Source organism: Cricetulus griseus, chromosome 2 (genome assembly GCF_003668045.3).
Source record: "Cricetulus griseus strain 17A/GY chromosome 2, alternate assembly CriGri-PICRH-1.0, whole genome shotgun sequence".
In the NCBI taxonomy this organism is placed as follows: Eukaryota; Metazoa; Chordata; class Mammalia; order Rodentia; family Cricetidae; genus Cricetulus; species Cricetulus griseus.
This window is the reverse complement of record NC_048595.1, coordinates 368,202,018-368,256,229: the sequence shown is the minus strand read 5'-3', so window position 1 is coordinate 368,256,229 and position 54,212 is coordinate 368,202,018. Positions and strand designations below refer to the sequence as shown.

At 46.4% G+C, this 54,212-nt stretch overlaps 1 protein-coding gene and 1 non-coding gene across 2 annotated transcripts; both read right to left on the bottom strand.

Annotated features, from left to right (window-relative positions):
• Window positions 1-6,421: 6,421 nt before the first annotated feature.
• LOC113833959 lies at window positions 6,422-6,525 on the bottom strand. The gene has a single exon (XR_003482160.1). It is a non-coding gene; the product is annotated as a U6 spliceosomal RNA (small nuclear RNA).
• Window positions 6,526-18,714: 12,189 nt separating this feature from the next.
• On the bottom strand, window positions 18,715-53,231 carry LOC100774258 (sodium-dependent dopamine transporter). Its single transcript, XM_035439162.1, has 14 exons — window positions 52,946-53,231; window positions 50,784-50,915; window positions 45,342-45,573; window positions 36,642-36,780; window positions 35,570-35,704; window positions 32,775-32,878; window positions 31,321-31,445; window positions 29,147-29,259; window positions 27,996-28,124; window positions 27,470-27,569; window positions 25,766-25,866; window positions 24,219-24,386; window positions 23,110-23,181; window positions 18,715-18,738 (listed from the first exon to the last, which is right to left on the bottom strand). Exons 1-14 carry the CDS (start codon window positions 53,229-53,231, stop codon window positions 18,715-18,717), a joined length of 1,860 nt encoding a protein of 619 aa, XP_035295053.1.
• Window positions 53,232-54,212: the final 981 nt, after the last annotated feature.

The window sequence follows — 54,212 nt, the reverse complement described above, 5'->3', positions numbered from 1 at the left end:
AAGGGACAAAGGTCTAAATGTGAAAAAAAAAAACCCATGGATTGAGATACAGGACTGCCTTGTGGGGAGGGCACCCTATAAGAATAATAAAACACTGAGAGGCATTCCACAATTTAAAATAAGTACACACAAACAAATCTCAGCAAGGTACCACAAAGCTATCCATAGACTGGCTCTAAAACTGTATGTGAAAAAGACCTAGAACAGCCTGTGCAAAGGTAGAGTAGAACAAGAAAGGAGGGCTGATAGGACTGACTTTGATACTGCACTCATTACTTTGCCAAAGCACCTGAGAATTTCTTTAAAATGAGGAATTTTTTGTTTTGTGCACAGTTTCAATCAGTCATGGTGGTGGGGGAGAAGTTTGCATCCCGATAGTTAGGAAGCAGGGAAAGGAAACAGAAGGAGCTGTAGTAAAATGCAGGTCTGAGGACACACTCTCAGTGACCTACTACCTCCATGTAGGCCTACTTACCTATCACTTCCACCCAATGGTGCCATCATATCATCGATCCATCGAAGGGTTAGTCTGCTGGTCAGATCCATCCTGGTCTAATCGTGTCTGGAAACGTGCCTCTTCCCCACCATACACACCCAGCTGTGTGTTACCAATGCCCTAGGCCCTTGTCCATGAAGTTGACAGGGTGAACTATCACAGTGATCTGTGGTGCAGCAGCAGTAGGCAAGAAGCTTTGGCATCACTGGTGGAGCGGGCAAATGGGGCAGTAGAGCAGAAAGGGAATTCAAAACTTGACCCATGTGGGTGTAGTCAACTTGCCTTTCACTTAGGAGAAAGGCAGGCCACTGAAAGGAAAATGGGCCTCTCCATAAAGGGCAGGGAGTGACAGATCCATGTAAAAACACAAATTAACTTCAAGTGCATGAAACCTAAAGCTAAAATGAAGAATGACAAAATTGCTGGAATGTAATATGAAGGGAAAGCAAAAAGCCCCTGGGCTTCGCAGGTGCATTTTTGTAGGAAACCGCATCAAAGGCACAACAATCCAGACAAGAATAAGCACGACAAATGTGCTGCTGTGTGGGGGTAGTAATGGAAAACGTTAGGGCTGTAGGGGGAGAGGGGAGTGTGGGAAGCCTTTGCCTTCTGTTAGGTTTTTCTGCGAACACAAACTTGTCCTGAAACATGTTTATTTTAAGAAAAGTAGTGTTAAAATGTGCATGAATTCTTCACTTTCTCCTCTACCAGGTTCAGTGTATCTGGTTTTATGTTGAGGTCCTTTGATCCATTGGTACTCAAGTTTTGTGCAGGGTGATAAGTATTTTTTTTTTTTGCATTCTATTTGGATTCTTCAGGACACCAGAAGAACACAGACCACAGAATCAACTAAGCAGGCTCATAGGGGCTCACAGAGACTGGCATCATGGGTCTGCACTAAGTCCTCTGCGTATATGTTATGGTTGCTAGATTGGTATTTTTGGAACTCCTAACAGTGAGAGTGTGGGTGTCTCTGACTTTTATGCCTGCCCTTGGGACCCTTTTCTTCCTACTGGGTTGCCTTCCCCAGTCCCAATACGAGGGTTTATGTTTAGTCTTATTGTAGCAGTACTCGGTTGATATCCTCAGGAGGCCTGCTATTTTCTGAAGGGAAACAGGAGGAGTGGATTTGGGGGAGAGGGAAACTGTGTGTGTGGGACCTGGGAGGAGTGAAGGGAGGGGAAACTGCATTTGGAAAGTATTGTATGAGAGAAGAATTTTTTAAAAAAATGTGCTCGAATTAAGTCACCATGAACAAATCAAAAGCAGACATCTCCTGAACCAGCATAGATATGGGGCAAGGGCTGAAGTGCCTATTGTGACCCAGTGAAGAAATGAAGTTCAGAACAAATGCAGATCATAGCCTCCTGGCTTTCTATGGGTGCAGCTGGTGGGTGTGAGGACACAGCCAGGGTATTCTTTGGGACTCAAATCCTTCTTTGTCACTCCTGCAATGTGGATATGGCTCCCTCAAAAGCAGCAGGGAGGAATTGGAAGAGCAGAGGACTGTGGGAGACCCACCCTCGTATGAGAATAGGAAGAGGCTGCGTGGCTCAAAGGAAAAGGAATGAGGCTTTTTCACCTTGGAAGCTGAGATCATAGTGTCTCCAGCTCCCAATTCTTTGAAAACCGAGTCTTCCTTCCCCACCTTTCCCTGGCTTCTTAGGCTTCTTAGGAAAGAGGTGGCATCCCTTGGCTTATGGTCACACCACAAATACCTGCTGCACCCCATGTGACCTCTCAGGGTCTCTTCTCTTATGAGGACATGTCAGTTCTTAGATTTAGCTTCCATTTCATTCTGACATATTTTAACTGGCACATCTGCAAAGACCTCGTTTCTAAGCCATGTGTCCTTCTAGTGTCTGGTGGGGTTGGGCTTTGGATTTATGGAACACCATTTCTTCAGTTTGTTGCTATTGAATAGTCACAATATAGACACACTATGGGGGAAATCTTGGGTGGTGTTGGAACACAGCTCTCACACGTGTCTTGGCCAGATCTGCTCCAAGGAAAATATAATCTTCTGTTTCTGTTCCTTTATTTTTTTTTTAACTAGCCACTTTTAAAGGGTTTACCAAACTTTTCAGTACAGTACAGAGAATTCCAGCACATCTACCATCACTTCCCCCAAAGCCAACGTCTTACATAATCACAGTACAGGGTTCAGAGTTATGACACTGATGCCAGTTTGACATTGTCCACTGTGAAGACCTCATGTACACGTCTTGGCCCAAGATCCAATCCAGAACTTCTCACTGCGCCTCAACATCTCCTCCCTTCAGTAACCTTAGCAGGGGACACGCTTAGGATTGGTGGTTGTCACCGAGCACCCGGAGGCTGTGCTGTCATCTTGTCTACTGTCTATTACTGGGCTGGTGCTTGTGAAGTGGTGCCCAGGCCTCTCTATGGTGCAGTCCCCACTTGTTCGCGCCTTTTTCTTGGGGACACTTGGTGACTATGCAACAGGCCACCACTTATCTTATTTCTGACCACTAATCTTTTTTTTTTTTGGTTTTTTTTTTTTTGAGACAGGGTTTCTCTGTGTAGCTTTGGAGCCTATCCTGGCACTTGCTTTGTAGACCAGGCTGGCCTCAAACTTACAGAGATCTGCCTGCCTCTGCCTCCCAAGTGCTGGGATTAAAGGCGTGTGCCACCAACGCCCGGACTGACCACTAGTCTTCATGTCCTTTGATGACTCTGGCCCAAACATTATTGTGCTGTTTTTTTTTTTAAAGGTTCATTTATTATATATACAGTTTTCTGCCTATATGTATTCCTGCACTCGAGAAGAGGGCACCAGATCTTATTATAGATGGTTGTGAGTCGCCATGTGGTTGCTGGGAATTGAACTCAGGACCTCTGGAAGAGCAACCAGTGGCCTTAACCTCTGAGCAATCTCTCCACCCATATTGTACTGTTTAATGAATGGCTATTCCTGGTTCCCATAACTCTTGGGTCTGGGCTTTCATGCTTTTCAGATAGACTTTGTCCTTTGGGGATACCATTTTGGAGCACTGCCTTACTTGTAGGGAACAGGTGCTTTAGGGTCACCACAATGTCCCTGTCTGGAAAAAGGTGTAATAAATACTTGGGATATGGGAGTACTCAGGGGCAATGGGTATCCCAGTGTCAGGTTTTATTTTTTTTTTAGGAGGTAGGATGAGACACATACTATAGCGCCAACATCTATGCTGTGTTCCATCCCACATGCCAGCTGGCTGTGTGTCTGTGTGCCACTTACATCCCAATCCCACAGTTCGGCCTGCTGCTTTCTCTTCATCCTGATCATTTTCCCCATTCACAGTTGGTCTTTCCAGGGCAATACTTGCTGTCCATATGACAGCTTCTGCCTATAATAGGCCTCAGCACAGACAAGAGGACATGTTTGATACTGTGGTATTGTCCTGACATGGTGTGAGTGTGAGTGTGTGTGTTGTGTGTAGGATCTGAATGTGCTGGGCATGTGCTCTACTCCTGAGTTACATCCACAGCCCCTGACTGTTTTGAGCCGGGGTCTAACTATGTTGCCCAGGCTGACTTCTCAAGCACTGAAATGACAGGGCATGACCTCCACTCCCCCGCCCCCACTCTTGAGCTCTTGATGTGTTCTAGGCAAGGGCCCTGAATGCACCTTTTGCATTGGTCCCCACAAATTATGTCACTTGTTCTGATTACCTATAATATGTTTGTTTGCTTCTCAGTTCTGGAACACACACGGTGATTGCAGAATTGCTTCTTCTCGTGCAGACCAGCTTCACAAATGAGGGCAATGCACAGCTGCTCCTGCCTTTCGTCTACGGCCAGGGCGCTGCCTCCTCAAGTGCACTCAGAGAAGTTCACTGACTCCTCACACAAACTTTTGGGGACTCCCTGGTTAATATTAATCAAGTTTCTTTTGAGGGTCTGCAGAATTTCTGTATTACCCTTTGAGAGCACAGATGGTTGAAGAAGTGGCTCCTAGCAGCCTGGTGTGTCTGGGCAGAGCCAGCCAGAAGGACGGTGGCTTTCCTGAGCCTTTGCTGCCCAGCCTGCATTGGCATCTGTACACAGGGTTATGTGCTACAGCTGCTCCTACCACCAACACTTCATCGGGAGCCAAGATAGTCTTAGCCTCTTGTCAGACCCTGACACATCTGCAGCGTTGCTAGCCAGTCTTCGAGGACTGACAGACCAGTATTGATCTAGGGATCACACTGAGTCAGGACACTGGCACAGCAGTCTCCTTTCTAAGCACATGTATCATCTTAAAGCCTTCAGTCCTTTCCACAACCACCTGGGCTGGGTAACCAGGTCCCTGTGAACAGATGAGTACATCGAGGCTCAGCATCTGGGATGCTCGTTTAGGAAGCAAGGAGAATCTGTTTAACTTTGGCTCTGTGGTCCTAAGTCCTGCCTGTTTCCTTCCTGCACACCCCAAGTAAACAATCATTCAGGGGAACTGAGAACTAGGAGTAGGTCTAGAGCAAAGTTCTGTTGACTGCCTTCTGGTCATGGATCACAAGTGGCTGATTTTCCCCTTTTGTGCCTAAGCCTTTAAAATGAGTACTTTTGGAACGATAGAACTTTCAGATTTTAGATTTCATCTCCCTATGTTCACATACCCAGAGGCTGATGACCACAGTCCAAATATCAGCCTCAAGCTCAAAGCCAGACATGGGCTTAACCATGGACTTGCAGGACCTGGTTGATGCAGTGTGCAGCTGACAGGCCCGTTGAGGCCAAAAGCATGATTCTGAAAGGGCATTTCTACCTCACTGATACTGTGTAAATATGTACACCATCCAAATGTAATCAAATAAAATGTTCTGTCTATTGGAAGCCTTCGTCTATATGGCAAATAACTCCAAGGAAAAGGGAGCTTAGCTCCTGGAATAAGTAAAATTATTTAAATTCTAGATAAATACCTTTGACGTTTGATACATTCAACATTGGTTCTATGTATGAAGTTTAATTATAAGTGGAATCTTTTGCATTCACTCAGGAGAACAGCATTTTAAAAGCAAATGTAGTCTGGGGATTTTTCTTGTATACCATCTGTATGCAGGTGTCTAATACCTATACTGGGGACCTCCTGGACTATGGTCTCTAACAGATGGCCTCTCCAGGACATGCTGTACCCACCCTGGGGCTTGGGGTGGATTCTTGGGGTGGTGATTTACCCTCTATTAAATTTAGCCTTTTGAGGCCCTACAGGAAAAGCAGAAGCATGCTTGCTGTTTCATCTGGACATGGGTGTGTGTGTGTGTGTGTGTGTGTGTGTGTGTGTGTGTGTGTGTAGCCTGAACTTGGTATGAGATGCTGTGGGATATGTTTGTTGTGTCTTTCTTCCTGTATTAGTTATTTGAGAATTTTATACAATGTGTTTAGATAATAATAATCAACTATCCCTAACCCAACTATTCCCATCTACCCAAATTTGTGTCCTTTTTGCAAACATCTATCAAGACCAACTTGTGCTTCCCAAATATTCTTGGATATGTGTCCTACCATTGGAGTGTGGTCAACCTGCCAGGGGTAGAAAACTCCTAGAGAAAACTCTCTCTCCCTCTCTCAGCAGCTGACAATTGCCATTAGCTTCAGGCTGTTGCTTATACACCAGGGACCACCTGGGCTAGTCCCTCAGAAGGATGGCATGACCAGCTCCCCTCTCAATACTGGGATTTGTTCCGGCTTGGGCTTGCTCATGTCTTGTACATATCGTCACAACCACTGTGAATTCATATGTGCAGGTGTGTCCTGAAGACACTGCTTCCTTGGAGTCATGCCATGCCTCTGGCCCTTACTTCTTTTGCTACCTGTTCTGCAATGATCCCCGAGCCTTGGGAAGAGGGTGTTCAGCATATATGTTCCATTTAGGGATAGACATTTCCAGTCTCTTATTTTCTGCATCTTGGCCAGTTGTGAGTCTGCATTAATCATCATATACTACAAATAGAACTCTTCGCAAATGGGTGTGTCATCCTCGAGAAAGGACCATGCTAATTTTCTCTGTATTCCAATTTTAGTATATGTATTGCTGAAGGGAATATTGGCAGGGTCTTAAAGTCCTTGGGTCTTAAAGTCAAGCTCAGTGTCTAGTTATCCTATCTGCACAGAAGGTTTTTGCTAAGTGAAGACACAAGGAATTGACACAGGATAGCCTAGCCCCTAACTTTGTCACAAGCCATGCTTCATGAACATTTCTTGGAACGTGTCCTGGGGCCCCTGAGCCATGGGTAGCAGACCCTCTGGGACAGCACTGTACATGACTTATAGACCAGGGCTTAGCTTGTTCTGTATGTGGTCTGCATAAGATTTTGCACTGGCAGCATTTGTCTTCCTTCAGGGCTGGCTGGAGGTAGCCCATCACCAATGACCTTGGCTCTACTGCACTGCAATGTGGATGATGCTCCAGCTGTGGCTCTGGCTCTCTGGCCTTTTAGCTGTATGGAGGATGGTGGAATGCAAAGCTGTTGGCCCAGGACAGCTCCCATTCACTCCCCTGCTGGCCTTTGGGATACTGTGGCTGTCCTTATTCTAGCCATGAAGAGTCAGTAAGCTGCTGGTGCCCCCAATAATTCTGATCAATACAGTTGCTGCTGATGCTTGATGTTTGGTTAGTTTACCTGAACAGAGGTCTACATTTCTGACTCACATTTCTTTGAGGTTTAATGGTTCTGGAAGTTAACAGCACCCTCTCTGGGTTGTTAACCCCGAGACCCTCCCTCTGTGGGTCTCCATTCCTGTTCTCACTTCTGTTCTCACAGTCACACTTGGCCTGTCTGGGCAGGTTTCCTGGTACTCTGCCTTGATTCCAGTTACAGAGATGCTATGAGCATTAGGACATAAAAGTGTTGGTGGAATTTTGGGACAGGGTCTCACGTGTCCCAGGCTGGCCTTGAACTCAGTCTTCTGCCAATGCTGATCTTGATTTTTTTGTTTTCTTTCCCTCCACCTCCAATGTGCTGGGATTACAGATCTGTTTCACTATACGTGGCACATGACAGCTACCAACATGGGGTTAGGGCTGACAGCCCCTCATCATCTTGGTGCAAAACACAACTCTTGACTCTGAGGGTATAAGAGTTTATTCTGAAGCCAAATATGAGTGGTCATGGCCAGGGACATAGATTTATGTCACCCCAAATTCCACATTTGAACATGTTAACAGTTTGATGATGTTTTATGGTAATAGAACAAAGAAAGTCATAAATTAGGGCACATTTCAAATACATTGGTGGAAACATTAAGCAGGTGTGTTGAACCAAAGCAGGGAACTCTCTGCTCTTAGGCCTTAGATGCTATTTGCTGAATCTTAGTCTTTTTAGCTGCTGTAAACTGGGGTTCTGTTAATGCATTCCAAAAGGTTTCATGTTAGTCACAGGATGGTAAGTCAGACATAGAGATGGACAAGGGATGGCTTGCATGAGAACAGCTAAAGAGAACCCAAGATAAATTTTAATTAGGCTCTGGACCTGCAACATTCCAGCCTTTTCTCATTTACGTGACAATTGGTCCATCACCCTGGCAGGTTTGGTGGAGGGTACAGCTTCGGAGAAGTTTTGTTCACACTCTGCTTACTGAATGCCATGGCCTTCAGCAGCTAGGACAGCCAGGAGGCAGCCTAACTGCCACCTCCTACACTTGGGGCTCCATAGCTGTTACAAGATTTTCCCTGCTCTGAGACCTTGCCACTTCTAAACTCAGGCCGTAACAGATTAGTGGTGATAAGGATGAAAGTGACTTCTGAAGTAAGCTAGGTGAGGGTATCCAAGCTTTGACCCTGACCTAGCCTCATATTTGGCACTGTGAATTTCTTAATCTGTCTCTCTCTTCATCCCATCATCACCCTCAAGAGTTCACAGCAGGACCTGCTCCACTACCAGCACAAGCTGACTTTTGCATCTTAAGTAATAACCTAGGAGTTGCTTGCTGTATGACTTGGGGAAGGTCACAGCAGGGAGCTACAGGTTGGGCCCTGGCACTACCTAACCCTGGTCAGTGAAAAACAGGATACAGAAGTCGGGGGTCCATTTTATTTCTGTTTTGGTGGCTCTCTGGGTCAGATGCAAGCACTGGAAATTTGGTGTGAGGTCTGCTGGGAGACCATGAGACTTTTGAACCTCCAACACAGAATAAATTTGGCATGATAGCTGCAGTGTCAAGTTGGCTGTGGTTGTGGCCTGGTATCCTGGGAAGAGGGAAGCAAAAGGCACAACTGAGGTCAGGTATGACATGTTCTTCACAGGGACCAGGAACATAAAACTTGCTAATTATCCATTTTCCTCAAGATGGAACTTTTTTTTTTTTCCTGCAGTCAGTAATCAAGGAGCAGGTAGATGCTGTGACCTTTGGGCAGGACCAGTCAGACAAATCTACAGAGACTGAAGGAGGATTGCAGAGAGGGGAAAAAAAGCCAAACAGGAATCTGTTTACCCTTTAAGCCAGGTATTTCACTGTTGCAGAGCCTTTATTAAAATGCTTCTCTCAGAGGAATCACGTGGCTTTTCTGGGCTTGAATACTCAGACTTTTTGTCTAAAGGTCAGTCAGCAAAGAGCTCAAATCCGATGGTAAAGAGCAGAGGGGGTGGTAAGGCCCCACTGAACAGAAAAAAGCAGTACAGTGGCCCTCCCCATTTGGAAGCCCAGCTTCAGCATCCAGTTAATGCAAGAAGAGAATTCTGCTTTGTGGCATTTCAAAATTAATACAACAGTCCAGCCTCTCTTTAGAGAACAAATGCCAAATATAGCATTCACATGTCCAGTCATATAGGAGAAATGGATTGGACCAGACTTGTAGATGTAATACAAGACCACCTATCCACCCATCCACATACTGGTCTATCCACATACTCATCCATCAACATACCCATCAATCAACCCAGCTACCCACCCACCTACCCATATCTACCCACCTATGAACCCAGCCCATCTACCCATCATCCCTCTAGTCACCAATCTACCCACCCATCTACATATCTAATTACTCATCCATATGTCCATCTACTCTTCTACCTGCCTACTACTTATCAGTCCACCACATTCACCCATCCATCATCCTACCCACCCACTCATTCATCCCCTGTGTGTGTGTGTGTGTGTGTGTGTGTGTGTGTGTGTATGTATGTATGTATATGATATATGTCACATATCACATGTCACACATGTACATATATAAACATATCTCAATGTCACAGGCCTATTAAAGACACCATTGGAAGTGAATGAAAACAAGTCAGCATCTGCTCCCAGTCAAACTTGGAAGGGCAAAGCTTATGCAAACTGACACCTGAAAGAGCAGCCTGAGGAGAATGGTGAGTTCAAGGAGCATGGACTTCTAGAGGAGATATCCAAAGTAAAGTGAGCTGAGGTAGAGTTCAGAGAGTGGTGGGTGGGGTTGGAAAGAAGATTTTTTTTCAAATGGAGGGACAAGTGGGTGGTACAAGACAAGGATAGCATGAAGCCTGGATAAGCTCCATTGAGCATTACACTCAGGCCTCAGATTCTCAGTCTGGTGACTTGATTTCTTCAGCACCTAGAAGCCCAATCCTGAGGCTTCCTGGGCTTCTGCGATGGTTCTCCAACAATACAGGCCTATTTATCATAGAGATCTTGAAGACTTGAACAATTTGGAAAAAAAATGCCCATAAGAATTACATAGGTTATTTGGAAATCAATATTGTGGTTTCTCAAAAAAAAAAAAAAACCAAAACCAAACAAACAAAAAAAACACAAACCAAAAAAAAAACCCTGGCAATCCATCTACCACAAGACCCAGCTCTACTACTCTTGGGCATATACCCAAAGGATGCTCAGTCATACCACAAGGACACTTGCTCAACTATGTTCATAGCAGTTTTATTTGTAATAGCCAGAACCTGGAAACAATCTAGATGCCCCTCAACTGAGGAATGGTTAAAGAAAATGTGGTACATTTACACAATGGAGTTTTATTCAGCTGTTAAAACAATGACATCATGAAATTTGAAGGCAAATGAATGGAACTAGGAAAAAAAAAACCATCCTGAATGAGGTAACTCAGATCCAGAAAGACAAACATGGTATGTACTTACATATTAGCTGTAAAATAAAGGTTAACTATACTACCATCCACAAACCCAGTGAGACTATGCAACAAGGAAGATTCAGGGGGATGGGATGCCTGGATCTCTCCGGGAAGGGGAAAGAGAAGAGATTTTGTGAGTGGACTGCAGGTGGGTGGGGATTGTAACATAAGTGATCAGATTGGGGGTGAATGGGGAGAATACCTAAAGAGACTACTGGAAAGGGGGCGCATTTCAGGGCCAGTTATATAAAAACCTGGTGCAAGGGAATTTCCAAGAATCTACAAGAATGACCTCAACTTAGACTCAGTAATAGTGGATACATAGCTCGAACTGGCCATCTCCTGTGACCAGGTAAGACTTCACGCAGAGAGAATGGGAAATCAACTCAGCCACATAACCTTCGATCTACCATCTGTCCTGCCTATGGGATGTGCTGGGTAAGGGTGACCTAGAGATCGAGGGAGTCATCAACAGTCTTACACAGCTGTGTGAGCCACAGTGATGATCTGAGTGACAAGAGATGCCCACAAATTCAATAGTGGCACAGTGTTATGGCAGTAACCAATCACTTTCTGACTGGATTTAGGACCCACGCCACAGGATGAAGTGCATGCCTGATACTTTAAATCTGGCCACTAATCTATGTTTGAGGAGTTAATTGGTCCCAGGGGTGAATCTTCTAAATGCCATTTTGCCAAATGGACATAGTTTCAATTTTCCTTCTAAATTCCTGCTTCCATACCCATGGATTAGTGCAGGCCTTAGCCCCTTTTTAGTTTGCTTCTCAATCTTTTTTTTAAAACATTTTAATTGAAATAGAATTACATCCTGGCCCTTCTCCTTTTACTCTCTCCAGCCCCTCTCAGTTACCCTATCCTGAATCCCTCCCATGACCTGAATTGCGAAGTGGATAGCTTCTTTCTCATTTGTTATGTTGACACACACACACACACACACACACACACACACACACACACACACACACACGTAGAACCTGCTGATTTTTTTTTGTGTGTGAATATGGTTTCAAAGATGACCACTCTGCATTGGGCAACCAATAAAGAGTCTCCTTCTCCAAGCAGTCAGTAGTTGCACAACATGACTATAGATGGGAGGCCTTAGGAGGGGAATGGCAGAATACAATGGGATCAATACAGAAGGGGAAGGCAGGACAAGAGACAAAAAACACTAAGGTTGTTTCATAAAGTCTCAAGGAATCATATTTTATAATTACCTAAAGTTGCACACACATATCTTAAAGGAAGTTAAGCCACCTGGACTGACAATGCCCTTCACAAGAACCACAGACTAACAAAACTCCAGTATCAGGCATGAGAAACCTCTCTTTGAAGGGTTGGTTAGGATTATCCAGGTAGCTTCCCAAACAATATAGATTATAGATGTAGCCCTGGGTTGTCTTTTAGGGGTGGAGGGTAGGCTCCTTCTGCTGAAGACATCACACACTTGGGAAACACAATTCAAAAGACTCAAGCTGTATTTGACTTGAGAAATTCTGTCCTGAAGTCCAGATTTTGTGGTCCCAGAAAATACTATGCCAAGGGAGGGAAGCAAATGAACAGCCTTTTCCATCAGTGAACCATGACAATTACCAATGTGACAAGAGATGAATAAAGGTGTAAGAAGTGTCACTTTTGAGAATGAAGAGGAGTATATGGGAGGGTTTGGAGGGTGGGAAAGGAAAGGGGGAAATGATGTAACTATAACACCAAATTATAAATGAAATAATTACAAAAAAGTTGTGGCACTCTGTAGGGAGAAATCCTGTTTAGAGGTACTGCAGACCACACCTGCTTAGGGTTGGTCAGACTTACATAACAAGGGTTTAAGAAGAGGAAGAAAGGCATATACGAGGGGCTCTTTCTGGCCTGCTTGAGCTGACTAGGAAGCATTTTGTGGGTCCCTCCTGCTCAGGTGCAAACCTCGTCACTGGCTCCCTTGTGTGTGAGTACTTTTCCACATTAAACTACTGTTTATCAGTCTATTTCTGACTCCACTTTGTAGTCGTCAATAGCACTCACATGTTGGTGGCCGCCAACAGCTGTCTAATTGGGCTTAAGGTCTATGCAGCAGGAAGGAAATCATGTCTGGTACTGGAAACCTTGCCAGCTTCCCTGCAATAGTGGGGTCATGAACTTTGGAAAAGAACCTACTACCATTGCCACTTTGCTAGACCAGCACAATGCTTTACTAACTAACATCCTTTATCCTTATGCCCACAGACAAGTGTAGCTACCATTCCCCATCAAAGATGCCTTTCTTTACAGCAAATGGGGACCCTCAGAGAAAACTACAACTGTACACAATGCAGAGATCAACGGGTTGTAGGGAGCCCCAATGGATACATCTACATCAGAGTTGGCTATGATTCAGGGAACATCACTGAAAAAATGGGACAGAAAGACTCCAAGAGCCACAATACCGGAAAACCTTCTGCAAAACAACCTCCCCTACAAATGGCTGCACAAGCAAGACTGGAACAATAGTATTATCAAAGGATATGCTAACATGGAAGGGGGAGAATTCCTGGGGTCTCACATATATTATTCACAGCTATTTTATTGTGTAGTGCCTGCACAAGACCAAGTCCATTAGTAGTCCAGTATGGGTGCGTGAAAGGTTGGTGAGCCCCCACTCCTAGCTGAGGAGTTACTGACAGTTGACATCTCTTGAGGGAGAGTCAGTTTTCTTTAAAGGTGTAGCCCCTGGTAGGTCTATGTTACTCCAGTGGATGGTCACATAAACAGGAGTATATGGGTATCACAAACTAGAACTAGTAGGTTATAAAGAAAACAGAACAAAACAGTAGGGGTTGGAGGGTTGGGTTTGATCTGGAAGGAGTATGAGTTGAATATGTTCCAAATACATTGTATGCATCTAAGAAACTCTCAAAAGATTATTTAAAAAATAATGTTTAAAAAGTGTGAAGCAGTTAAAACATTATGAAAAGTTAGAATTTACCAAAACTCACAGACACAAGCCCGTACGCACATAGTGCCATTTAGAGATGAGTCAAACATGAAGATGCAGAATTAACCACATAGCAAAACTACCCAACATGCAGAGCCAGGTCCTCTAGGCACTGGAGGGTGGGGAGAAGACATGCCCCACATGGCCTCCAGCCTCTGGTGTGCTTTGCAATCCTGGTGTGCCTTGGTTTGAAGGCTCCCTGTTCCATCTTTGCTTCTCTGGTCCCATGGCATCTTTTTCCTGTTTTTCTATCATGGAGTCTTTCTCCTTCCTCATAGGGACTCTAGTCATGTGGATTAGGGTCATCCATGATAGCATCTGTCTTCTGCTTAAATCACCTTTGGGGCAATAAGATGATTCAGCAAGTGGAACCTAACCCTAATGGCCTGAGTGCAATCCTTGGGACTCTTACGGTAGAAGGAGAGAATCAGCTCCTTTAAGTAACTCTCTGACACATGTATGAATACACAATAAATGTAATAAAAATCTATAAAGCCTTCTTCATAGGTATTAGGGAATAGGACTTCTTCAGGTATGTGGGAGTCGTTCAACAGTTTAACCTATAGCCATACCCCATAGGTCAGTGTCATTAACTAAAGGTTCTTTCTTATATGAAGCAGGAATGTGTTTAACATCAGCTGTGCTCAGTTTGGACTTTTATGAACACTCGTGTGTGTGTGTGTGTGTGTGTGTGTGTGTGTGTGTGTGTGTGTGAGAGAGAGAGAGAGAGAGAGAGAGAGAGAGAGAGAGAGAGAGAACTCTGGTACATCGTTGATGCACTCAGGATGGCATATGACCCCTGGTAGACACAAAATGATAGATGACAGGGCTAGGATATGACATATGACCATTGATGGGTATATGATGCAGCCTTGGGTGGACACATTGTTAGTATTCAGGCATCTGTCCTTGGGGTTCTGACAGGATACACTCTTAGCTGCAGCTACTAAGAGTGCCACCTGTGCATATTCACTATGCTCCCCTTTAAAGGGGCCCTGCCTACCTCCCATCCTTATCTTTCTCTCCCTCTCACTCTTCCTCTCCCTGTCAGTCTTCCTCTCTCTCTCTGTCTCTCTCTCCCCCTCTCTGTTTGTCTGTTCTTCTGTCTTTCTCTCTCCTTCCCTCTTTTCTCTCTCCTCTCTCCTGCTGCTCCTGTCTCCAGATGGTGGTCTTTCCCCTTTTCTTCCCCCTTTTGTGATCCCTTCCCCTAATAAAAAACCCTGTATTTGAACCCTGTCTTTCTCTCTCAAGCTACTTTTTAAAAATTATAATACACATTGCTGAGTTCGGAACTCCTGAGAATTCCTGAACACTGTGCTCTCACTGTCTGTGCTCTCACTCCATGGTGGAATTCTTGTGAGGAAATTAGAAAGAGTTAAGCAAATAGAAAAGGAAATGAAGGGGCTAGGAGCAAGCATGGTTTCAGGTGGAGTTCAACTCACCCTGGTCCTAAAGGGATGTCAGGTCAGGTTGGCTTGGTGATAGGCTAGACCTGAGTCAGGCCCTGGGGCCAGGTCACAGTGTAGGCTGGTAGAGCATCACCATGGTGTATGTGTTCGCTACAATGTGTGTGTGTGTGTGTGTGTGTGTGTGTGTGTGTGTGTGTGTGTGTGTGTGTGTGTATGTGTGTGTGTGTGTGTGTGTGCCACAGCTGATGGGTGATGGAAATCCCACACATGGGGAGAGGCTCCAATAGTACCTACAACTAGAAAGTCAACTTTCCTGAATGATGCCACACCCTCAGGCCATCACAGTGATGCAAACTCCTACCCAGAATGCAACAGTGTTCTTCCTCACCTATACACACTGCCAGACTTTTTAGGGGCTAACTGTTTCAGGACTGTGGGGTTTCCTCATGGTTCTTTGATCATGAGTCTAGCCCCCTTTCTCTAATTCTGACCACTTAGCTAATCTCCTTTGGAGTGAATCTGCTGAAGTTCAGATCTGGAATGTACCCAAATGTGCCTCTATATTAAAAGCTTGGGTTCTAGTTTTACATTATTAGGAGGTAGTTGAACCTTTAGGAAGTGGAGCCTAGTGGTTACTTAGGTTAGGTCAGGGGTAATGCTCTTGAAGGGGACTGTGGTATGCTAACCTCCTGTTCTTCCTCTCTTTAATGTTCCATCCTATGATGGATCCATTTTGACATTCATTCTTGCCATGATACTTGTGTTACTACTGCCCCAAGCGAATAGGACCAACCAGTCATGGATTGGAATCTCCAAAGCCATGAGTGAAACAATCCCTTTCTCCTTATGAGCTGGTTTTCTCGGGTGTTTGCTGCAGTAATAAAAGATGAATCACTTAGTACCCACTCATGATTTTTGTCTGCTTCCTCAAAGAACCACCATTTTATTGATTTGTAAGAGGTCTTTACATGTTTCAAGCATACACCTCCCACTCTCTTTCTCCTTAGGACATTTTCTGAATCATGTGTTCTAGTGAGCACTAGGCAAGTCAGTCTGTAGTCACTGATGTTCTGCACAGCTCCTTCTAGGTTTGGACTACCATAAAGCTTGGCAGAGCAGTTAATGGTTCCAGGAATGTGGTGTAGTGGCTGCCTCAGTCCTGGGGCATCATCTACATGGAGTTCCCTGTGTTTTTTCAAGGTGCTTGATCATATCACTCATCTCTGAGAGCTTTGGCTCCCACTTGGCCCTCATGCCTTCTTCTCTTGCACTGTGCAGGACATAGTATGATCAGCCAAAAGCTGGAGGCTAGGAAGGGGAGATGGTGAGTAGTCCCAGCCCCGTGTATGTCCTGAGCCACAGGCATTGGCTAGTGCACTGCTTTGCAAGCTCCTGAGTATGCACAGCTGCATGTATAGCTACAGCATGGCTTGCATTACAGTGGCCACAATTATCCAGGATGTTGATCTACCACACTTGAGGCTGCTATGGCTAGCATTTTGTCACAGGCAGTAGGCCTTGGCAGTAAGACTTTTGCTCACTATGTGGATCTGGGGTCAAGGTGGATTCTTCAATCATTTTTCAGAGGACTAAAACCTGAAGGAAGTGAGGTTGTTCTGTTAGGATCTGGCAGTGGTCATATGGATGGAAGTTCTTGTTCTATCCTAGGTTATAGGGAGACTATTGTATTGTCATGGTGTTGATGACTGCATGACTTGTCACAAGTCACACTAAGGATATTGCACTAAACCAAGCATAAGGAGACTGATGGAGGTTTCCTTCAGGTGTGGCTAGGCCTCCCGAAGTCCAAGGACTTCCTCCAGCCACAGAATAAAATGGAGAACCTAGAGGCCCACTCAGAAGATCCTGGGGTTTGTCTCTGAAAGGGGATCTCAGACAGCTGTCATGGTTGGGCCAGGGGCCTGAGTCTGGATGTGGAGAGAACTGACAGGTTGCTGATGGGAGAGGAGGAAGGTGGGCAGGAAGACAACCTGCCCTACTAAATAGCAATACCAAAGTGAGTGTCACATACATCACAGGGGTATGGGCCTGGACCAGGGTCAATACTATAGCTAGCACACCTGTGAGGAAGTCCCACATATGGACTTACTCCAGGCTTGGGAGAAGCAGGTACAGAGGTGCAGGGGGGATGTAAAGTGGGGTAGGGGACAGGCTGAGGGGTATTTGGATGAAAAGTTCTCTCTGGGGAAGCTGGATCCACCTCTCCTCCCCATGTATGAGCAGGTAAGCTGGATGCTATACATGATAACAGCCAAGAAACACACAGATGAGTCTGTTTCCAACATGTATTTCTTTTATTGTTTGTAAGGACTCATACAAGGTACTGACTATGGAGACAAAAACAGATGCTGACAACACCTGGATTTCTACGCGGAGTAACTCTTCAGAGAGAAGATAGGAAACCGGATTCATCTCAGCCACACTGCAGTCTTGAAGCCCACAGCCCTGTATTTCCACCTGGCAGCACACTCAAGTCCCTCATGCCAATGTCTATTTGCAGAGGATGCCTAAGTTTGGCTCTCTCAGACAGACATATGGTACCATTTCCACTGGATACAGGCCAGGCCAAAGTTCATATTTATTAGCTCAAAGGAAAATCATGACACCCGCTTTTCACTCCAGGGACTAAAGCCAGCACTCTGTGGGAAGGTGGTTCTTGGTCTACCTTCTTCCTATGGTATTGCTAATTACTCTTGTAAACAGAAACAGGGACATTGGCAAACAGGTATGGACAAACTAACCTTGCATTTTGAGAGTAATTTTGATTCACACATAAATGATTTTTTAAAAAGCCATTTATAACATGGATAATGTCCACTGATGTGATGGGAGACTCTAGGAAATCAAACCAAAAGGTCAGACAGGGCTCCAGGCCAAGAATATGATTGTTTGCTTTGGGACCCCTGTGTAGTGTAGGTGTCCAGGGGTTGGGCCACATTGGCTATGAGGAGCACACTTTCTCTGTGGCCTGGAGTTCCATACTGAAGTGACCACAAGCTGAGCAGGCCTCCCAGGGGCCAGGAGTAGGGGTTGTATCCCAACCTTATTTCATGTCTATTTAGCTCAGCTATAAAGGAAAAAAAAACCAGACTCTGTGGTCACTTTCACCACAAGTCCCTTGTCCTCCATGGCTCAGAACATACCGTGTGTGTGTGTGTGTGTGTGTGTGTGTGTGTGTGTGTGTGTGTGTGAACAGGATGCTAAGGTCACGGTGTCTGCTCAGAGCCAAGCACCAGGAAAGCACTTGGCCTTGTATTGACTGTTTTTTCTACCTTCTATGCAGCAGACAAAACAGGATGCTGGACATTGTAAATTTGAGCAAAAGAAATGATCTAGGCAGCTATTGCAAGCACAAGGATTCTGGCACAGTGTATATACAAGTACCAAGGTCCCTCTCCTGGAGTGCAGGGGACATTAAGACCTGTTTTCCCAGGGCAACCACAGATGGGGAGTCAGCCTTGCAGGGACAGGATACCAGCCAGTTGTTTCCCATTCTGTAGGGACAAGGGACATGGTTGACCTCAATGTATAGAGATGTGTGTTCTTTCAGCCACATACAGACAGAGGCTTTTTTTTTGTAGCATGGATTGGGTGTGAACAGTCAAAGATTGAAGCCCATGCTCTGATTATTTTTCCATACGGCAAAGGGGAAGGGTGGAAGCGGCCCTTCTTTCTTGGTGCTTGGGTTTCCTTTAGTGAGCTCCCTGTCCCTGCTGTTGTGAGATGGCTCACTTGGCTGCTGTCTCCTTCCACTTTACACCAACAGCCAATGGCGCAGCTGGAAAGAAAGCACCATTTATTCAGATGTGAGGAATAGACATTAGAACCATCACTTACGGGCTGGTGGCCTTATGATGAAGTCAGGATTGATTCAGCAAGTCAACAGATGGCACCGCTCACCCCTGGGCTGCTTACCACTGATGGATGCCAATCTTGAGGGGTACCAAGAGCCAATGGTCTGGTGTAAACTTTTAAGTACTGAATTACTCAATGAAAAGGAGACATGGAGCAGTGGCTAGGAGCAGTGGCTAACGCCTGTAATCACAACACTCAGGAGGCTGAAGCAGGAGGATTGTTTGAAGCTGGCCTGGGCTACAGTGAGATTCTGTCTCAACAAAAGAAAAAAGGCAGAATAAAGAAAAATAAAACAGCCAGCATAACAATAAATAACCACACCTGTGGATCTCAGTTGCTTAGAAGGCCAGAGGACTGGCCAGCATATTTGTAACCAGTAGTTGAGGTGAGATTGGCAGGACAACTTTAGACCCAGAGATAGCTCCATATCCACCTACTCCTTTGTGAGTGGCCCAGCAGTGTCCTTCTCCCCTGCATGCTGAAACTCTGTCAGGTCCATCCCAAGAGGTGCTGCACTCTGAAGCCTGTTTTGCTGGGCGTGGTCCAGGTGCAAATAGAGAGCAGCAAGGATAGTTTGGGGATTGAGACCAGCATCCTGCTGTTCTGCTGCTTGCTCAACTCGTTTGTGATCATGAGACATCTGCCGAGACTCACTGACTGGAGAGTTCTGTGCTGTCAAATGTTTTCCAAACAAGACTCTTAAGATTATTGTTTGCCACATTGAGCCAGAGATAGGAGAGAGGCCACGGCCATTGCTGCCATAGGATAATCTCTTTGGCATCCTCTCAAATGGCTCTTTGGGGATTCTTTGGTCCTGGTCTGAACATGTCACAGCATGGCCCGAGGTGGGCAGGGCCTAAGGCAGTCTGCAGGTTAGGCCAGCATAGGCACTGGGCTAGTGTGGCAAGCTGTCAGAAAATAAATGGAATTCTGACTGAAGGTACACAGAGGACCACCAGAACACAGAATTCTGTTCAAGTGCAACAGTTCTGGGGACAGTCTCACCCCCACTTGCCCTGTCCTTGTCACCAACAGAACCAGGTCATTAGGTGATACTTAGAGAAAGGAGGGCACAGGGTGACTTACTTTTTCAAAAAACTGGAACACAGAGCTCTGAGCAAGGATCATCAAGAACCAGAACCTAGAACCTAGAGTTCAGAGTCCAGGACCGGAGATGTTGTAGTTGGCACAATATAACAGTTATGTGTGGGATACTAGAAAAAGAGACTGACATGTGCGAGTCCAGAGATGTATGTTTTACTAGAGCAAATGAGGCTCAAAACATAGCTACTAGAGGAGTGGATATGATTAGGGAGAAAGGGCTAAATTATGGGCTGCTGACATAATGGAATATTATTGAACAGGCAATGTGGATGGACCAGAGTCACAGATTTCTGATGGAAGGGCAACAACAAGGCTGAATTTGCCATCTGAAACATCCCCAGATGAACACCACAGGTGCAAGACACTGGACATAAGATGGCCATGGTTAAGTGATACCCCCAGGAAGAATGAACGAGGCAGCCACCCAGCCTGCTGCCTTGAGGGCCTCTGGGTTTCAGAGTGGAGTGAGAGCCCAGAGAAATCCCTGGAATGTGAAGGACCTCTGTGGCTGGAGATGGCAGGACAGAGTGGCAAAGAGCACCCATAGAGACAGGCTGAGTCCTGAGCAATACATGAGACACCCAGAGACACATGTGACAGGGCATGGGAACTGGCACTGAGGCATGTGTGGGACTGGATCAGTGCCTGTTCCTGCAGCTGGGTTGGAAACCCTCTAACCCTGATCTATGTTGCGGCACAGAGACAGATAAATGTCAATGCCCCTTGGGATCCACCCAACAGATCTTAAAAAGCACACCTCCAAAGATCCAAGGAGCTCCAAGAATATTTAAAGGTGCTGAAAATATTCAGCCAGGTGTGGTGGCACATTTCTTTAATGCCAGCATCCAGAAAGCTGAAGCAGGTGTATCTCAGTGAGTTTAAGACCAGCCTGGTCTGATTAGCAAGTTCTAGACCAGCAGAGTTACATAGTGAAACCCTGTCTAAAACAAAAATAACAAAACAAAACATCCCACATATAGGGGTCTGGGAGGGGGCTCAGTTGGCAAAGTGCTTGCTTTGCCAGCATGAGGACCTGTGTTCAATCCCAGGAATCTGTGTAGAAATGTCAGGTGTGGTCCTGAGGGTGACACCCAGAATATCCTAGAGTATTTTTCCAGCCTCCACAGGCGCACACACACACACACACACACACACACACACACACGTTAAAAGTTATCTAGGATGCAATAAGAAAAAAGCCACATACCTTGGTTACGATTAAACTTTACCAGAAACAAAAAGCAAGATTTAAAAAAAAAAAAAGCCCTGGTGAGCAAAGCCTGACACTGATTCCAACTGACAGAAAGGTTCAAACCTCAGATAATCTCACTATATGTTTGCTCAAAAGAAAAAAGTTAAGAGGAGGCATAGAATATATAAAAAGACCCCAAAACGAACCTCAAAAGAAGAAACTGTGACACGCAAGAGGGTAAGCTTTCCACAAAGGTTCACAGAAGATTACACACTCCAGAAAAACATTGATTGATTTTAAAATGAGTGGGTGGATCAATAAGGGCAGAGGAAGTTCCCAGTGATTCAGTAAGCACAAAAGCATTGGCAGGGGTTTACATCACAAAGCATCCAAAGGACAGTGAGGAAAATTCAGGGAGTGATCAGATAATGTTTGGACCAGTGACTACAGCCACTGTGCAACTGTGCCCCTGAAGTCCAAATATGGAAAGCATCCAAGTGTAAATAGGAGTCCCAAAGGACCCAGGCATACATCCTCGAGTCCAGAAGCAATACAGAAGACTGAAGAAGGATTTGAAAGCACAGCTGTGTAAGGCCCTTAGGACTGGGGGACTGAGAGCTTTCAGGGCACTGGCACCATGAAAGTTTAGACACCTGAAGGTGGGGAGTTTGTTGTGCGAGATCATTAAGGAGATGTCTCAAGGATTTGTTTCTGAGAACCCAGAAAATGCTCCTGGAAGGAAAAATGCACACCAGAAATGTGGTGATGCCATGAACAGCAAGTACAGGTGAACCCCAGGGCATGGTTCACCCAAAGCAATAATACTGTAAACCCACAGCAGCAATGTCTAACTTGTGGTTTAGAAAGAAGGGCACGGAACATAGGACAATGACTTGGCAACCGGTAGCGTGGTTTAAGTCATTGTAATTCATGTTCAAAGGGCGAGCTGAGATATTAACTTTGGACTTTGAGGGAAATACGTGTCTCCCTCAAAGATAACTATTTAAAGAATTAAAATGCACAGGTTCCAAGCAAGTGGAAACAGATGAGTGGAGTAAAGAAAAGCAAAAAGCTCAACTAACAAAGAGGCAACGAGGAGGAAAACAAGCAGAAAACAGGACAAACAGTTAAAGGGAGTAAGAGGAAGCTCCCCTATCTGTGAGTGGCTCAGTCAGCCCAGTCAGATCATCAGGGTGAAACTTGAGGCATTTGTTAGTGTTGCAAAAGATACCTAAGTCTTAAGACCACTGAGAAAGTGAAAGGATGGTCGTACAGAAGCCAGAGATAGCAGGTGCAGCTATATTCACCACTGGAACATTGCTAGAGGAGGAATAGCCTCTGAACAACATGCAGGCTCACAACACATTTCACCTGTCTGTGTGGCACAAGAACTCACCTGGCTCTCAAAGAGAGAGGAAAGAAGTGAACCTAGAGGCCTGAGGGATCCTTCTCTTTCACTGGTGCCTCCCAGCCTGCCTGCTTCTTCCATGGACAGCCTCAGTCTCCTGACCAGGCTTCACTCCACTCTTGCTCAGTTTGGCCTCCCTGCCTTCAGGTACCCCGATGGACAGCTGACTAACTCCAAGCTTTTCCAGTCCTCCTGGCTCTGCTTCCCGAGTTACTTCAGGCCCTCTGCCCCGTGATCATTTTCTTGTCACCTCTCCAAGAATGGAGGGCATAGATCCTAAGAACTCTCACATTTGCACCCACAGGGCTCTTCCCCTCATGCAGCCATCCCTGCCAGTGTCACCCTGGCTGCTCATCTCCATGGGCAACTTCTACTTTCTGGCTGCCCTGCCCACAATCTAGGGCTTCTGGGTAGCCTTGGCCAGCATCGAGGATCTCCTGGTGTTGGCAAATGCTTTTCTATACAGAGATTCCTAGTCTTCTGGGGCTGTAAGAGCAGCTGTGGGTACTATGAGTGTTGCAGTAGTTAGAGGATACTATTCAAGTCTCTCTGGTTCCTCTCCTGAGGGTTGAATAGGGTGTCAGACTCACCGTGAATTGGCGCACCTCCCCTCTGTCCACTAGCTGGCGGTCTTTCTCAGGCGTGATGGCATAGGCCAGTTTCTAAGAGAGAATGGGGTTATTGGTACAGCATGGGGCCCAGGTTGGCACAGACCAGCCAGCACCCACTATAACAATGAGGACTTCCCCCAAAAGAATCAGGCTCAGGAGCCACAGCCTCAGGTCCTTAGCTCTGAGTGAGAGCAAACCAACAACACTCTGATGTACGGTGGGTACAGTGCTAGTGGAGAGTTCTGTCTCTCAGTGGATGCATGCAGGTCCCTCAGCATCTGTTACTTGCCCTCTACAGGAAATATTGCTTCCATCTACTTGTCTGTTCTTAGAGCCTAGATGTCACCTGGGCCTCCAGAATAGACTTCAGGCCCTGGGATTGTCTTTGATTCTCAGTTGGACACTGGCAGCTCCAACTACTTCTAAGTTTGGCATCAGAAAGGCTGTGCTCTGACCACATACTAGACCCAGTACAGCGTGACTGATGAGGGACCTCTGAGTGCCAGCCTATAAGATGAGGGACCTGTGACAGTATCCAGCACCAAGGGACACATTGGCTCCAAGATGGAGTCCTTGGGCCCCACAGGTATAAAGGACTTTGCTGCTCAGTCAGGATCCCCTGAAACTTGAGTGTAGGATGGTCTCTGGGAACTATTAGTCCACTCATATAAGTTCTTATTCTTCCAGGAGGGTCAAACAGGACATGTAAAAATAGACTGGTATCACCCAGACACATGGATGAACAGAGGCAAATCACATAGATACACCGGCACCCATTGCATACACAAACAGGGATGCATAGTTAGTCACATATGTGGTGTGAACACATGTGCATGCACGAGTTTTCACACACACACACACACACACACACACACACACACACACACACACACACACACGGCCACGTGTGTGGGGACACCAGCACACACAAACACAAATATGGCATACAAATATGTTCCCCTCCTTTCTGTTGGAACAACACTTTATCCCATCATGGTCCCACCTCCCGCCTCCTGCTGGCTGAGACAGTTCAGGGATGGGGAAACACCTGAACCATTAGGGTGAAGAGTCCCCTTGAAAGCACCCACCTCTCTGAAGGACCCTGGCAGGCTGCAGAACTTATAGGTGGCATAAATGGGCACCATGGCCATGGAGGATGTGGCAATGATCCAGCCCAGTGCATTGGCCCAGTCTGGGAAGATGTAGTCTCCATAGTGTGGGGGTCTGAAGGTCACAATGCTGACCACAACCACATACTGAAAAAAAGGGCACAGAGGTCAGGCACAAAGGTAGGTGTGAAGATAGAGGAGAAAAATCAACAAGTGGTCTCCTAGCCACACAAGCCACAAGTTCCAACCCCAACCAGTCTACCTGGGCCTGGCCCAAACAATACAACATCTTCCTAGGGCACCAATGGTATACCTACACATATGCTTTGCAACTATACATGTACTTCATTCCTATACATACGTGTGCTTACATGTGTGCCTACCAGACTGCTTGTGCCTATACTGCACACCAATGCATGAATTATGTATTTACATCCTATGCTTGCATGTGTACAGTATGCCTAAACATGTGCTTAATGCTACACCTGTACTTTGTACCTACACGTGAACTTATATATGTTCTTTGTACCTGGACACAGTAGCCCTTCCTAAACAGCAAGTCCAGCAGGTGTGCAGTAGGATGGATTTTTCGGTGCAAATCCTCACTTGTTGTGTATTTTTGAGGTGTGCACGTGTGTTCACACCACATATGTGACTGACTATGCATACCTATTTGTCTGCGTGTGCAATGTGTGTCAGTTTACTGTCCAACCACATCAACTTGGAAAATACATTTGGACACACACATCTCACACTTGTTTTCTTTCTTTTTTTAAACAGATGACACATTTCCTAGAAAGCACTGTGTTTTCCAAAGCCACACTCCTACATGTAAGTTTATTTTGATATGATGAATTTTTTTTAGTAGTGCGATCTGCTGCAGAGGTCATGTAATACCACGTCTGTGGTGTGCACTGTCTGCTGTGGCCAGATGATATCACAGTGACTTAGAGAAACATGAGGTTAACATTTTTTTCCTGCTAAGGTCATAACTTTATATGGAATGGGTTTAAAAATTAGGTTTAAGATTGCAGAAATGATGCTTACATGAAATTGGTAGAATGAACTGTCTAGCATAATTTATAAGTTTTATCTTATACTTTAAACCAATGTAGAATGAAACTCAAAGACTTCACTGTGTCTCCTAAGATCAGGGCCAGCTCTTTCATACTGGGGAGGGGGCTTGTTAACAGGGAGAAGACAGAGATAGGATAGTTTAAAAAGAATCAACTATTCCAGGCAGAGACAAGAAGCCAGACAAGAAGACAGGTGACGGTTCCCAGGAAGGTCCCCCTGGCTATTGATACCGGTGGCATTCTACCTATGACCAACTGAGTAGGTGCAAGAGTTCCCCTCAGGCTGCAGAGGGCTGTGAGCTGGCTTGTATAGCTACATATGTCACACATCACACATGTTAATTGCTGCATGAAGACAGGTGAGCTCTCTGACATCTTTCTCAGTGATCTCAAGGCATCAGGATGGATTCAAGGGCAGGGGCAGGGAGTGTTAGGACCCATGGTTCTTACCAGAAGGAAGCAGGGGCTGACCAACTTCCAGCAGAGCCGCCAGTACAGGTTGGGCCTCTGGCCTGTCATCTGCTTGATGTCATCACTGAATTGCTGGACACCTAAGGGGGAAGAGATATAGCTGTGAACTGGTGATGAAACTGAACTTACATAGGTGACACTAGGGGCCTCACCTCTCAAACTTCATATCCCCAATTCTGTCCAGCGATGTGCTAATTGACTCTGATGATGCTTTAAAGAGGCCTGTGGTCTGCTGGGTGAGTTGAGGGCCCAGCAGTACTCCAACCCTACCCTGCTGCTGCTCCTTCTCCAGGTCCTACAGCCTCCCTACCTCCTTCTGCAAGTAGTAATTTCCCACTTGGCAAACACTGTGGCAACACATCCAACACAAAACTTACTATTTTGACGGTCAGCTCAGTGGCTGCATTGCTACCTTTCATCTTCAGGGTTTTCTCATCTTCCCCAACTGAGACTCTGTCCATTCAATGCCAACTCCTACCCCCAACATTTAGCATTCCACTTTGCTTCTAGGGACTTGGTCCCTTGAGGGATAGTATGTAGGTGGCATCACAGCATATGTACTTTGGGGACTTGCTTGCTTCAGTTAGCACATATGTCATTGTCATCCATGTTGGAGCATGTGCCAGCATCTCTTCCTTTTTAAAAGCTGAATCTCTCTCTCTCTCTCTCTCTCTCTCTCTCTCTCTCTCTCTCTGTGTGTGTGTGTGTGTGTGTGTGTGTGTGTATGTGTAATGCTTTTAATTTAAAGTTGTCTCTAGACATTTAATAACTGGCATTTCTCCCAGCAGTACTCTCTAGAAACATCCTCCTTTCAGCAGTATTATTCAGCTTATCTTAATCAGGAATTGGCAAGGAGATCTTCACAGTGACTCCCTTCACCCACTTCTGGCCTGGTCTCTGGCTCATGTGACTGCAGTGGGGTTCCTAGCTTTAAAAAGCTCAGCAGACACTGTAGTCTCACCAGAAAGTCTCTGACTAGAGCTCTGATCAAAGTCTCCTGCTTAGAGCTCCAGCCAGTTCTCAGGACACCATTAGAAGACTAGGGTGGGTGGGAAAGAGTAGACCCCAGACATCAAGTACGTGATGTCCCCAAGATTCTGCAGCTCAGGTCCTACCTCCAGCAAGCTTCAGACCCCCAGGGACTCTTAGCATGTAACTAGCTGATGAGCTATTCTCACAGGAGGACCTATGGTTCTAACTTATGCTCAAGCAACTTGGTGTGAGATGCACCCCTGGGAAGTGGCCATGGTTTGACGTCCCTCTCACAGACCAACTGAACTGTATGATCGAGGACTCTACAATGACAGGTAGGCCAGACTCTGGCCAGATGGAGCTGAAGCTATTCTGTGCTTGTTGGTAGGGTCCTGGCTAGCTGGATGGCGTATTTACCTTTTGCCAGTTAGTTATGAAGGGCCCAGTGTCCAATCAGCCTTACTCTCCCACACAACACAACCTCTCTGAACATCTCTGACTACAACATAGCTTACCAGGGAGTCACTTTGCTGTCTTCTTCATCCAGTAGACAGACCCTTACCACATACCCTGTGATGCCATGAAAGGCATGACTTAAACTTCTGGAGTCCAGTGGAGCCCAAATGCCTCTTTTCAAAGTGGTTTTGCCAGAAGACATTAGCTTAGCTGACACACTGATGTCACAGTGCTGGTCTGACCACCAAGACTTACCATAGAACCAGGCCACCCCAATGGTTTCAATGAGCACACCAAAGAGAATGGACGTGCCCGCTGCAAAATGGTCCAGCAGTGTGAATACATAGATGCCACCCTGGAAGAGAATGAGCTCCCGATGAGCTTGGGGACATCAAAGTATTTTCCCTAAAAGGTAGCCCACCCTGTGGGTTCACCCTGTAGGTAAGAAGGGGCAGAGACACTCAAATGCCAAGCTTGGTGGCATCTGCCATGCAAAAGTGGCCAAGACATCACAGACAGGCCTCTGCCACTTTCCAGCCTCCCTCCACCCCCAGGAAGACAGGCTCAGTATAAGGCGCATTCTGGATGCTGTCCCAGCGCTGAATTCTCTCTGGGACTAGGTTCCAGATCTGTGTTTGCCCTGCTTGTTTCTACAGGGAAGTAGGTTTACTTGAGGGAGAGGATGGAGCTTCTTAGAAATGATGAAGTGTGTCTGTTCCCATGGCACCAGCTGCGCTGCCAGGCACCAGGGCTGACAGGACAGGAGCAGGCCACTACATACGTTGGTGACGCAGAAGAGAGACAGCAGGAAGGTGGCCAAGACAATGCCAAGAGTGAAGAGCTCTCGGTGCCGATGTAGTAGCTGGAACTCATCAACAAGCCCAGTGATCACAGACTCCATGCCGCCCATCTGCGGGACACAGAGAATGGTAGTTGACACTAACCGTTTAGTGAGTGTATACTCTGGGTGGGTGTGAAGAAGGGAATGTACAGCAGACTTGGGGAAAGACAAGAAGAGGCCTTGATGAGGCTCCCCTGTGGACATAGGCCTCAGGAAGATTCTATGGAGGGCGGCCACAGTCACCTTGAAGTCCCTGGGCCTATGAAGTGCCAAGTGGCTGAAAGTCTTATGAGAGTGATGGGGTCAATGTATGACCAAAACAAGATGTCCCTTCCTCAAGCACAGTCCCAGGATTGGCACTGGAACTGTCCCCAAGTTGCATCACAATGGGACTAGCTAGGTAGAGCCTGTGATTTTTACGCAATGCTCATGAGTGTGCCTTCTTGGATACAAGAAAAGAAACTCATGGGCTACTAGTTGGGTGTAAGATGGAGGTGAGGGCTGTGGCATAATGAGATCCGTGTTCTTGGAAAAAGGGATTCCTGGTTCAGGCTTTCCAGAAAGCATACAATTGCCAAGCTGTCAGGGTGGGTAAATGGCATGAGACAGCCCAAAGCTGATATTAGGACTCAGTAAATGGTCTTTAGCAGTTGACAGGAATGAAGGAATCTAAGAGAGCTCATTGGCTTTAGCCCCTTTGAGGTTGGACATCAGGGGGGCTGAAAAGAGTTTCCAAGGCCCAGCCTGGGCTACAGCTAGCCTCTATCCATCATAAGGGAGTCCAGAGGTCAGGGAAGGCATTGCTGTGCAGGGGTGGCCGATCACTCTGCTATTATGGGCCAACCCTTTGATTACTGGTGTGTTCAGACCCCGATACTGGATTATGGAAGAGGTGGGTAAGTTACATTTCAACCACTACCACTCAGGTCCAGAGAGGGTCATTGTGATGTCTGAACCTGATGCATAGGCTCTGTGCTAAGTGAGGTTTGAGGAACTGTTTGGGGTCATGTCTAGCTCCGCAGGGGCAGCATCCCCAGGAACAGGCCAACAACGAGGGATAGCTGTGGAGCCTTGGGGTATGCATTACTCACAGCACTGTCGATACCCAGAGTGAGCAGCATGAGGAAGAAGACAGCAGCCCAGGCCGAGGAAAGCGGGAGTGTGGCAATTGCCTCAGGGTAGATGATGAAGATCAACCCAGGTCCTACAGGCAGAAACCCTCATCACTGCCACAAACTTACTCCTTGCTTCCCCACTTGTCACACCTGGAACTCACCACTGCCACAAGTTTGCCCCCTGATTCCCTACTTGTCACAGTTTGCTTTCTGTTGCCTCGCCATCCCATAAGGCCATCCAGCCGAGCCAATGCCAACAGTGCTCAGATCTCTTGGAACTCTACCCCACTGCTTTCCTTCTGTTTCTTCTCAGGAGTCTTACTTCCTGAGAATTTATCAGACACTGGCTGGGTGCCCCAAGAGCACTTGGTAGATGGTCACCTGAGAGATCTCCCACTCAGTCAGCTTGTGCCCTTGTTCCCCAACTCACACATGTCCACAGGAATGGGAGGAGTGAAAACAAAATGTGGGTCAGAGAAAAGATTGGCAGATACTTCTGCCTCAGAGAGTCCCAGATGTCTTTCCAGTTAGCTTTCCTGCACAGATTATGCCTGACCCATATGTACACACACACGTGTGTACATGAGCACGTACAAGTGTGTGTGCATACACACTCGCACATTCACTCTCTCTCTCTCTCTCTCTCTCTCTCTCTCTCTCTCTCTCTCTCACACACACACACACACACACACACACACACAGAGTCTGGAGATTGGACTCAGGCCCTTATGCTTTTGTGACAAGCACTTTATCATCTGAGCCATCTTCCCAGTTCATGTTGAAATTTCAGATAGACTGATAATGAGGTAATGGAGCCTTTAAAGGGTATTGGGTTATGGGGGCTACCACCCTCATGAAGAGGTTGTTAATCTATGGAGATTGAGTTAGGTCTCTCAGCAATGGGTCTCTTGAGACTGGATTGATGTTAGATTTTGGATGTAGAATTTTCAAGACCTAGTCCACAGTCACTGGCATATTGAAGGTGGATGTATCTTGGGGAAATCAACATCCCTGGTGGGTGAATTCATACTGAATGGGCTCCTGTGGGGGGACCTAGTTGGGGGAACTATGCCCCGTGTGGTGGCCCCAAACCCTTCTCTCCTTGGTTTCTTAGCCCCCAGGATCTCAGCAGCTTGTCTCACCATGATGACCCCACCATAATGTTCTGTCTTGCCTCATGTCCAAAGTGATAGCCAAGGGATCCTGGCCTCAGATCTCTGGAACTGAGTCCAAACAAGCCTTCCCTTTTTAAAACTGATTTTCTTATGCATTTTTCACAGGATGGAAGGCTGACTAGCATAATTAATCGCAAAGAGAGTGGACACTTACACAGCAAGGCTATGTGTTTAGCCCAAATGTGCTGTGTCTTTTCTCTCTTCCATATGGAGGCCCTCAGCAAAGACACATTCATGGCTGCATGCTTAGACTTTGTGAACTAAACTGTCCTTCCTTTGTAAAGTCATCCGGCTTCAGACATTTTGTTGTAGAAACAAAAATGGATGAAAACACGACATCACCCAACTACACTGAGTCCTTCCTTTTGCCTTTCCTACTCTTAGTCACAACTTCCAGGTGTGGAGAGATACTCGGTGCCCAAAAGTCAGGCAAATGAGAAGGAAGGGAAGATATTTGCCAAAGACTCAAGACTTTTCTGATTAGACCCAAATCTCATTCAAACCTGCCATGATCTCTGGACACTCACTAGAAAACATTGACAGCTAATGTCAGAAACTGCTTCATTTTGGCAAGTCAATTTTAAGCCTAGCACCTTCTTGTCCTGACACTGTGCAGCTGGAAAAGCTCAGTCTTCCCCTTCCCTGAGCTTTACATACTCCATCATGGCATGAACTCCCAGGGGACCCAAATGACAATGTCTAATGATGTCCACCCAGACCTCTACTCTACAGGGAAGAGGCTGAGGGACTGGTTTCATGTGAGCCCAGCACAGGTAGTATGGAGGAATCAGGGTGGGAAGAGCCTGCGAGTTGGACTGGGGCTGGTAACATCATGGGGACATGAACATAGGCTGGCCAAGGTTGCTGTCATCTGAGTCAGCAGGTCTTATACCCAGCATCCTTTGGGTCTTGGCCATGCCCCTTTGGCCTTACTTCAGAGAGGACAGAGTGGGTTGTGGTGGGGTGGGGACTCACCGTCTGTGGCCACATCCCCGATGGGCACGTTATGCTTCTGTGCCATGTATCCCAGGAAGGAGAAGACGACGAAGCCTGAGGAGAAGCTTGTCAGGGAGTTAATAGATGTGGTGATGATTGCGTCTCTGTAGGAACAAGACAGACTGTCCTGGTACCAGTTAAGCTGTGGCTCTGGGAAGCCAGCTGTTATTACCCATTTTCAGCATCTAGGGAAGGAGGGAACCTTCTGAGAGGAGTACCACCAAAGCACCTACAACTGGAGAATCTGTCTGGTACTCCTGGGTTCTGTCAGGGCTTAGGGCAGTGGGAAAGATGACCACTCTGTGTCCCACTCACACAGCCATCTTGGTACTGGGCCACCTCACCAGAGTCCAGGAACCTGGGACATGCACAGGTTTGGGTGCTGGTGAAATGAAGCCTTCACGTACACATGGGGGTATCCAAGTGGCTGGTCTGGTGAAGCTACTCTAAGCACTGACAATTAGGGATGGAGGCATGGCTGGAGGCCACTGGGTCCCCCTCTGTGGCCAGTATATACTGGATGACCCAACACTTGACTGTGGAGTGCCTGCCCGTGTACACACCTGGGCTCCAGGTAGGACTTGCATCAGGACTGGGGTCCACAACCACCCTCCACTTTATTTCCCTCCATGCGATCTCCTTTGGTGACATGGAACCACTTTCCTGTGTTTATTCTGTATTTTTCAATGCCCACTAAGCTCAAAGAGGACAGATCTCAAGATCAACTGGTTCTGTTTTTAGGAGGAAGTGTTACATTTCGGATGTGGAACTTTCTAATAGGGTTCCAGCATGTAGTTGCAGGTGATTTGGACTAAGCTCCTCAGCACCAGGGATGTTCCCCCAGGCCCAGGCCCAGGCCCCCTCAGTTTAGGCTATGAGAGCTAGAGCCAAGTGCCCTAGGTGACATTCTTAGGTAAAACTGGACCCAAAGTGAAGGAGAGGAAATCCATGGCTGAGGTGGCTGGGAGAGAGGATGGAGAATAGCAAAAGGGAGAAAGGAGAGTGAGGTGTATCTGCAGAGGAAGGGCTGGCCTGCAACCTTGTCCTAGGGATCTGGTTCTTCCCTGAAGGTGGCACACATCACCTCATGTCTCAATATCTTCTTTAAAGTGAGACACAAGGGTCTGTTGGAAGATTCTGCGTGGAGTCAGGGAATTCACACCTTTAATCTCAGTATTTGAAAGGCTAATGTGGAAGAAAGTCATGACAAGGCCAGCTTGGGCTACATGGTAAGTTTCAGGACAGCTTAGGCTATAGCATAAGGCCCTGTGTCTCTGAAAAACAAACAAGACTAAGGAAAGGAAATCTGTGTGGCTCAGAGTTTTTGTGATTTTCCTCCAGGAATGCTTCATTTCCAAGAGGCAGATCCCAGGATCAGTGACACCGAGTAGGTTTTGCAGACCATCTCCCAGTGATGGTAGCTCAGGACTTACCTGTAGCAGTTGTTGGTGAACTTATTGTAACTGGAGAAGGCGATCAGCACCCCAAAACCAATGCCCAGGGAGAAGCAGACCTGGGTGGCAGCATCAATCCACACCTGTCATAGCCAGAGATGGGAGAGCATGAGACGTGATTAGAGAGGAGTGAGGGATTCGAGTTCCACCAGGGAGGAGAGTGGGAACTGTCACCAGGCAACCTTCCAGATAACAGCATAGACTTCCTATCTACACTCCACGTTCACCTCCGGTTGAGGCAGCAAAAGTTCTCAGCAAATGGGATGCACATGCTTGGCAGTGGTAGGTATCTGCTGTCCCAGGAAATAGGCCTTCCCACATCCCTGGTCTGAAAGGGCATGGAAAAAGGGAGATTGTATTCTTGTTTATCATCTTGTGGTTTTGGGGTGCACATGGACAGAGCCCCAGGCTACCTGAGGCCAGATACAGACGTCCAACAATAGCAGGTCCATTTCTCTGAAAGGTGCAAGAGCTGATAGTTGTACCGAAATGATGAAGTCAGATGTAACCTGCCTGGGTTAGGGTGATGTTAAGACCTAGGGAGCCAGGCAGAAGAGCTCCCATGTAGCCAGGTAGGAAGGCTCTGAAGTCCTCTCCCAAAGATCTACCATCTAAATTATTTGGGGGCTGAACCATATTAGAATTTGTTTCCCAGTGCCACGTAGCCCAGGAGCCTCAGCACTGAGACAACAATATCAGAACCTGTCACTGGAATCTTCAGGGAACAAGATGAGGATGTCTGAAGTGGCTTCTGAAGGAGCAGAAGACCTGATGCTGCTGAGGAGATTGGAGCCCTGCAGTGTGGGAGCCCAGACAACAAGGGATCTGGCATCTCTGTCCTTTGGGTAGCAGTGTCCAGAGCTTCAGACTACCCCAGTGTTGAGGACTGTTTGTTTGAAGACAGCTGGCCTCAGCATGGTGGAAAGGCTGAGTCCAGAGTGGTTGAACAGGTGGTCAATCAGTAGAGGGGTCCTGCCTTGCTGTCCCGTGTGACTCCTATATCACAGCAAGCCCACCCATCAAGGTGGTTCAGGTAGGAACAGTATCACCAAGAACTTCTTGTTTCCCACATAGTCCCAGTGTTTGCCCAGTTTATTCCCCGCTCCCCCCTCCCCCAGATTTTGGTGTGACATTCATCAGGTTCTCACCATGCGCTTTGCTTGGGCCACTGTCACACCCCACCGAGTGCCTCCCTGGGCCCTGCTCAGAAGCCAGGCTGACCTTACCTGGATCACTTTCCTAACAATGCCCTAGAACAGCTTTCTCTCTTCTTTTCTTTCTTGGTTGGTTCTATTTTTATATTTGATTATCTAGGTACATATTTCTATCACGTATCATTCAATCGTGTACTCTATCAATATCTGTCTAGCATCTATCTATCTATTGTCTACCTATCTTCCATCCATCCAGTCTTACTGCCCATCTTAATTTTTCACAACCTCTCATCTTTGTGACTCGCCTTTTTTTTTTTTTCTTAGCACCTCACATGCAGTGTCTCCCTGCTTTCTTTTGTGGGTAGCATGTCTGCTTGCTGAGACTCTAATAGCCTTCGCTTTTTTTCACTCTTAAATTCACAAACATGTCTTCCCTGACCCTGGCTTGTCCAGGTTCCCACATGGATGATGTCCATAGTCTTCCTGGTTTGGGTTCCATGTCCCAGGTCCCCTTTGCTTCCCCCCTACATCTTCCTTCACTCTGTGGGACATGTGTGCATGCTGTTAGGCCTTCCTTCCACCTCTACCCAGACTTACGCTGACACTGTCACTCCCCACTGAGTCTTCCTTACTGTGATCATTTCAGCCAATTCTTGCCTACTTCTGCCTCAGATTTTTATCAGGCAGAAAACTCCTAAAGGACCTTGTGACTCATCCCCAGTGTGGATCTGCAGCCCTCTTGCCTTCCACCTCTCATGCCCTACTCCATTGGAGACCCACACAATCCTTTCTCAGCAGAAACCTATCCCCTTCCAGCAGGACTACCACAGTGTCTCATCATCCCTGTAATGCCTTTGGAGTTCATCACCTGTCCCAATCCAGCTCACATGACTTCCAACAACTAACTCCTGAGATTCTGTCACAACTGTGTCTCAATAATGCCTGCTTTCATTTCTCTCCAAAGATGGTACTGCCCCTTTCCTCTCTCAGGAACATCTCCTATAGCCTAGAAGAGCCCATCTATCATGAGGCCTCCAAATCTTCTAACCTTCTTTTACTTAAGAAACCTTCAGTGGATCAGGAATTCAGGCTCCCAAAGACAGACCCTGGTTCATGGGGCCCTGAGGAAGCTCATCCCTGAAGACAATTAACACAGAGCCACAGACTGTGCTCTTGGTAACAACTCTCTCTCTCTCTCTCTCTCTCTCTCTCTCTCTCTCTCTCTCTCTCACACACACACACACACACACACACACACACACACGACTGCTGAGGCCAGTAGTATCACAGGTGAAGAAGGTGAGGGGTGTTCAGGGTGTTCAGGGTGCTCTGACTGGAACAGCCTTCCATCCCTGTGGAGAGCCAGAGATGGCCATCCCCCCTGTTTCCTTTCTCTCCATCTTCACGTCTCCCTTAAGTGTCTAATGTACTCTCCCTCCATCAATACTGTCTATGAAGGAGACTTGTATACAGGTGAATAGGCAAACCTGCATCTGCTGACCTCACAGGATAGGAAGGAATTGCTGAACCACACTTTGGGCCTCTGAACCATATTCAGGAGCCCTGTCACAAGCCCCACTGGCTCAAAGGACTGCCAACTCTGATGGGGGCTGCACTCACAGATGCCTCACAGAGCCGGTAGAAGTCCACACTAAGGTATGCTTTGATGCCATCCATGGCTCCAGGAAGGGTTACTCCACGCAGTAGCAGGGCGGTGAGGACCACATAGGGCATGGTAGCTGTGATCCACACAACCTGGAAGAGAAGACAGTGTCTCTAAGGAGCCTAAGCCATGCAGTGAGGCCTTGGTGGGAGCTTATATTGATGCATTTTGGTAGTATGTGGAAAGGAGTGGATTTGAGGCATGAGGTCAGGGAAGGAGCTACCTCCTATTATTGGAGGGTTCCCTGTGTTGGCACAGGGGTTATATTATAACAGGTGTCAGGGTAATTTTGATCAAATTGCCATGGATACCCATACTCACATAACTGCCAAATGTTTTCATCAGTAAGAAATAAGTTCATGCTGTACACACCATTGTGAATGATGTTTTCTCAATGCCCTGCCCCAAGCACAATGTCTATAATTGTCCACCATAATCATGTGTCTACTGTTCCCACCAAATCATGGTCACATGTCACCTCTCATTGAACCATGGACATACATCTCCTCCTTATCTAAACATGGCCATGTGTCTACGGTCAAACAACCATGGCTACCTGTCTTCTCTCAACCATAACAGCCTGCCCACTTTCTCACTCAACTACATCCATGTTTCCACCCACTACACATGACCTCAGGTCCATATACCCAGACAAGGTCACATGCTGACCTTGGTCTCATGACCACTCATCCAATAATGGCCACATGCCCATACACTAATCATGGCCACATATCCACTGACCATGGCCACATGTTACATGTTCGTGTTACATGCACCAACCACAGGCATATGCTACCCATTAGACATGGTCATATGTTAGTTTACTAACATGGCCACATGCTACTTACCAACCATGGTCATGTGTACACCCATGCAACCATAGCCACATGTTACTCTATACAACTATGACCATGTGTCTACCCACCAACTGTGACCACACACAGCTCTTACAAGCCATGGCCATATGCTTATCCACCCACAATCCAACCACCGCCATGTGTTCTCAGGTCCTGTTGGCTTCCACCTCACCTTTCCTGAGGTCTTTACTCCCTTCCACAGGCTGAAGTAGAGCAAGACAATGACCAGCACCAGGCAGGCTGTGAGCTGCCACCGTGGAGGGCCCAGGTCATCAATACCACGGCTCTGGTGGAGGTGAAGTACGCCACGCCTGGAGGAAAGACAACAGATAATTCTGGAGGGAGCAGTTGTCTCCCAGGACTGGAATGAGACAGCTGAGCTAGTCCCTATCCTCCTCATCTTTGTCATATGGAAAGTACCTGGTATGATCTAACTAGAAATACCCCTTTCCTGCTATGAAAGACTCAAAGCTGTCCCCTGGGTCACAGAACTGCCTTAAGATGGACAGAACAGCTAGATGTCTTGCCAGGATACCGGTAGGAGTTCAGCAACACTCTGCTCTACCAACAGACCTGATTTTTGGAGTTGGGAGGGAATAGGAAATTTGGATGTACAGAGAAATGGAGATCTTAAAAACCAGGAGAAGGGACTGAGTGAAGCCATCATGAGCCGCTATCTTGCAACAATCCCAGGATCCTTTTCAGAGGTAAAACGGGAGAGCTCTGAGCAGTAAAACTGCATATGCAGGTTTCTGTGCATTCTGTATTGATTTCTCTCATCCTTGCTCACAGTTATTGCCACTTGAAGGAGGATCCCCAAGGAATGATCTAATGGGGAGCCATACACAGCTGCACTCGTCTTTGAGGAAAGCCATTCTGAAGAGAATGTGTGAAAGGTATACTTACTTCCAAAGAATCTGGCAATGTGGAAGTGGCTGCATCACCTTCACAAAACTCAAAGCTCCAGCCTATTCTAATGGTGCTTCTCCCAAAAGAACTGGAGGAATGTATAGTGAAAGGAGCCACCACAGCCCAGGTTTGTTTGATTGTAGGTCAGATGAGGTTTCTCAGGAAGTTAATACCCAGACTTACAATGGAACACAACTAACCCCAACTTTCTGGAGATTTTCACCAGAAACAGGAATCATGGCACCAAGTTGGAGAACTTTGATCCTCATAGTCTAGAAACCACAACTGGGGTGGTGCTAGCTGCTATCAGCAGGGACAGTGCAGTCCTGAAAATCCAGTTCAACCCAGTAGTTAGGGTCTATACAGTAGTTAGGGTCAGGGTCCCCAGAAAGGGGTCCCAGTGTGGTCAGGGTACTATCGTTCCATCTTATAGAGTATAATGGCTTGCTTGTTATCCTGTCTACCATGGATACTGTGCAAGCTCATAGCATGTGGGTATGCACTGTGAATCACTAGATCTAAACGAGACAGGCCAGTGTACTTCATGGTAGAGTTACTGGCCCTATCTTGGCAGCGAGGATTCTTAAGGCCCCTGTCCTTGCCCTGGGCTGCTGTCCAATGTTCCATGCTTTGCTGTCCCAGTGGGACCTCACTTCTTAGAGCTTCACAAGGAGAGAGAACATTTCAGGATAAAACCACCAAGCCCAGACCCATACAGTGTATTGTGTCCTTTTCCAAGCCCCAACTTTATCCCAGAGCCTCGTGTCTCACAGGAACAGATCTTACCTGAATTTTAGGGAAGTGACCATTTACTCTCCTTGCCTGGGGGGTGGTGTTCAAAGAGCCAGAGGCAAGGGATGGGGTGAGGGTGGGCACAAAGCTCTATATGCCACAACTACGCAGCTCCTCCCAAAGGAGGAAGGTGGCACTCAGTAGATTATGGCCACACAGAGCTTGGATCCTGAAGGTACTGCCCCACATGGCTTTACCAGTGATGGTGCTAAGTCACTATTGACATGAGTTGGACTGCACTGTTTTGGTTTCATTCTGTGATAAAAAGCCTTGGGGCTTCGGAATGTTTAAGATCCCATAGTCTGGAAGCTGGGGAGATGGTAGGTGGGCAATCTACGTGTAGTTGTACAAGTGCTAGGAACTGAGTTTGAATCCCCACGTCTGCTGGTGCATATCTATAAATCCATTTCTAGGGTGGGATGCAGGGGACAGGAGGATTCCTGGAGCTCATTGGCCAGCTATTTTAGTCAAATCAATGAGCTCCAGGTTCAGTGAGAGATCCTGTCTCAGGAATGAGAAAGTGAAGAGTGACTGAGGAAGATAGCTGATGTCAGTCCCTGAACTCCACATGTATGCACACACACAGGTACATGCACCCAAATGAATATGCACATACAACACATAGGCACATCCAATAAGGTCGAAAGTGATTAGAGAAAACAGCCAGACTTCACTTCTGTCCTCAACACAGTCATAACCATACATGAATGTTGCATGTATTCACACATGTACGTACATCTACATTGAGCACATGTTCACACCCACATAAACACACAAATACATATGCACCTACAAGTACCTGCTTACACACCCATGCAAACATACACATATACTATGCATACACAAGTTCATGGCACACACATGCACTCAAGATCTCATGGACTGTTTAGAGGAAAGTCCAGCCCCCCATACTTCTTTCCCCAGCCAGCCACAGCATGGGAACTAGCCACATCAATAACCACAGAAAGCCCACGTTGCACAGTAGGGACAATGCTCCTGAGAGTGAGGGCCTGAAGTCAACAAGTAAGGTGATTTGGGCCTGATGTGCAGAAATTTCTGAAGCGTATGTGGTGTGGAGGGCTGGACATGATTAGGCTGGCATACTCACCAGCACTGAGAAGCCTTTACAGTACCAGCTGTGTTGTGTTCCCTTTGAAGCTGAGCTCCTGGCTATGAGTCTTTTGCCTCAACAGGAATCTCTACTGAGGGCATCAAGTACACAGCCTCTTTGGGTTCCTATCTATTCTCTCCATTTTATATATAGATAAATCAAGGCATAGAGAAGATAAGCCCCTCAAAACTCTGCCAACAAGTAGCTGAGTTAGGGTCTGGGCCCAAATTTCTACCTCCAGCCCTAGTTCTGCCCATGGGAGCAGATTACAATAGATAGATAGATGAGGTAAGACTGCAGTCTCACCCACAGGAGTGTGCTCTGACGGAGAAGTGAGGCCATGTGGATGGCCCTGACCCTAGCCATTCTGGAAGGGGCTCCAGACACTGGATTGGAGGTAACCTAGGACTGCAATTTAGGAGAAGGACACGGGGTGGGGGGAGTCCAACCAGTGACCACTTACACCTTCAGGAGTCCTCACCCCTGGCAGCGTGGGGCAGGGTTCTAAGATCAGCTCTGAGTCTCACCGAGTACAAAGAATGGACTGGAGCACAGAGACCCCAAAAATCTGCACACTGCAGGACAGAGCCTTGGAAAGAAGGACCTTTCTAATCTGGATCTCCACAAAGCTGTCTGCAAGTGCATGAAGTCCTTCACTGAACATGAGGGTGCAGACTGCAGGAAACGAAGACAGGGAGAAACATCCACTGTAGTGAGAGCTGGCATCATCATAGCTCACTCAGGGTTAAGGGTTGTTCACTAGTCAGAGGAGAGGACTGGTTGGCCAGAAAAAGCCATTTAGGCAAGTAGGAGGAGGAGGGCCACAAGTTTCAGGTCAACCTAGGCTTCGTGATCAAAAGGGACTTTTCCTGATGGCAAAGGGGCAAAATGAAGGCTTAATATTCGTGAACATGTGTACTTCAAGACACCCAATCACCAGGGCCAGTGAGAACACTCAGTGAGTAAAGATTTGTATCACCAAAGAGAGAACTGACTCCCGTAAATTGTCCTCTGACCTCCACATGCAGGCCACACTGTTGTAAATGGTCTCATGTATATACTCAAGAGTGTGCACACACTTGCACACACACATACACACACACAACTAACTACTTAATAAAATAAATGTAATAAAACAAAGACCTAAAGCTTCAGATGAAGCAATAACCATTGGTGGTTTAAGTATGACAGACAAAATCACTATTATAACTGAGACTTTAAATCTCTTATTAACTGATTCAACAAGTAGATAGAAAATCACTAAATAAATTAAGATCCAGACAACAATCTTAACATGAACAACCACCATCCATGTAGTGCTCTATGTTGTTTAGATTATTCTCAAACTCTTGGCCTCAAGTGACCTTCCTATCTTAGACCCCCCAAGTTCTGAGACCACAAGCATGTAATGTGCAGCCTAGCTGGAATTCATGCAGAACATTTGCTGACAGAGACCATATCAGAGGCTTCAAAGCACATTTCAGCATGTATTAACACTAAATTTCTATAAGTAACACTTATAGAACATGTTGTCAAGACAATTAAATTAGAAACTGACAAAAAGAAATGTATCAGACAACCCAACTCTTTCAAAGTTAAAAACAAGTATCCCATTATTAAAGTAGAAATTACCATAGAGATTATGGGACACTCTAAACTGAACTAACATTAAGACATCAAACAGTGAGATGCAGCTACAGTGGTGGTCTATTAGATGCCCATTTCTGGCTTTACAACTAACTTTCTGATAATTTGGATTAGAAAATAGGTAAAAGTGGTATTGAACATATATAGAGGTCAGGAATTCTTAAGTGACGACAGTTACATGGGTTTGTTGGAAGGTTGCTCAGATCACATGCATTTATACGATCTATGATTCATCCCTATTGAGTATATTCATAATTTCTTATCACAACAATGAGCATGACAGTACCAAGCTTACAGTTTCTGCTATGAGCCTATGGTAGTTCTTTATGCATGCCTATTGAGAACGAACATTGGGGAAACAGCAGAAGGACAGAGGTGTAAGGGGACAGAAGTGCAGGGAGCCCTTATAAAAGGGCTCACACCTGTAATCCCATCACTAGGAGGTAGAGGCAGAAGGATCAGGTAGTAAGGGCTGCATAGTAAGACCCTGACTTTAAATAAATAATAAAAAAGGAGTAAAGGGTGGCTGGGGATGTGTCTTTGATAGGGTTTCTATTGTTGTGATGAAACACCATGACCAAAGAAAGCTGGGGAGCAAAGGTTTATCTGGCTTAGTCTTCTACATGACTGTTCATCACTGAAGGAGGTCAGGACAGGAACCTGGAGGCAGGAGCTGATGTAGAGTCCATGGAGGAGTGCTGCATACTGGTTTGCTCTCCAAGGCTTGTTCAGTCTGCTTTCTTTCTTTTTGTTCATTAGCCTGCTTTCTTATAGAACCCAGGACCACCAGCCCAGGAGTGTCCCCCCCACGACCATGAGATGGGCCCTCCCCTATCAATCACTATTTAAGAAAATTTCCTACAGGCCTACCTACAGCCCCATCTTATGGAAGCACTTTCTTAACTGAGATTCCCTCCTTTCAGATGACTTAAGCTTGCATCAACTCGATATAAAAATATCCAGCACAAGATGTAACTTTTGTGGAAGATTCCTTGTCTAGCATGGGCTCAGGTTCAAGACCCAGAATCTTAACAAAACAAAGAGACAAATAAATGGGTTCAAGAGTCACTACAATAAAAGTAACTTTGTGAGTAATCCAGTTGACACTCTCTAGACTCTACATTGCCACAGGAAATAATTCCTTTCACCTTTCTCCAGAAGTAGTTCCTATCACTTTTATCTAGCAGCTGCTGCCCAAAAGGGAGGCTGCTGTAAAAGATGGCTAACGGTGACATGGGGCCTCCCGTGGTCAGTCTCCATGGCATCCCTTTCATTGTTGGCTGTGGTAGACATGGGCTGACCAAGTTGGCTGCAGGCACAGGGACTATTTCTACATATAAGACTGGTCATGTCTGGGGAACATACCTCATCCTGGACAACTGCACTGTCCCTGTGGAGTCAGAGCCTGGGGATGACATGACCAGTGTTTGGTGTCCCACCAAGGCCTGGATGCTACTCTCCAAGGATGCAGCAGATATGCTTGATACAACTCTTTTTTTTTTTTCTTTTGGGGGGATTTTTCGAGACAGGGTTTCTCTATGGCTTTGGAGGCTGTCCTGGAACTAGCTTTTGTAGTCCAGGCTGGTCTCAAACTCACAGAGATCTGCCTGTCTCTGCCTCCTGAGTGCTGGGGTTAAAGGCATGCGCCACCACTGCCCGGCTTGGTACAACTCTTTTATACCTGTTCCTGCCAACATCTTAGCTGTGAAATCCATGATGTGGCATCATATACATACAGGAAGATTAGACTGCTACCCATCTGTATAGATGCCTGTGTTAGAGGACACAGCTTTTCTGTCAACCATTAGCTTAGTCTTTACATACTTCATAGAGCAGTGTACACTCTCTTCTTGCCTCTGTCTCTGCCCTCGTCAACTTCAGTAGCTCACTGTCTGGCCAGGGATACAGGCCTTCAAAGAGCACAGGGTTGGACAACTCTGCTTTGTAGCCTGCCTTTCCAGACTTTCACAGTCTGGCTTTTAAAAGATAACATTCTTTCCTCCATTATTTCTTGTCAAAAAAATCCCTAGACTAGGCTGAGTGGTGGCAGCACACAACTTTAATCCTGATACTTGGGAGGCAGAAGTAGAGGCAGAAGCAGACGGATCTCTATAAGTTCAAGCCAGCCTGGTCTACAGAGTGAGTTCCAGGACAGTCAGGACTGTTTCATAGAGAAACCCTGTCTCAAAAAACAAAACACTAGGCCCAGCCCAGGATGATGTGGTGGACTTTGTGGAGCCCCCGTTGAGGGCCCTACCCTGCCTCGGGAGTGGAGGGTGGATGGGGTGGGGTAGGTCGGGGTGGGGGAGGAGGGATGGGAGTGAGGGGAGGGAGAGGGAGAGGGAGAAGGGATTGACATGTGAAACAAGCTTGTTCCTAATTTGAACTAACAAAAAAAAAAAAAACCCTAGACTAATTTACACTTTCTCTCTAATTTTCTCAACTGAAAACCACACAGAGGAATCAATGCTCCCCGCATCTTCCAAGGAGAAATCAGGCAGTTCTCCAGGCCTCTTACCCACTCTGACATCTCTGCTCTTTCTGAGTGTTCTAAAACACATTCCAGTCCATCTGGCAGTTGTAAAAGACACATGACCTCACAAACATAGTCTCTCTTTTTGTAATAAGCTAACCCTGACTCAAGCTTGAGCTTGGCTCTTAGCATCCTTTAGTGCAACTGATGGATTCCCCAAACTGCAACTCTGCAACTGGTGCCCTCAGGCACTGGTTCCCACACATCCCTGCTGGTCCCTCTACTTTGGCTTGATATGGCTCCCATGGATGAGATCACATGACAAGTGTTGGTTATAAGACTCAGTAAGGAGCTGCAATAGTGAACGGGCCTTAAGAATGTGCTAAGATCTACTTTGACAGATGGTAGAAGTATTCTTTGAGGAATGCTGTCATTCCTTGTTTGCTGTCACAGGGAAAAACTCTATCTAAACATTCAGGACAGGGCTTCCATTCATTCACCTCCCCAGAGTCTCAGTGTCTCTAGTGAGCACCACTTGGAACTTTAAAGGTGGAGCACCTGGTTTTGCAAATGAACCTGCTTGCAGTTAGAGCAGAAATAATCTCATTCCTGTTGGCCAAAGCCCCTTCTGTTTAAGCTTTTCATTTTCCTCTGTCGTCCTTGAATTTGCAATCCTCCTGCCTCAGCCCATTGAGTGTTAAGGCACCAGCCCAGCTTCAGCTTCTGTTAAGTGGTAAGGGAACTCTTAGGCATTTAAACATGAGTGGTAAGACATGTTCAAATAGGCCATTGAGAGTTCAGTCCTACAAAGAACATCAGTGTCCATGGGAAAACCTGACCTTGGCAGTGATTGCCCTGAATTCCCTTTGCTTATGTTTATCACAGAAGCCACACTTCAGCAGACCCTGCCTCAGTCAGAGTGGTCCAGCCAGCACCAGCTGTATCCCAAGCGAGGCAGGGCAGCTCCCGAGCCAGACTCCTTCCTGCATCTGTAAATTTACATCTTCATAGCTGCCATCTTGAGAAATCATACAGGTGAAAACATTGCCTATGACAGCGTGGCTCTTTATGGTGAGCATTCACATTCATACACAGACACATATGTGTGCATACGTAGACACATAAGCACACATGGGCAGAGATGTGCATACACAGATGAGTGAACATACACATGCCTAGACTTCAAGAAAGGTCAATAATGGGTCTATAGGGTAGGTGTCATAGCCCTTCCAGGCTAGGCCACCCAGTGATAAAGGGTATAGACTCAGGAAAACAAATCCCAGGAGGGGTACTAGCCTACAGGAAGTCTAAGCAAGGAGATGACCTGTAAAGGAGTCAGAAAACCAGGGAGGCTTGCTGGAGGAGAGAGTGTACCGAGGTTGGGGAAAGAAAGCTAGCACCATTCATGGAAAAGGGGTACAGTGAAGTAAGTAAATTTTATAAAAGGGAAAACCTCATGGCAAGGGACAGTCCTTGCATCCTGTCAGCAGCTTGCCTCTGAAGCTGAGGCACCCAGGCAGTGATGCTCAGAGGTCCCTTTCTAGAGCTAACAGAGAACTTGCTTGTTCTGTGCTCTGTGCCCTGGAAGCCCAAAGCCAGAGCTCCACTTCCTTCTGAGAAGTAATATAGTGTCTTGTAAGTTTCCTCCCACCTCACTATAGAGCCAGAATGGAACAAGTGGGCAACAGACCAAGGTCCATCCCTCCTGAGGCCCCCATCAATAGAGTTCGGATAAGGACATATAAGATCATCCCTTGCAATTCAGAAATATAATGCACAAGGACAGGACTCAGAAGCTCTGGGCAAGGGAAGGGACCAGTTCACCACAGCTTTGAGAACAATAAGATGTGAGTGGAGTGTCCTAAGTACTGCCCTGAGCTCCCAGACCTGCCAACCCTCCCATTCTCCAGGCTGACAGGAAGAATTGACCACTCACTTACTCAAAGTACTCAGCAGCAGGTGTGGTCCCAAAGGTGTCATTGAGGCCCAGGCCATCACTAGAGTTGCTGGCATGGGCATCGGAGCAGTTGGGGCTGTTCCAGGTGTTATTGCAGTGGATCCATGGGAGGTCCATAGTGAAGGAGGAGAAGAAGTAATGCAGTGCCCATGCGATGATGACATTGTAGAAGAAGCCCACGTAGAAGGAAATGAGGATGACAGTGAAGCCCACACCTGGTGATGACAGTAGAACCACCATCAGCACAATGTCCCTTCCCATTACCTACTCACACTGAGTTGGTGCACTGACATCCTTTGCAGCACTCTACAACACCTTAAAACACAAAGGAAGGATGGATACCAGATCTTATTCTATGATTTCAGAGAAGGGATTGTCACTCTTTAAAATCATCTGCATCTTCCAGAGATATCAATATGTCTCAGAGAGACATTGAGAGTCAGAGGGGTCATTAAAAGCCATCAAAGAGTACCCGAGACTACCCTATGAACATTCAGACCATTCAGTGTCACCCATAGCTCTATAGAATTTTTAAGGCCATTCATTTCCACCACAGTCCTTCAGGAAGCAGCCAGGGTCATTCAGGCCCATTTAGGACCATCTACAGCTTCCCTGGATCACCCAGGGAAGCCAAACATAGTTATCTATGGCTACTAGACCCACACCAAACCTTCAGAATCATCCACAGCTATCAGGGTCATCAGAAACACCCATGATAACAGAGCCATCAAAGGCCACCTAGAGTTACTCAGAAATGTCCAATGCTGTCCAGAGCCACTATGAACCATTAAAAGACAACTAGGACCCTTTATGGCCATCCACAAGAACCAAAGTCCATTCAAAGTGAAAGGATAAATAAATATCCTTTCATTTGTGGCTAATGGTGAATGCTCCATGATTACCCAGGGAAATCCAGGGCTACCCACAATCATCGGCAACCATCTGTATCCATCCGTGCCTGTTGGGGACACTCAGAATCTCTTGACATAGCCATTAACAACTACCTATGCCCTTTCTCCAAGACCATCCAGGATAAACACAGTCATTTAGCATGTTCACAGCCATCTAGAGCTGCCCAGATCATGCATGACCACCTAGTGTCTCCCAGGCCATGCATGGTTACACCCAGAGGTTTCAAGGACTTGTCAAAGCCAAACAAGACCATCTAGTTTTACCTAGAATGTGAGAGACTACCCAGGACTTTCCAAGATCACCCATGGGTACACTTAACCACTTGGGATCATCCAGGGCTTGATACATTCTTTTCAAGATCACTGAACCTGGAAATTTGGGATCATCCATTTAGTGGATACTTCTCTAAACTGGCGTGGAACACAGAGGTGAGCAGTTGCCAGAAAAGGGCCATCCTGAGCAGTGTGAAGATTGTCAGGCAGTTAAAAGGCTCCTCACATTGGTCAAAGGACTCCTCCTTGCAGGCTAAGTAAACACGGTCATGTTCCTGCACTGTGTTGGATTTGACTGAAATCCATGCAGAATTTTTCTTATTCAAACATCCACTTTCAGCTTTGCAGATATAATTGACCTGGTTTATGAGTTTTGTGAGCTTTATTAAAACTTTGTTAGGCTCCATGCCTTTTCTGGTCTGCTTGAGGTTGAGGGGAGGAGTATGGCTTCAAGGTGTCTTTTGTAGGTTGTAGCTTAATTGCTTTGGATTGTTTTAACCCTTTGGAGAAGGTATTTTCATGCTCAAGCCATCATTAAAGTTATTTTCCTTCCATAAAGGCAAAAGAGAGGGCATTAAATTGTATTTGTGTTAAGCCCAGCAGAGAAAGTGATCCTCCTTGAATGTGCTCAGAAGTAGAAATAGTAAAACCCAAACTTTTTCCTTTGGAAAGACTTCTATACAGAATTAATCAAGATTAAGCAGCTCCACATTGCAATTCCATGCAGCAAACTAAAGGTTTTGATTTAGTGAACTCATCAGGTAGCCATTTGGAGAAGTCATGCTATTTGTCAGCCATATTGCCAAGATGTGTTGTCAGAACCCACATATTTCCAAATTGCACAGCTGAAAGTTTTCCCTGAAAGATGGCTAATGGTGAATGCCCCATTTGAAACTTTTTAAAACTTTGTATCTGAAGTCCTTAGATTGAAATCTTAGGAACTCAAAAAAACCTTGGATCATGTACTGTAGTGGAATATAAGTACAGTGTCTGAAGAAAGAGATGACTGTGCCTCTCATCCTTTGGAGACTACTGTTGTGTGTGTGTGTTGGCAGGAGTGGTCCATCTGAGCTTTACTTACAAGAGAGTGACAAGAACACCTTCCTGCACAATGGAGTCAACTCTGCCACCAACTGAAGTGGCTCCCAGGGCAAACGAGTTTGCAAGAGAGTACCCTTCCCCCCCCACACACACCTTGTGTGTCTGTTCAGATGTTCCAACTGCTGGGAAAGGAAAAATGTCTCCTTAGGTAGGCTGGTGCAAGAGTTGACTCTTCAGTTAGTCACTCTGAGCTCTGTTCAAGAATACAGAGCTCCAGAAAGCCACCAGCTTCAGCTGCTGAAGTATAGCCCATCAACAACCTGCCAACACTACTGGCTTCCTCCTTTATGTCCCATAAGACACAGCCTTTAGAAGCCACACACACCTCTTTTTGTTTGCCATAAGAATGTTCTTACAGCTGAGTATAGTGGATATACCTGAAATCCTGAGGAGACTGAGGCAGGAGGATCACTGTGAGTTTGAGGTCAGCATGCAGCATGGGATATAGAATAAGACCCTGTCTCAAACAAACAAAACCAAGACAAAAAAGAATGGTCTTGTGATGATTGTTGGCATACAGCATATATTCTTCATATCAGTAAGGGCTGGTAATCCCTTACTCTATGTCTAAAATCCACATATGAGTGAGTACATATCATGATATAGCATATATTCTAACTATAGCTTCACTGGCTGCCCCACTCATCATAAGCACAGGCTGCAAAAGTTACACCTCTCTCTCTCTCTCTCTCCCCTCTCTCTCTCTCTCTCTCTCTCCTCTCTCTCTCTCTCTCCTCTCTCTCTGTGTGTGTGTGTGTGTGTGTGAGAGAGAGAGAGAGAGAGAGAGGGAGAGAGAGAGAGAGAGAGAATGAACTTCAATGGTATGAAAGCCAGCCTAGGGAGCAGGGGATCTTCACTTGGCTCTGCTCACTACCCACCTTCTTGAGGGTCTCTCTCCACCCAGTCACACAGCCTAGTCTTCTTTTCTCTACAAAGCTATCACTATCAATGCCTGCTCAATCCCACCATGCTCTAAGCCAAGTTGTCAGCATTGCATAGTAACCTTGATGCTCTTTAAAATGCTTTACCGAGTAAAAAAAAAAAAAAAGTGTTTTAGTGGTTTTACTGAAGAGCCCTTTTAAAGACAGCATTTTATGCTGCCTGAGTTGTGCAATCCTCCTGACTCAGGTTACTTAGTGCTAGGATTGTTGCAGTTCACCATTACTAATATCCAGAGCTGGATGGAGAACTTTGTGCTGTGGGTAGGTCCCTGTGTGAGCTAACTCGCTTTCTTCTGCTGGCTACAGTCCTGGCTACTAAACCTTCCCTCTTTCCTGGTTTCCTGTTGGCCTTTTGGTCCTGTAACTCCCTGTGAAGACTGAGGCACAGGATTGGTTGTATCCTGTGGAAAACTTAGTGCTTCTCCACAAAAAAAAAAAAAAAAAAATCCGACAGATAAAATTCTGGCGTCACTGTAGTGTGCATGGCCACATGTGACCACCAACCCTTGACATGTTCTCTATACAAGGATAGCAGGATGGGTTTTTAATTCAGCTATCAACTGCCATCTGAATGACAGATTTGATTGAAGCTCATCCCAGCTACTGCTACAGCCTCAGAAGTGGTGTGTATTCCCTGGGTCACATGAGCACTGCTAGATAGAGTCTAGGAGAACATGACATGAGTCATTTTCATATGTAGCTCTTAGATCAATTCCACTGACATTGACCCAATAAAGTTTATATAGTTAGTGGACAATGAAATGCCATTTCAACGCGACAATTATCTCCTAGAGTCACAGGGTTCCCTTAGGATCCAATGATGGTGTCAGACAGTCCTGTGCAGTTCTTTTAAGTGCTGGCTCCTACATTTTGATTACAATGGGGGGACATCCAGTGACAATGTGTGTCCCCAGAGATTCTGTCTGGCTCTAAAGTTATGCATGGAGATAGGTTTTAGTGAGCTCCCTCTTTATACAGTTTCATTTCAGTGCAATCCAGGGAATCTTTTTAGCCTATAGAAAAAATGTCACCCAACACTTACAAGATGTAAATCCCAAACCCAGCAGTCTGATGTCTGTGCCCAATAGCCTCTGCATTTCACATTTCCACTGTGCAAGAATAGCATTTCCATGAAGAGCACGGCCTAGACAACAAACCTTTGCTGCTCTAATCCAGAGCAGCAGTTTCTGGTCTTGGGTGTCAAGCATTGATCCACAGACACCGCACTGGGAACTGGAGCTCAGCTTTCACCACTCAAATACTTCTGAGAAAACCCAATGCTAGTCTTTCAAGAGTCATTTTTTTGACAAGTGCCAACTATTGGAGAAGAACCTCACTGGGTCTCTTCCAAGAAGAGTCTTGAAGTCTCCTGGAACAACACCTCCTTGGGATGACATTGGGTCAGAACAAGGGTTTTCTAAAGCTGGCTGGTGGAAAATAGGGCTGGGATGGACCCAGGTTTTGCTTTTAACACTTGGGAAGTCCTTGAACTTCTCACTGTCAGTGTCTCCCATGCAGAAGGCATAGTGTGGTGTTCGCTATCTGGGATCTCCTGGCAGCAAGGAAGGTGACATCTGGAAAATGACAACCATTGGGCAGGCCACCTGGCTCAGTGTAAAATACATCTGCCTTGTAGTGTTGAAGCCTTGTATAAACATTCTTGGGGCTCACTGAACTATAGAGATGATTAATAGATACGATTGATAAACACATGACTGGTAGGTAGATGATTGATAAATGAATAATAGTCGCTTGATAGGTGAACAGATAGATGTGTATAGATGATAAGTAGATAGATAAAAGTGATGATTGGAGATAGATGGTTGTACAGATAGATGACTGATACATGAATAGACAGATGATAGATTAGAAGGGTGCTTGCTGAATGGTTCATAAATAGGTAAGTAGATGACTGATAGACAGATGACAGATAAGTAGGTTTTATTTTTAATTTTACCATTTTAATACCCTGACAAATTTACCACCACTTAGCTGCAGGGCAGCCTGGCTTAGGAGCAAGGGAATGCTCTAGAAGATTCCTGTTCATTACAGTCTTTAAGGCAGGACCCATTTTAGAAGAGCATATGCATATGTCCACACAGTTTAGGAAAGCAGAACCTGTATATAATGCCATCATCTTGTTCTGAAGCCCCAGAAAAATGGCCATGCCTCATGGGGGGACACATCCCTGCATGTTACCTTTCAGGACAGGGCATATCTTCCAGACTCCAGCAGCTCCTTCTCTGTTGAACTGTCCAAGGGCCAGCTCCATGTAGAAGAGGGGCATCCCAGCAATAACCATGAAGAGCAGGTAGGGCACCAGGAAGGCACCTGTGCACAGGACAACAGCTTCAGCTTGGGGCCACAGAAGGGGGCTGCTTTCATTATCCATATGTGGGCCCTGATGTCGTACCTTTGAGTATGATCTTGTCACCTAGCATCCTGTCTGCAGTGAGAGGCTCTCTGAATAGCTACCACCCAAGGGGATATCCTGAATGTGTGATAAACCCCACCTCCTTGCCTGTCCCAGCCGCAGTCAGTGTTGGACATGTTCTGCTCAATGCCTCTGATTGTCACCCCACCCTATGTCCCAAGCTCAGCCAGAAGCAAGGCAGTCAAAGTCTGGAGCATCACTTCTCAGCATCACTCCCAGCACTGTCTGCCTCTTCATGCCTGGTTTCACTCTTACCCCTTGAGAGTTGTGGTCCTGGGATCAGTGACCTAATCCTGACAGCCTGCTTCTGTGGAGACTAGAGCTGAGTTTCTGCAGTCGGGAGTTTCCTGGAGCCAGAGTGCAGAGCTTGGTTTGCTTAACCTGCACACTCCACTCCACAAAGGTTGCACCCCACCAGAGTCCTCTTGCTCCCCTCAACTTGAGTGAGTCTGAGCTTGGCCACAGCTTTCTCCTGAGGTCTTGATGAGGAAGATGGGAATCTCCTCACCTGTCTTTGGGTCACTTACTGGGGCTGCTGAGGCCTTGGGCCTCTCACCTTCTAAAGTATGTAATTAAGCAATTGTGCTCATGGATTTGCTTGAGTGAGCCCTTCTTTCCCAAAGCAATTCTTTTATCCTGCAGCCAGTCAGGGAGACCAAGCCATGGAAATAGAGGCCTTCTGGGCTCAACTTGAATTTCTGTGTTAACCCTGCTCCTTGTCTTCTTTTTAGCTCCACTGCACAGCTACGGCTCTATAGCTGAGACTAGAGAGTGGGGAAGCCAGGCTTGGTGGCATAGACCCATAATCCCAGCTACTCCAGAGGCTAAAGGCAGGAAGACCATATGTTCAAGGCCTGCCTGATCTACAGGATGAGTTCAAGAACTGCCTAGTTAACAGTGAAATCCTGATTCAAACTAAAAATATCAAGAGGGCTATGGATGTGACTCAGTGCTATAGAGTGCTTGCCAGCATGCACAAGGCTCTGGGTTCAATTCCCATAACTGCATTTAAAGAAAAACTGAAGGAAGGAAAGCAGGAAGGAAGAAGAAGGAAGGAAGAAAGGAAGGACACAGTCACACAGACACACACAGGATGGGGAAGGTGGAGAGAGGTAGAGAGGACATAGAGGAGATGGGTATATTTCAGTTCAGGGGCATCTTTTGCCTTTCTAAGTTTAACTTGAAATTGTACAAAGTTCAACAGCTCTATAAACACTGTTGAAGTTGTCTTAAAATATGTTCTTTTGGTCTTTTAGAATTTTCTTTACAAAGTAGAAATACTAGTGGAAATAGAAGTCAGGACCTGATGCTTCCACCTACTCCCTTCTCCTCTCTGCTCCCTGGGTTCCATGTTCCTTGGCAGTCAGATTTTCTGAGGTCTCCAGCTCGGGAAGACTGAAGGCACTGCTGCTGGTGAGCAGCCTCACTGTCCTACTCGGGACAGGATTGTCTCACTGACAGTATTTCCTGTTATGTGAATGGTCCTGTGTACACAGGAGCATGTGAGCATCTGTGAGGCCAGGCATCATCCTTGGGTGTCGTTCCTCAGGAGCTGCCCACCTTGATTTTTGAGACAGTGTCTGTCACTGGCCTGATGCTCTCTGGATAGGCTAGACTGAGTGAGACTTGTTGGCTATCAATCTCCAAGGTTCTACTTGTCTCCACCTCCCTAGTGTTAATTAGCATTACAAATGTGTGCCATAATGCCCTGTTTTATTTTTTTTTGGGGGGGGAGAGGTTCTGGAGATCAAAGTCAGGTCGTCATGCTTGCACAGGAAGTGCATTACTGAGTTATCTCCTCAGCCTTCACTGTGAGCATTTCTTGAGAGCACAGCTCCCACTGTACCTTCCATGGCCTTCACTGAACTCCCCAAACCAACTGCCATGGCTCCACCCTTAAAAGGCACAGGAGGCCTCCAACACTCACCTCCACCATTTTTGTAGCACAGGTAGGGAAACCGCCAGACATTGGCCAGGTCTACAGCAAAGCCGATGACTGAGAGCAGGAAATCAATTTTCTTGCTCCAGGTCTCCCGCTCCTGAGCCTCCACTGGTGTCTGTGGTGGGTTGATGAGGGTGGAGTTAGTCAGCTGCATTCCATTCTGCTCCTTGACCAGGATGAGCTCCACCTCTCTGGGGCCCATGGCATTGGGCTCTTTAGCCGGGGCTACCACAGAGGACATTGGTCCCACGGAGCATTTGCTCTTACTCATGGGTGGACTGGAGCCCAAGGAACTCTGCTTCTTTCTTCTTGGCCTTCAGTGAACATAAAGAAACACAGAGCAATGCACAGGTTCAGTAGCCATGTCTACAGGGTACCTGAGTTGAGCACAGAGACCCTAGGTAGTCCAAGCACCCTCTGAGACGCCATGGCCAGGATGAAGGATAGCTGGGGGATGTTCATAGAGAAGGGAGAAACTGGCTGTGGAGACCAGAAACAGACACACCCCTGCAGTTCCCTTTCCTGCCAAAGCCTGCGTTCCCATTAGTGTAGGCTTGTTTGGTTTCTAATTTGCTTCCTAATAACAATCCCAGGTGTTGCCTGTACTGCTTATCCACATTTCCAGGGGGCAGGCAATTTCCCACCTTGCCAACAGCATTCCACTTACTTCAGTCTCTGTAAGGGTGTGTGGCTTTCTTTACACTTAGTAATACAATAAAAAGCAAAATGAATATAACCAAAATCAGCCACAGTAACTGAAAGTCTAAAACAAACGGTCATCAGTTTCTCCAAAGAGCATATATACAAATCACCCTGCCCATGACCATGACCATGGTTTCACAGGCCTTTGAGCTGACAGGGAGTTAACCAGAATGTCACCAGGGGAGGGATCAGTCCACCACTGCACCAGCACCACTCCTAGAGAAAGCTTCTCCTGTGCAGAGCCAGGGCCATGGCGCATAAGTGAGGTAGCAGCCCTCATGCCCAGTGACAGCCTGTTTCCACTGAACTCAGACAAGCACGCTGATGGAAGCCCGACATCTGGGTGGCTGCTCTAATGGGGTGACTTCCCTCTGCATCCCTAAACAAAAACTCCTGACAGAAGTTATTTTATGCACCACTTCTCTGTGGCCTCTTTACCCTGGTGACAAACCCAAATGCAAATCCCTCACATGTGTCAAAAATGGGCTAACAGTTTTGCAGCTGCTAGGGAGCAGGTAGGATTGCCAGAATAGGTTGGATGTGAAATGGG

Excerpts from the sequence above, each read along its gene's own strand:
- LOC100774258 (XM_035439162.1), bottom strand. The coding sequence starts at position 53,231 with ATGAGTAAGAGCAAATGCTCCGTGGGACCAATGTCCTCTGTGGTAGCC. Across the intron at positions 45,574-50,783 it reads GATATGCCCTGTCCTGAAAG|GTGTGGGCTTCACTGTCATC; the intron begins GTAACATGCAGG and ends TGTCATCACCAG. Across the intron at positions 27,570-27,995 it reads CTCTCTTCTGCGTCACCAAC|GGTGGCATCTATGTATTCAC; the intron begins GTATGTAGTGGC and ends ATTCTCTTCCAG.